This window comes from Hylobates moloch, unplaced genomic scaffold, assembly GCF_009828535.3.
Source record: "Hylobates moloch isolate HMO894 unplaced genomic scaffold, HMol_V3 SCAFFOLD_23, whole genome shotgun sequence".
In the NCBI taxonomy this organism is placed as follows: Eukaryota; Metazoa; Chordata; class Mammalia; order Primates; family Hylobatidae; genus Hylobates; species Hylobates moloch.
In genome coordinates, this window is record NW_026652298.1 from 38,993,904 (window position 1) to 39,060,852 (window position 66,949).

General features: G+C 54.3%; 4 protein-coding genes and 7 non-coding genes across 18 annotated transcripts in view; 1 reads left to right on the forward strand and 10 right to left on the reverse strand.

The window, feature by feature from the left end:
* Positions 1–5,124: 5,124 nt before the first annotated feature.
* TRNAK-CUU (transfer RNA lysine (anticodon CUU)) lies at positions 5,125–5,197 on the reverse strand. The gene has a single exon. It is a non-coding gene; the product is annotated as a tRNA-Lys (tRNA).
* A 4,232-nt stretch (positions 5,198–9,429) lies between these two features.
* TRNAK-CUU (transfer RNA lysine (anticodon CUU)) lies at positions 9,430–9,502 on the reverse strand. The gene has a single exon. It is a non-coding gene; the product is annotated as a tRNA-Lys (tRNA).
* Positions 9,503–11,583: 2,081 nt separating this feature from the next.
* TRNAP-CGG (transfer RNA proline (anticodon CGG)) lies at positions 11,584–11,655 on the reverse strand. Its single transcript has one exon. It is a non-coding gene; the product is annotated as a tRNA-Pro (tRNA).
* Positions 11,656–22,345: 10,690 nt separating this feature from the next.
* TRNAP-UGG (transfer RNA proline (anticodon UGG)) lies at positions 22,346–22,417 on the reverse strand. Its single transcript has one exon. It is a non-coding gene; the product is annotated as a tRNA-Pro (tRNA).
* A 1,380-nt stretch (positions 22,418–23,797) lies between these two features.
* On the forward strand, positions 23,798–23,870 carry TRNAK-CUU (transfer RNA lysine (anticodon CUU)). The gene has a single exon. It is a non-coding gene; the product is annotated as a tRNA-Lys (tRNA).
* A 4,198-nt stretch (positions 23,871–28,068) lies between these two features.
* TRNAR-CCU (transfer RNA arginine (anticodon CCU)) lies at positions 28,069–28,141 on the reverse strand. The gene has a single exon. It is a non-coding gene; the product is annotated as a tRNA-Arg (tRNA).
* Positions 28,142–30,250: 2,109 nt separating this feature from the next.
* TRNAR-CCG (transfer RNA arginine (anticodon CCG)) lies at positions 30,251–30,323 on the reverse strand. Its single transcript has one exon. It is a non-coding gene; the product is annotated as a tRNA-Arg (tRNA).
* A 127-nt stretch (positions 30,324–30,450) lies between these two features.
* On the reverse strand, positions 30,451–33,865 carry LOC116462352 (putative caspase-16). 3 transcript variants are annotated; one of them, XM_032144782.2, is made up of 5 exons: positions 33,482–33,865; positions 33,041–33,157; positions 32,581–32,655; positions 31,956–32,059; positions 30,451–31,300 (listed from the first exon to the last, which is right to left on the reverse strand). In XM_032144782.2, exons 1-5 carry the CDS (start codon positions 33,621–33,623, stop codon positions 31,295–31,297), a joined length of 444 nt encoding a protein of 147 aa, XP_032000673.1. In that variant the 5' UTR covers positions 33,624–33,865; the 3' UTR covers positions 30,451–31,294. The 3 variants fall into 3 exon arrangements, with proteins under 3 accessions (XP_032000673.1, XP_032000671.1, XP_032000670.1); XM_032144780.2 differs by having other exon boundaries at positions 30,451–32,059; XM_032144779.2 differs by lacking the exon at positions 30,451–31,300 and having other exon boundaries at positions 31,989–32,253.
* Positions 33,862–38,149, reverse strand: LOC116462391 (uncharacterized). Its single transcript, XM_032144870.2, has 5 exons — positions 36,644–38,149; positions 36,320–36,515; positions 36,136–36,224; positions 35,191–35,301; positions 33,862–35,052 (listed from the first exon to the last, which is right to left on the reverse strand). The coding sequence occupies exons 1-5, from the start codon at positions 36,941–36,943 to the stop codon at positions 34,849–34,851; spliced, it is 900 nt and encodes a 299-aa protein (XP_032000761.1). The 5' UTR covers positions 36,944–38,149; the 3' UTR covers positions 33,862–34,848.
* Position 38,150: 1 nt separating this feature from the next.
* ZNF213 (zinc finger protein 213) lies at positions 38,151–45,811 on the reverse strand. 2 transcript variants are annotated; one of them, XM_058433995.1, is made up of 6 exons: positions 43,487–45,811; positions 42,627–42,750; positions 42,351–42,424; positions 42,056–42,179; positions 39,797–40,451; positions 38,151–38,651 (listed from the first exon to the last, which is right to left on the reverse strand). In XM_058433995.1, exons 1-6 carry the CDS (start codon positions 44,075–44,077, stop codon positions 38,609–38,611), a joined length of 1,611 nt encoding a protein of 536 aa, XP_058289978.1. In that variant the 5' UTR covers positions 44,078–45,811; the 3' UTR covers positions 38,151–38,608. The 2 variants fall into 2 exon arrangements, with proteins under 2 accessions (XP_058289978.1, XP_032000667.1); XM_032144776.2 differs by lacking the exon at positions 38,151–38,651 and having other exon boundaries at positions 38,873–40,451.
* A 14,679-nt stretch (positions 45,812–60,490) lies between these two features.
* The window catches only part of ZNF205 (zinc finger protein 205), an 8,703-nt gene continuing 2,244 nt past the window's right edge, over positions 60,491–66,949 (reverse strand). For 4 of the 5 annotated variants that reach the window (XM_032145006.2, XM_032145009.2, XM_032145008.2 and 1 more), the window contains 5 exons: positions 66,052–66,265; positions 65,700–65,791; positions 65,073–65,193; positions 62,626–62,736; positions 60,491–62,366 (listed from right to left, as the gene is read on the reverse strand). In XM_032145006.2, coding sequence (XP_032000897.1) covers positions 61,297–62,366; positions 62,626–62,736; positions 65,073–65,193; positions 65,700–65,791; positions 66,052–66,265 — 1,608 coding nt within the window. In that variant the 3' untranslated portion in view covers positions 60,491–61,296. The remainder of the gene's footprint in view (positions 62,367–62,625; positions 62,737–65,072; positions 65,194–65,699; positions 65,792–66,051; positions 66,266–66,949) is intronic. The other variant, XM_032145010.2, reaches the window with a different exon arrangement.

Consider the following 66,949-nt stretch of genomic DNA (forward strand, 5'->3'; position numbering starts at 1 on the left):
CAAGCAGAAGATTTAAACTGACCAATGTCTGGTTATGCCCTCCCCTGCTTATTCCAAAAAGCCATCCTGGATCCTGCCCCATGGATGTGGTTCCTACCTGGAAGACCAGGAGAACAGCAGTTCCTCGCTCCTTGTTAGCGGAGGCCCTGGGGAAGACCCCCACTAGGGTTTTCCTTTTCTGAGATCCCAGCAGGGCTGTCCTCATTAAAACAGAAGAAAGTCTGAGAACCTGGGCTTGTACAGGATTGGACTGTCTTGTACCCTAAGCAACAATCATAGCCTGGACAAGGAGCCACCTATGAAACCTTTCTCTGCTCATCTCCCGTCGTCCTTATGCCTGGCTGCACCCTTGTCCAGCAACGCTGCCCAGATGCTGATCCCCAGGGGGTCATGTCAGGGAGAGTTTGACTCAGGTGCCATCAAGTAGAGGGGGATAGAGATCCCGGTGTTCACTAGTTTGAGAGTCCCAGTGTCTGGCTTTCCTGCCTTCCTCTCTGATTAGAGGCCTCCAGCCCAGGGAGGTGGGTGCCGGATCCTCCCAGAAGTGCCCAGTGCAGCCGGAGGGAGCAGCTGTGGTCTCCTGAGTTATGCACCCACCCTCCACCCGGACCCTCTGGTGCATACAAGATTTCACTGGATCTCTGCTTGTTGGGCCAGCGTGGTGCTGCTGGTACCTGCATGCAGAGTTGTGAGGCTGGTGATGGTGACCCAGGGGGCAGAGATTAGGATGTTCGACGTTAGCAGTAGACGTAGCTAATGCTTATTAGGCTCACCATGCCTAAAACTCTTGTAAGCTCTTAGTTATCTAAACTCGTTTAATCTTCACTACTATACTCTTATTATTGCATTTTCAGACAAAATACAGGAGTTGAGATGGAAACATGGAAACCCAGTCAACCTGCCACAGAATGTGCCCTCCCAACCCCAGCAGGTGAGGGAAGCGGACGGCAGGGAAGAGAAGGGCTGCTTGACTTGGTGTCGGCATTCCTGGCGCAGTGAGTTTTATTGACTGATTGATTTACTGATTGAGATGAGTCTCGCTCTGTCACCCAGGCTGGAGTGTGGTGATGTGATACCCGCTCACTGTAACCTCTGCCTCCCGGGTTCAAGGAATTCTCCTGCTCAGCCTCCCTTGAGTAGCTGGGATTGCAGGAATGTGCCACCACGCCCAGCTAATTTTTGTATGTTTTTTAGTAGAGATGGGATTTCACCATGTTGGCCAGGCTGGTCTCAAACTCCTGGCCTCAGGTGATCTGCCTGCCTCTGCCTCCTAAAGTGCTGGGATTACAGGCGAGAGCCACTGTGCCCGGCCGGTTTATTCAGAATAGTTTTTGTTTGTTTGTTTGTTTGTTTGTTTGTTTGTTTTGGGGGGGATGGAGTTTCGCTCTTGTTGCCCAGGCTGGAGTGCAATAGCACTTTCTCGGCTCACCACAACCTCCGCCTCCCAGGTTTAAGCGATTTTCCTGCCTCCACCTCCCAAGTAGCTGGGATTACAGGCATGTGCCACCACGCACGGCTAATTTTGTATTTTTAGTACACATGCGGTTTCTCTGTGTTGGTTAGGTTGGTCGCAAACTGTCGACCTCCAGGTTATCCGCCTGCCTTGGCCTCCCAAAGTGCTGGGATTACAAGTGTGAGCCACCTCCCTCGGCCTATTTAGAATAGTTTATAATGAAAAATACATTGGCACAACTCCTTGGGTGTGCTCCTTAATGCTGGTGCAAAGGAACACCACTCAAAATCCAGACCTGGCCTTCTGACATAGGTCAAGCTGTAAGGTCACTTGGAGCCCACTGAGGAAAGTGGCACTGGGCTGGGCACAGTGGCTCACGCCTGTAATCCCAGCACTTAGGGAGGCCGAGGCGGGTGGATCGTCTGAGGTCAGGAGTTCGAGACCAGCCTGGCCAACATGGTGAAACCTCATCTCTACTAAAAATACAAAAATTAGCTCGGTGTGATGGCATGTGCCTGTTCCCAGCTACACAGAAGGCTGAGGCAGGAGAATCGCTTTAACCCTGGGAGGCAGAGGTTGCAGTGAGCCCAGATCACGCCACTGCACTCCAGCTTGGACAACAGAGTGAGACTCCATTTAAAAAAATAAAAGTGGAGGCCGGGCGCGGTGGCTCACGCCTGTAATCCCAGCACTTTGGGAGGCCGAGGCGGGCGGATCACGAGGTCAGGAGATCGAGACCACCCTAGCTAACACGGTGAAACCCCATCTCCACTAAAAATACAAAAAATTAGCCACGCGAGGTGGCGGGCGCCTGTAGTCCCAGCTACTCGGGAGGCTGAGGCAGGAGAATGGTGTGAACCCCGGGGGGCGGAGCCTGCAGTGAGCCGAGATCGTGCCACTGCACTCCAGCCTGGGCGACAGCGAGACTCTGTCTCAAAAAAAAAAAAAAAAAAAGTGTACAATTTGGTAAGTTTTGGCAGTCCATCACTCTCTGCTTTCTGTCACTGTATTATTTTGCATTTTCTAGAGTTTTACACCGATGGGATCATCATTATATAACATTATTTTTTATGACATTATCCTCCATTTTGGATTTATGATAATTTCATTTAATCTATCCCCTATTTTGGGGCAAGTAGATTGTTTCCATTTGTTTTTTGAGATGGAGTCTCGCTCTGTTGCCCAGGCTGGCATGCAGTGGCACGTGATCTCAGCTCACTACAACCTCCACCTTTCGTGTTCAAGCCATTTTTCTGCCTCATCCTCTCCAGTAGCTGGGACTACAGGCGCGCGCCATCACGCCTGGGTAATTTTTGTAGTTTTGGTACAGACGAAGTTTCACCATGCCAGGCTTGTCTCGAACTCCTGATCTCGTGATCCGCCCGCCTCGGCCTCCCAAAGTACTGGGATTACAGGCGTGAGCCACCGTGCCCAGCCTGTTTCCTGGTTTTTAAGTATAATCTCACAATAAATATTTTTGGATGCAAAATATTTATGTAAATCTATTACTACTTTTCTAGGATGCAAGCCCTCGGTCAGCCTGGTGGGAATATAAAATAATCCAGCCACTGTGAATAATAGCCTCAAAATGTTAAACACAGAACTACCAAATGACCCCCAAATTCCATTCTTAAGTGCAATTCCACTCCTATGCTCAAGGAAATTTAAGACATATGTTCATACTAAATCATGTACACAATGTTCACTTTAATGAGGTGAGTTGTGACTGTCCACCATCCACATGTTGAAATTCTAACTCTCAGTCCCTCAGAATGTGGCTGTATTTGGAGACTGGGTATTTAAAGAGGTAATTAAGACAAAATGAAGTTATTAGGATGGGCCTTAATCCAATATGACTGGAGTCCTTATTAGAAGAGGAAATTCAGGCCAGGCGCAGTGGCTCCTGCCTTTAATCCCAGCACTTTGGGAGGCCGAGGCAGGTGGATCACCTGAGGTCAGGAGTGGTGAAACTGCGTCCCTACTAAAAATACAAAAATTAGCAGGGCATGGTGGCATGTGCCTGTAGTCCCAGCTACTAGGGGAGCTGAGGCAGGAGGATCACTTGAACCCAGGAGATGGAGGTTGCAGTAAGCCAAGATTGTGCCACTGCACTGCAGCCTGGGCGACACAGTGAGACTCCATCTCCAAAAAAAAAAAAGGAAACTTGGCCTGGGTGTAATCCCAGCACTTTGGGAGGGCAAGGCAGGATCTCTGGAGCCCCGATTTAAAAAAAAAAAAAAAAAAAAGGAAGAAACAAAATACTCTATTTTCAATTTTGTCTGAAAATGCACTTATAAGGGTATAGCAGTGAAGACTGAACAAGTTAAGGCACAGAAAGGGGCTGGGTGTGGTGGCTCAGCCTGTATTCTCAGAACTTTGGGAGGCTGAGGCAGGTGAATCGCTTGAAGCCAGGAATTCAATATGTAAAGAGCTTAGAAGAGTGTTAGGCACGGTGAGCTTAAAGAACGTTAGCTACATCTACTGTTAATGTTGGACATCCCATTCTCTCTCTTTTTTTTTTTTTTTTTTGAGACAGAGTCTCACTCTGTCGCCCAGGCTGGAGTGCAGTGCTGCAATCTTGGCTCACTGCAAGCTCTGCCTGCCGGGTTCACGCCATTCTCCTGCCTCAGCCTCCTAAGTAGCTGGGACTACAGGCGCCTGCCACCACGCCCGGGTAATTTTTCATATTTTTAGTAGAGATGGAGTTTCACCGTGTTAGCCAGGATGGTCTTGATCTCCTGACCTCGTGAGCCGCCCGCCTTGGCCTCGCAAAGTGCTGGGATTACAGGAGCGAGTCACTGTGCCCGGCCAAACATCCCATTCTCTGACCAGTCCACCACCAGCCTCAGAACTCTGCATGCAGGCACCCCCTGCCCTAGATTTCACAGGAGAGATCCTGTGAAATCCTGTGGTTTCAGGGTGGAGGGAGGCCAGGCAACTGGGGAGATTAGAGCCTGGCCTCCCAAAGACCCGCTCCCTCTGACTGCACTGGGCACCTCTGGGAGAATCCGGCACCCACCTCCCTGGGTGGGAGGCCTTTAATCTGAGGTGGAGACAGGGAAGCTAGACACTGGGACTCCCAAACTGGTGAACATTGGGATCCCCATCCCCCCGTACTCGATGGGACCCTAGTCAAACCCCCTGACATGATGACACGACCCCCTGGGGATCAGCGTCTGAGCAGTGTTGCTGGACAAGGATGGAGCCGGGCATAAGGATGGCCAGAGATGGGTGGAGAAAGGTTTCGTGGGTGGCTCCTTGGTCTAGGCTGTGATTGTTCCTTAGGGTGCAAGAGAGTCCAATCCTAGACAAGCCCACGTTCTCAGACTTTCTTCTTTTAATGGGGCACAGTCTTGCTGTGGTCTCACAAGAGGAAAACCTTAGTGGGCAGCTTCCTCACGGCCGCTGCTAACAAGAGCAAGGAACCGCTGTTCTCCGGGTCTTCCAGGTGGGAACCGCGTCCATGGGCCCCCATAAGGGGTCGACAGCGATACTTGGAGTAAATGCCCCCCCAGCTCAGGAACCCCGGATGGTTTCCTGGGATGAGCAGGCAGCTGCTTTCACCAAGTCTTGCATCGCCAGGGGCAGATGGCTGAGAGAAGAAAATCGACCCAGGTGGAACAGAAACTCACAATGCTATCCTTGTAGGTGACGCTCGCAGTAAAAGGCAGCGCCCAACGTGGGGCTCGAACCCACGACCCTGAGACTAAGAGTCTCATGCTCTACCGACTGAGCTAGCCGGGCAACACGCAGTTGTTATCTTAGTGGATTTCTAGATTAAAGCAGAGTCCAGGACCAGGAGCCGTCAGTGTCGGGACTACACAGTAGAACACAGTTGCTGCGCAGTAAGCGTTGCCCTCAGGCCTGCCCCAAAGGCGAGGCGCAGCCGGAGGCCCCCGACGGTGGCTGGATCCGGGTCCTTCTCTGCGTCAGAGGCCCACCCGCGGACGCCCCCAGCCTGGCACCTCCTGAGCGCCAGGGTGCCTGGCCCAGGCACCCGCCCCGACTCAGGGCCGTAGAAGCGGGTCTGACCTGTGGATTCCTCATTCACGCGAAATACCTTTGCTGAGCCCCAACTTCAAGCCTAGCCAGATCCCATGGAGGCAGCAGACCCTGGGCATCCAGCCCCGTTGGAGGGTGTGGCACAGAGCCGGAGCGGCCAAACTGGCGCGAGAAATTGTTGTGACTCCTGCCCAAAGTGTGGGGGTGGGGGTGGGGAAGAGGGAGGGACTGCAGGAGCTGCGAGGCGCCCCGGGAAGAAAACCGTGTCCCCGCCAGGGGTAGGTGGGCTGGGCTGGGCTGGGGTGCAGGGGTCCGGGAGAAGGTGGGAGGCGGCCGGCAGTGACGGCGGGAAGCAGACAGGAAACCTCCGTGACCCAGTGGCCTCCCGCGCTGGGCTCCGTACCTCGCGTCCCACCTGAGCAGGTGACGGTTTCCCGTTCCTTTCTAGGACCCTTAGCCTTTGCCGCTGCTGTTCGGCTGCAGAAGAATCCCCTAGCCGGGTTCGGTGGCTCACGCCTGTGATCCCAGCAGTTTGGAAGGCCGAGGGGGTAGGATCGCTTGAGCCCAGGGGTTGGGGACTAGCCTGGGCAACATAGTGAGACCCCCGTCTCTACAAAAAATAACAATTTAAAAATTAGCCGGGCGTGGTGGCGCGCGCCTGGAGTCCCAGTTACTCGGGAAGCTGAGGTGGGAGGATCCCTTGAGTTTGGGAGGTTGAGGCTGCAGTGGGCTGATTGCACCATCGCACTCCAGCTTCGGCAACAGGGCAAGACCCTGTCTCAGAAAAAATAAAAATTAAAAAAAAAAAAAGAATCCCCCCGGAGCCCTCAGCACATGGATCTCCCCAGGTTCGAGTCTCCTTCTTAGCAAGGCTGTGGGGGCGGCGGCTTCAGGCGCCCCGCGGACTCTGTTTTTCCTGGCTCTTCTGTTCTCACTCCACGCTGAGGCCTTATTTCTTCCAGGACCCCAGAGTTCAGCCAGGAGGGGGCGCTCCTCAAAGCCTACGTCCAAGGTATAAGGGAGATGCCTGAGAGGACTCAAGCCACATTCCTGAGAGTGGGGAGTGGGAGGATGGAGTCTCATCTCGACCCACCTAGCTAGCCAGACTGGGGCAGGCTGTTATGCTGCCGTGCTGGTCGGGCCTTGCCGCCCGGGGGAAGGCGATCCGGACAGGAAACCAGCACTTTAAAGAAGAAAAGAAAAGAAAAAGTGGGAGGGGCTGAGGACAGCTCTAACCTCAGCAGGTTTTTCCAGCAGCCAGAGGGGAGTGTGTATGGGGTGACCCCTCACGTTCAGCCCCAGCACTGGGCCTTCCACCTGGGCTTTCCGGTTTTTTACTTCTTCCTGCGCTGGTGAATCACAATATCACAAAACACCTAGAGGATTTGCGGTGTCAGCCAGGCTCTGGAAAGAAACAAAACCGTTAGAAGAGATGTTTGAGACGGATGACGCCTATGTGTACACGTGCATGGATGTGTTGCTTTTTTTTTTTTTTTTTTTTGAGACGGATTCTCGCTCTGTAGCCCAGGCTGGAGTGCAGTGGTGCGATCTCGGCTCACTGCAACCTCCGCCACCCGGGTTCATGCCATTCTCCTGCCTCAGCCTCCCAAGCAGCTGGGACTACAGGCGCCCACCACCACGCCCAGCTAATTTTTTGTATTTTTAGTAGAGACGGGGTTTCACCATGTTAGCCAGGATGGTCTGGATCTCCTGACCTCGTGATCTACCCGCCTCGGCCTCCCGAAGTCCTGGGATTACAGGCGTGAGCCACCGCGCCCGGCCTGCTATTTTTATTAGATTTATTTACATGAATTGGCGCACGTGATTGGGCAAGTCTGAAATGTATAGGGTGAGCAGCCAAGAGTTAATATGGAAGTCTTCAAGCACTGTTCTGCATGCCTTACCAAAAAATGAAGTAATTTTAATACTCGAATTAATCTTTTAATTGCCATTATCCTCACATTACAGATGTGTAAGCTGCGGCCTTTGAGAGCCTGGATTTTGTGGGTCCATATTTGTGGGGTGCAGATGAGGGATGGGGAGCCTGGTCCTGTCGTCTTTCCCTCTACCCCTAAAAGAACTGTCCGAGGCTGGGAGCAGCGGCTCATGCCTGTAATCCCAGCACTTTGGGAGGCCGAGGCTGGCGGATCACCTGAGGTCAGAAGTTCGAGACCAGCCTAGCCAACATGGTGAACTCCTGTCTCTACTAAAAATACAAAAAATTAGCAGGGAGTGGTGTTGAGTGCCTGTAGTCCCAGCTACTCGGGAGCCTGAGGCACGAGAATCACTTGAACCCGGGAGGCAGAGGTTTCAGTGAGCCAAGATCACATCATTGCACTCCAGCCTGGGTGACAGGGACTCTGTCTCAAATAACAATAATAATAATAAAATAGCTGGGGGCAGTGGCTCACGCCTGTAATCCCAGCACTTTGGGAGGCTGAGGTGGGCAGATCACGAGGTCAGGAGATTGAGACCATCCTGGCTAACACGGTGAAACCCTGTCTCTACTAAAAATGCCAAAAATGCCGGGCGCGGTGGCTCACGCCTGTAATCCCAGTACTTTGGGGGGCCGAGGCAGGCGGATCACGAGGTCAGGAGATCGAGACCATCCTGGCTAACACGGTGAAAACCCCGTCTCTACTAAAAATAGAAAAAATTAGCCAGGCATGGTGGCAGGCGCCTGTAGTCCCAGCTACTTGGGAGGCTGAGGCAGGAGAATGGCGTGAACCGGGGAGGCAGAGCTTGCAGTGAGCTGAGGTCACGCAACTGCACTCCAGCCTGGGTAACAGAGCCAGACTCTGTCTCGAAAAAACAAAACAAAACAAACAAACAAAAAAAAAACAAAAAAAAAAAACAAGAAATTAGCCGGGCGTGTGGCGGGCGCCTGTAGTCCCAGCTGCTTGGGAGGCTGAGACAGGAGAATGGCGTGAACTCGGAGGCGGAACTTGCAGTGAGCCGAGGTCGCGCCACTGCACTCCAGCCTGGGCGACAGAGTGAGACTCCGTCTCAAAATAATAATAATAATAATAATACAAACATGTCTGTTTCTTATTTGCCGTACTGGCCCCACAACGGGCTGGTAAGAGGTCTCAGTCAAACTCACAGGTCCAGGGCCCTAAAAGGCTGCTAAACATGGGGTGAAGTCCTGGAGTGAGAGCTTTAGCTCTGAGTCCCCGCCTCCCTTAGAGGCCCGATGTGCATGGAGAGGAGCGTCTCAAGCCGAAACAGAGCTGGCCCTAGAGGCAGGCAGAACAAGGTCTTCAGCCCCTTTCACCCATTGCCAGGCTGTGGGGGCCTTCAGAGGCCGGGTCGGGGCCTGGATCCCTGACGGGCTGTGGCAGAAAGATGCTCTATGGCAGGACCTCCGCCAGCCTGCTCCTCCTGGCTATCCTAGGGTTAGGGCACTGCCTTGAGCCCCTTCATTTGCAAAGCTGAGGAGGCTTGGGGAGGTTTGAAATCCAAGCCAGTTCCTCTGCCAGGAACTGGGGTGGGGCTGTATTCCCTCGGTCAGTGGGAAGATGGGACGTTAGGACCTGCCTCCTGCGGCCTGGGGCCTTTCTGCCCAGCCCCTTGCCTGCTCCCTTCCTCCTCCAGAGACAAAACATCGCCCTTGGGATTCCCATGGAGCAGTTCCGACATTCCCCTTGTGGTATCGCCCAGCTGGGCAACCCCATGTATGATAATCTTACCACCCACCCATGGAAAAGATGTGACTCTCATTCAGAGTGAGGTGTGGAGGGGACTCTACCCCGCCAAAGCCAAGTCACGGGTAAGGCAGGAAGGGCCCAGGTGGAAAACGTGAGACAGAATGCGTCCTCCCAAACCAAAGTCAGAGATCTAGAACAGAGGACCCTCCGCCTCACGCAATGAGGCAGCTGGGAAGTTTTTTGAGATCTCTCCAAAGAGGATTCTGTGTTGCTTACAAGCCCTACAAGGCTTGAGTTGTGAAAGAACTTCCTTCAAAAGGCAGATTCCGCCCAACGTGGGGCTCGAACCCACGACCCTGAGATTAAGAGTCTCATGCTCTACCGACTGAGCTAGTCGGGCAGGTAGTGACAGGTGGTGTTCTTTTACCCTGGATCCGAGGCATTAGGTGACTCGGCTGCTTCTATCAGGCCTTCTCCGATTTCCAACATCCCCTATGTCAGTAAGGACTCTGGATTCTGGGGCTGAGTTCCCTAGACCAGCCAAAGTTCTAGAGTTACGACCTGAGGAAATGAGGGCAGGAGTGGGGCTCGAATCCCAGGACTGTGGGCAACTCACCTGAGCCGCGGTGGCCAAGGAACCACATCCCCTTCTCTGCCACCTCAAACAGGCCTCGGGGCTTCCTGCTTGCTGGGGCAGTTTGTGGTCTGGGGTCGCTGAGTCACGGCTGCTTGTTTCTTTGTTAGCCAAGCCCTGGGTCCGAGCCCTAAGGACATTGTTGTGGAACAAAAGCAGGGGCTGGGGTTATAGCGCTCGGGGTCCCTGACCTTGCCTGGGGCGCTTTGGAGGCAGGAGCAGAGCTGCGGAAGTCCCACCTGCCTTAGAGCCACCTGGGACGTGGTCTCCACAGATGTTCCTCTCTGTCTGGGCCCAAATGCTGGGAAGAGAAACGTTGAGAAGAGGACACGTAGATCGGGTACAGTGGCTCACACCCATAATCCCAGCCACTTTGGGAGGCCAAGGTGGGCAGATCACTTGAGGCCAGGAGTCCAAGATCAGCCTGGGCAATATAGCAAGACCCTGTTTTTATGAAAAAATTTTAAAAATTAGCCAGGTGTGGTCGCCCAGTGACTCACACCTTTAATCCTAGCAATTTGGGAGGTCAAGGCAGGCGGGTCACTCGAGGCCAGGAGTCTGAGACCAGCCTGGCCAACATGGTGAAACCTCGTCTCTACTAAAAATACAAAAATTAGGGCCAGGCGTGGTGGCTCACACCTGTAATCCCAGCACTTTGGGAGGCTGAGGTGGGCAGATCACAAGGTCAGAAGTTTGAGACCAGCCTGGTCAATGTGGTGAAACCCTGTCTCTACTAAAAGTACAAAACGTTAGCCAGGTGTGGTGTAATCCCAGCTACTCAGGAGGCTGAGGCAGGAGAATCACTTGAACCCAAGAGGCGGAGGTTACAGTGAGCCAACCAAGATCGCACTGCTGCCCTCCAGCCTGGGAGACAGAGTGAGAGTCCGTCTCAAAAAAAAAAAAAAAGTTAGCCAGGAGTGGTGGCACCCACCTATACTCCCAGCTATTCAGAAGCTGAGGAAGGAGAATCTCTTGAACCCTGGAGGCACAGGTTGCAGTGAGCCAAGATGGTGCCAATGCACTCCAGCCTAGGCGACAGAGTGAGACCTTGTCTCAAAGAAAAGTATAATTATATAATACAATTATATTATTATGATATAATCATATTATTAATATAATTATATGATATATATACTACATATAATATATAAACATATATAAAATATATGTTTTTCGTATGTGTGTATATTATTCAATACTGTAGACGCGAAATCTAATTTCCATGTGTAATGAGAGAATGAGATATCTTATTTTTTTTGGTACGACGTCTTCAAAATCCCGATGTGTATTTTGTACTCACAGCAGCACATCTCAAGTGGACCAGTCATATTTCAGGTGTTTAAGAGCCATATGTGGCTCTGGCTACCTTCCTGGCCAGCGCAGTAGGGGGCCATCAGGTCACACAGCTTTGACCTGCTCTCAACGAGCTTCCTCTGTGACTCCGCCTTGGCCTGCAGAGATGTGGGTTTCTAGGGCAAGGAGAGGAGGTCGAGGAACGAATAACTCTCCAGGGCCCGCCCGGATCGTGCACCCCACGCGATCACTCAGAACCCAACCACCGACCTCCCCCATACCCGGAGTCTATGTGGAGCTGAGCGACCCGGGCTGCAGAGGGTACTGCTTCTCTGGTCTGGGGCTGGGAAGGAGAAGGGCGCGGGGCTCCAGCGAGGCTGAGGCAAGTGCCCACCAGGCCAGCCTCAGGAGCATCCTGGTCCCTTGCAGCTGAGGCACAGACCCGGACCTACCTGAAGCAGAGCAACGCGACTGGTGGATGAGTCTTCAGGCTCGGTCCCCGATTTTCAAGCTCTATATTCTCTAAAATGACGAGGGGAAAGTAACCACTTCTAGGGCTCGTCCGGGATTTGAACCCGGGACCTCTCGCACCCGAAGCGAGAATCATACCCCTAGACCAACGAGCCTCCTATGCGTGCACTTCCGCTGACATTTCAGACACCTGCCTCCAATCCGGCGCGAGTCGGTTGATTCCGAAGTAGATAGAGCTCATTGCCCTACCCAAGTGATTGGCAGAATTCTGGGGTCGCTGCGGGGAGACCCTGGTGAACCAGCCCTGTGGAGACAGAGCCCATCCACACTGGGCTCGGTAGGGGCTGCTCAGGGTCAGGCCTGCAGCCTGGGGCTCCCCGCTGTATTTTCCCCGGCGCCGGGGTTACCGGGTCTGCGCTCACACCTGGGGCTGCTGACTCATACCCGAGACCATGCCCTGGGAGGATGGCTGAGCGGCCAGGCCACCTTCCATCCGACTGCGCCGGCGATTGGCTCCATCCCAGAGGCGCCCGCATGGCCTCCCTTGGATGGAGCCCAGCGCCTCTGCCCTGACTCAGACGTTAGCTCTGCCCCCGTCTCTTCCTGTCCTCAAGAGCTGAAAAAGTTCCAGGAGGTCACTGGGGATGAGCAGCGACGGCAAAGGGCATGACAGCGACACACACTCTCTCCGTCTCTGTTTCTCTCTCACTCTCTCTCCACGCGCTGGTGGCTTTGGGGTTATGATTAGGGTGAGAGTGGGCCTCAGGTGCAGGTCCTGATGGGCCAATACCGCAACACCTTCTGGATCCTTCTTTAAGGACGTGAGCAGGTTGGAAAGCCGGTGGACACGGCCTGGATGTGGAGAGGATCCAGCGGGCTCCGCGTGTGGTGGGCGAGAGGGTCCTGCCCATCGCCACAGGCCGCCCGCCCTATTTTGCCCTAGATCAACCCCACCCCAGACCTGAGCGCTGTCCCACTCCGGGGACTCCGTCCTCCCCTCTGGTTGGGCTTCTCGCTGCCGCGATCGTGGGCTCCCCGCCACGCTCCCAGCGCTGGCATTGACGTTTATGGAGAGCGGAGAATACAAAGTCTTGGGTTCCAGAAAGATAAAGGGCGGGGGAGCAAAGACGGAGCTTCCCGCCACCGAGGCCTGTTGGTCTAGAGGTATGATTCTCGCTTTGGGTGCGAGAGGCCCCGGTGCGAGTCCCAGAGGAGCCCAGCCTGCCGTGATCAGCTGTTGTTTATGTTAGCCTGGGAAATCCAGCGCGCAAGAACAAGAATGGAGCGAATGAAAGAATCTTTCACAGGAAAAGCCGGGGCTGCCTCCCTCTCCTACCTTCTTCGGTTTCTCAAACTGCAGGATGCGACCCCACCAGGCGGGGCCTTGGGCCCCTGGCCCGGGTTTAGGAACCCGGAAATCAGCTCCACCGCCAGCCACCTCCTGGATCCAGGACTGAGAACACTGGACAGCGCGCGACCGGACGTTTTTCTTCTTTTAGGGAAGGACTGCGGGTACAGGTGCTTGACTGAGGGTGGGAGTGAATGAAGACGGTGTCTGGAGGCCCGGTGGCCGCAGCCATCTCAGTCTCCGCGTCCCTCGCTTGTTGGTCTAGAGAAGTAAGCGAACGCGATGGACGCCTCCCCGGGCAGGAGCCTCTGTACTGGGCGGGGGCAGGCGGGCACCTGGTCACCCCGCCGCCCAGATTCGCGGGCGCAATGGTCTCAGAGGCCTAACTTCCTTCTCTCTTCAACCTCCTTCCCTCCCGGGGATCTGAACTGAACCTAGGACAGTTCTGAAGTTAACACCCCTCTTCCAAAGTAAAAGACCCAGACCATATTTTAATTTTTTAAAAAAGAACAAGTCGGCCGGGCGCGGTGGCTCACGCCTGTAATCCCAGCACTTTGGGAGGCCGAGGGGGGCGGATCACGAGGTCAGGAGTTCAAGACCAGCCTGCCCAATATGGTGAAACCCCCATCTCTACTAAAAATACAAAAAATTAGCCAGGCGTGGTGGCGCATGCCTGTAGTCTCAGCTACTAGGGAGGCTGAAGCAGGGGAATCGCTTGAATACGGAGGTGGAGGTTGCAGTGAGCTCAGATGGGGCCACTGCACTCCAGCCTGGTGACAGAGCAAGACTCCGTCTCAAAAACAAACAAACAAAAAAGAACAAGTCAAGCTGCGCAGGGTGCTCATGCCTGTAATCCCAGCACTTTGGGAGGCCTAGGCGGGCAGATCACTTGAGGTCAGGAATGAGACAAACCTAGCCAACATGGTAAAACTCCGTCTCCACTAAAAATACGAAAATTAGCTGGGCTTGGCGGCATGCACCTGCAATCCCAGATATTCGGTAAGCTGAGGCAGGAGAATCATTTGAACCTGGGAGGCGGAGGTTGCAGTAAGCCAAGATCACATCACTGCGCTCCAAGCTGGGCGACAAGAGCAAGACTCCATCTCACATAAAATAAAATAAAACAAAAAAGAACAAGTCAGATCTAGATTTATCTACATGGAGTCAAATGTTTTATTCTCAAAGATCATAGGCATCATGTGTTAAAGCATGCACCTAATTTTTTGGTGGGCACAGTGGTGGGCACAAAATAAAGAGCACAGAGTTCAAAGTGAAAACTGACAATAACCAAGAAAAATACGTTTAAAAAAACAGCCAGTGTTAATTTTCTGGCATTGATGCTGAGCCACAGTTATGGAAGTCTTAGGGGAAACTGGGTGAATGCTACACAAGAGTTTTCTGTACTTTTTTTTTCTTTTTGGCCACTTACTGTGAATCTATAATTATTTTAAAATAAAAAGTAAATAGGCTGGCCCAATGATGCACATCTGTAATTCCAGCATTTTGGGAGGCCAAAGAGGGAGGATCACTTGATCCCAGGAGCTCAAGACCATCCTGGGCAACATAGAAAGACCCGGTAGCTAAATTTAAATAAATCAATCAGGCCGGCTACGGTGGCTCATGCCTGTAACCCCAGCACTTTGGGAGGCTGAGGCGAGTGGATCACTAGGGGTCAGGACTTCAAAACAAGCCTGGCCAGCATGGTGAAACCCTGTCTCTACTAAAAATACAAAAAGTAGTCTGGCATGGTGGCATACGCCTGTAATCCCAGCTACGCGGGAGGCTGAGGCAAGAGAATCGCTTGAATCCGGGAGGTGGAGGTTGCAATGAGCTGAGTTTGCGTCACTGCATTCCAGCCTAGGTGACACAATAAGATTTCATCTAAATAAATAAATAAAATTAGCTGGGTGTGGTGGCACATGTCTGTTGTTCCAACTACTTGGAAATCTGAGGTAGGAGAATTCCTGAGTCCAGGAGGCTGAGACTGCAGTTAGCTATGATCCCACCACTGCATTCCAGCCTGGGCAACACAGGAAGACCCTGTCTGGGAAAAATAAAATAAAATGAATAGACTTTCAAAAATTACAGGCTGTCATAAGGGTGTTGTCATATATAGATGAGTTCCTGACATGGGAACAATGAGTCTAGGAGTGACATTTAAGCTGAGACAGGAGAGAAAATAAGGGGCCAGTCAAGAAAGAGGAGGGAGAACAGCATTCCAGTCCAGGAACTGGTAACTGATGGGAGTTGAAGCAAAGAAGGAAAATAATGGGCTGGGCGCAATGTCTCACAAGAGGATCCTTTGAGCTCAGGAGTTTGAGACCAGCCTAAGCAACATAGTGAGGCCCCATTTGTACAGAAAACACACAAAAAATTAGCTGGTGCATGAGGTGGGAGTATTGCTTGAGCTGAGGAGGTTGAGGCTGCAGTGAGCTGTGTTCTCACCACTGTGCTGCAGCCTGGGTAGCAAAGTAAGATTCTGGCTGGTCACAGTGGCTCATGCTTGTAATCCCAGCATTTTGGGAGGCTGAGGCTCACCTGAGGTCAGGAGTTCGAGACCAGCCTGGCCAACATAGTGAAACCCCAACTCCACTAAAAATACAAAAATTAGCCGGATGTGGTGGTGGGCACCTGTAACCCCAGCTACTCCAGCTACTCGAGAGGCTGAGGCAGAGAGAATTGCTTGAAACCGGGAGGTGGAGGTTGCAGTGAGTGGAGATTGCACCACTTCACTCTAGCCTGGGTGACAGAGCAAGATTCTGCCTCTAAAACAAGCAAACGATTAATACAGGTGTGAATTGCATCAAGCGCTCGTCCAAGCATTAAGATCACCACATAACTTCTTTTTTATTCTGTTAATATGATGAATTATTTTGATAATTTTCTTGAATTTAAGGCCAACCTTGTACTCTTGGAATATACCTAGTTCAGCCTTTATTTGATAGCTCCAGTCTTTCTTTTTTTCACTTTCTATTTTTATTTTTTTGAGACGGAGTCTTGCTCTGTCACCCAGGCTGGGGTGCAGTGGCGCGATCTGGGCTCACTGAAAGCTCCGCCCCCTGGGTTCACGCCGTTCTCCTGCCTCAGCCTCCCCAGCAGCTGGGATTACAGGCGCACGCTGCCACGCCCGGCTAATTGTTTGTGTTTTTAGTAGAGACGGGGTTTCACCATGTTAGCCAGGATGGTCTCGATCTCCTGACCTCGTGATCCGCCCCCCTCGGCCTCCCAAAGTGCTAGGATTACAGGCATGAGCCACTGCGCCTGGCCTGATAGCTCCAATCTTTCCAAAAAGAGACAATGACAATCACAGGGTAGCCCTATCCCCTCCCTGAAAAATGCCCAGGATTGATAGTCTCGGACAGAAGAGTGGGCACCAGTCCCCAACCCACCCCTGGCTCTGTAGCCGTGACAGGCCAAGGATACAAGTGACCCCAGCCCCATTCCCCATGTATCGCAGTGACACAGGGTCATGGTTATAAGGCCCCATGAGCCAACATCCTCCAGGTGGGATTCGAACTCAGACCAGAGGCTGAGGCGATAGTGCTGTATTATTGGGACCTGGGTTGGTGAGGTGCCTGTAGACTTTTGTCCCAGCCTCTGATCTGCCTTCCTCATGGCCCCCAGACTGCCTCAGCACCCCCACTGGGAAACGTGTCCAAAGCCACTCTAAAGCCCAGAGATCAAGGTTTGACTCATTCCAAAGACACACCTTGGCTGGTTACGACCATAATGCAAACCTACACCCAAAGTCCAAGGAAGGTGCTAGGCTGAAGAGAAAGACTGACATATCATCTTTCTTAGGAAAGAAACATTTAATAGGGACTTATGAACAGAATCCACGTCTGGGTCTCTGGTGGCAGGGAGACAAGATAGTGGGTCTCCATGCCTTTACCGCCCAGACCCAGGGTCTACATACCACAGGGAAAGGGTGTATGTGCTTCAGAAGGAATGTTTAAGGCACTTGCTTAAGGGCAAGGTTTATGGTAAATGCAATAGCAGCAAGGTTGTTTTGACCTAAGAGCAGAATTTATGGTTAGTCTCACACAGGAAACAATAGATGAACTGGAACTCTTAGAGGCTGTCCCAGAAGTGGGATTAATCAGAAATCTTTATGGCGGATTAGCATCCTACATGGGGTTGCCTTCGCCTCCAAAAAACCTGTTAGGTATGTTTTGGAGGGGCTGGGTGGCTGCCCTCCTGGTCTCCTAATAACAAGGGCCGCCATCCAAACAGTGAGAGAGATAAGTAATGGCTGGGTCATACTGGTTTGTGGGGCCCTGGTGTCTCTCACAAGAGCCTGAGTTAGCCGGGGGACTGTGGAGCAGGTGGGAGGTGGTCTCTCCATGTTGACCAGTGGGCGGCAAGCCACGCAGATGCTGAGGCAAGAGACCGAGGGCACGAGCTGTTCCAGTATAACAAAATATATAAAATAACAAGAGTTACACTAGATATAGATCATAGATATGATTATATATAAGTATCACTAATCATTAGTTTGTAGTAATTACTCTTTATTCCAATATTATAATAATCCTCGCTCTACAATCATAACCTAGGAAAAACGAGGCCATACAGAGAGATAGGAGCTGGAGGAGCATGGTGAGAAGTGACCAGAAGACAAGAATGTGAGGCTTCTGTTATGCCCGGACAGGGCCACCAGAGGGCTCCTTGGTCTAGCGGTAACGCAAGCGTCTGGGAAGATGCAAGTTACCAAGCGGACCGTGGTCTAGCGGTAGCGTCGGTGCCAAGGAAAAGCACCCGCTACTTAGCAGACCGGGAAACGGAGTCTCCCTTTCCCTGGGGGAGTTTAGAGAGAAGACTCTACTCCACCATCTCTTGTGGACGGCCTGACATTAGTCAGGTCTGGAGGCCTAACCATCTCCCTGTGATGCTGTGCTTCAGCAGTCATGCTCCTGGTCTGCTTTCGTGTTCCATCCTGTACACCTGACTGCCTTCTAGATAGCAGTAGCAGAATTAGTGAAACTATTAAAAGCCTCTAAAATGCAGAAATAATGGCATAAGCTGTCTTTCCTCTCTCTCTCCTCCTCGGGTGCCATACAGGGAAGGGCCCCATCCAGTGGACAAGTGACCCACGTGACCTTACCTATCACTGGAGATGGCTCACACTCCTTACCCTGCCCCCTTGTCTTGTATCCAATAAATAACAGCGCAGCCTGGCATTCGGGGACACTACCGGTCTCCGCGTCTTGGTGGTAGTGGCTCCCCCCGGGCCCAACTGTCTTTTCTTTTATCTCTTTATCTTGTCTTTATTTCTACGGTCTCTCATCTCCATACACGGGGAGAAAAACCCACAGACCCTGTAGGGCTGGCCCCTACATTGACCCATAGTCTCAGCTGAACTGGGTGGGAGGGCCCTTCTCCCTTGGCTGAACTTTGAAGCAGCACATCCACCTCCAGCCCTGGGACTGAGTCTCCTGTGGGAGGGGAAGAAACTTGGGGTCTTGTGCTAAAGGAAAGGGATCCAGGTTCTCTATCCCAGTCTAGAGGTGAGCAGACAGACCTTCCTGGGGTGCAAAATCTCCTATTATTTTTCCTAAGAGACCCTGGTGCTGGGACACCAGCTGTGAGAGATAACACAGCAGTCCAGTCGTCAGCTTGATGAATTTGGGAGGAGGTCTTGAAATCTCTGATGGGGACACGGATTGACTTAGGACTCAATGAAAGCTTACCTTCCAGTTAGGGGCCAAGCATGGGAAACTGGGTCACCTGTCATGATACTGAATTCTGTGTACCAAAAACGGTGAAAAGCTCGGCCCAACGCGGGGTTCAAACCCACGACCCTGAGATTAAGAGTCTCCCGCTCTACTACCTAAGCTACCCGGGCTGATGTGATAATGCTTACTTCCCACCCTAATGTTCAGAATCCTCAAAACAGGCGCTGCAAAAACAAAAACAAAAACAAAAACAAAACAAAACAAAACAAAAAACAAAACAAACAAACAAAAAACCAAAGGCTGTGGCAACTCTACTCCCGAGGAGGTGGCGCAGGCATGGCTACCCGCAGAGCCGGCCTCTGGCATTCAGACAGCTGGGTGCACAGTCCCTGCCGGGGTCTCCAGACATCTGGGAGCCCCTGTCCTCCCTATCTCAGCGAGTTGTGGGCGGAATGTGAATCCTTTAACCTCAAACCCGAGCCTCCAGTCAGGTGGAATTTGTAGTCAGGGACCATTAGCCATGGCTCCAGGCCGGGACCTCTCAGGGTGGTCCTGAGTGGGAGGCGGGGAGGAAAGGAACAACCTCTCTCTGGGGCCCAAGTGCAGATCCGAAGGGGCCTGGGTCCACACTTCGCTGCCAATATAAATCCCAATTCCTACTTAATATTGAGCCCGGCCTCTGCATATCTCCAAACTGTTTCAAATGACCCAAAGGGCCCGCCCCTTCCCACTCTCCTGCAGATCTGTGTGCACGGTGGAGGCAAGCGGCTCATGACAGAGGTTTTTCCATGTTGGTCAGGCTGGTCTTGAACTGCCGACCTCAGAACTGTCGACCTCAGGTGATCCGCCCGCCTCCACCTCCCAAAGTGCTGGGATTACAGGCGATCCCGGCTGCTGGTCTGCGCTGCTTCTGCATTAATGATCAGGGCGGGGTCAGGGGGCCAGGGGAGGCCGGGAAGGAGGGACTGAAGGGAAAGAGTAGAGCAGCGGGGTAGGGTCTGTCCTGAGTGTGCGCCTCACAAAATGGACCCGCTCGACTTGGGATCCAGTTCTTCCTCGCCTCCCCTTCCCTTCGTTTGATCGGAACAGGAAGTGCAAGGCGGCTTCTGTCAAGCGCGTCCGTGAGAAGAGACTACCAAACAGGCTTTGTGTGAGCAATAAAACCTTTTTAATCACCTGGGTGCAGGCGGACGGAGTCCGAAAAAGGAGTCAGCAAAGGGAGGTGGGGAAGGGGTTGCTTTATAGGAGTTGGGTAGGTAATGGGAAATTACAGTAAAAGCTGGTTATCTATTGTTAGCAGAGGAGGGGGTCACAAGGTACATGGTAGGGAGGTCATAAGATTTATTGTCCAAAAGAAGAATGTCACAAAGTCGATTGATCAGCTAAGGTAGGGCAGGGACAAGTCACAATGGTAGAATGTTGTAACGTTGGTTAATCAGTTAAGGCAGAAACTGGCTGTTTTACTTCTTTGTGGTTTTTTTGGCTTCTTCAGACTTCTTGGCTCCTGCAGGCCATCTGGACGTATATGTGCAGGTCACAGGGGTTATAATGGCTGAGCTTTGGCTCAGAGGCCTGACACCTCGACCTGTGACCCAGGGCCCAGCAGCAGCCTCTGGCGGCCTGGCGGTCATCGGCCATCGGCCCAATTTCCTCTTTGTCCACATGAGGAGCAGTCCCAGGCGCCCCTCCTGCTCGCAGCCCAAGGAGTGTCAGCGCAGACCTGATCATTCTAAAAGCCTGGAAAATCCCAGCGTGAAAATGTCCATCAGGCCGGGCGTGCAGGCGCGGGGACTCACGCCTGTAATCCCAGCACTTTGGGAGGCCGAGGCGGGTGAATCACCTGAGGTGAGGAGTTGGAGACCAGCCTGGCCAACATGATGAAACTCCGTCTCTACTAAAAATACAAAAAATTAGCCAGGCGTGGTGGCACCCGCCTGTAATCCCAGCTACTCGGGAGGCTGAGGCAGGAGAATCGCTTGAACCCCAGAGGCGGAGGTTGTAGAGAGCCGAGATGGCACCACTGCACTCCAGCCTGGACAACTCCGTCTCAAAAAAAAAAAAAAGTCAATCAACGGACAATGGACACCGACACCGGTGTTGGATCATCTGACAGGATGACAAAGGTGGTGAAGCGGCCATCATAAACATGCTTCAAGGAGCAGCTAAAACCCCCGCTTCATGCAAATGAAAAAATATGAAGTCTCAGCAAAGGAGTAGAAAATGTAAAGAATAGGCCGGGCGCGGTGGCTCACGCTTGTAATCCCAGCACTTTGGGAGGCCGAGGCGGGTGGATCACGAGGTCAGGAGATCGAGACCATCCTGGCTAACACAGTGAAACCCCATCTCTACTAAAAAAAAATACAAAAAATTAGCCGGGCGTGGTGGCGGGCGCCTGTAGTCCCAGCTACTCGGGAGGCTGAGGCAGGAGAATGGCGTGAACCCGGGAGGCGGAGCTTGCAGTGAGCCGAGATGGCGCCACTGCACTCCGGCCTGGGCAAAAGAGCGAGATTCTGTCTCAAAAAAAAAGAAAATGTAAAGAATAACCAAGCAGAAAGTTTAGACCCTAGAAATACAAAACCTAGGGAAGGAGCTTTAATGAATGGGCAACAGCAGAATGGAAGAAAACAGGGCAAAGGGCTAGAAGCCGGGCTTGGACTCCCCAGAGACGTCGCAGGCTCCCGGAACCGCACCTCTTCCCCCCCATGTACCGGAGGGACGCGCCGCTGCGACCCCAGGACCTGGAAGGAAAAGGAGAGAGCTGAGCATGGTGGTTCTGGCCTGTAATTGCAGCACTTTGTGAGGGAGGCCGAGGTAGGAAGATTGCTTGAGTGCAAGTTGGAGACCAGCCTCCAGAACAGAGGGAGACCTCGGTTTTACACACACACACACAATTAGCCGGGCGTGGTGCTGAGCACCGGTAGTCCCAGCTACTAGCGAGGTGGAGGTGGGAAGATCCCTTGAGTGTGGGAGGTTGAGCTTGCAGGGAGCCGACATCGCAGCACTGCACTTCAGCACTCCAGCCTGGGCAACAGAAAAAGGAAAATAAAACAGAAGAGAGAGAGAGAGAAAAAGAGAGAGAAAGAGACAGAGAGAGAGAGGAGGTTCGAAACCCTGGGCTCGTCCGCAATTTAAGCTTAGAACCGTCCCACTCAAAAGAAAACTACACGGCCAGACCAAGTTCCATGGCCACCCGGGATCTAGGGCCACTTCTGCAGAGGAAGACGCGGCGGGGGAGGCGTTTGCCCTCCTTTCGGGTCCCGGATCTGGGGTCCACTGCCCCAGCGCCAGGCCTTAGGCGCACTCAGAACTCCCAGGTCGGCCGGGCGCGGTGGCTCACGCTTGTAATCCCAGCACTTTGGGAGGCCGAGGCGGGCGGATCACGAGATCAGGAGACCGAGACCACGGTGAAACCCCGTCTCTACTAAAAATGCAAAAAAATCAGCCGGGCGTGGTGGCGGGCGCCTGTAGTCCCAGCTACTCGGAGAGGCTGAGGCAGGAGAATGGCGTGAACCCGGGAGGCGGAGCTTGCAGTGAGCCGAGATCGCGCCGCTGCACTCCAGCCTGGGTGACGGAGCGAGACTCCGTCTCAAAAAAAAAAAGAACTCCGAGGTGGAAGGCTCTGGTCAGGAGGCGCAGGCGAGTACTCCCTGTAGCCGGGCAAGGCGAGGGGCCGCAAGCCGGACGGAAGCGGGAAGTCGGATCGGCCCTGGCGCCTGCGGCTGCCACGGAGAGACCAAGTTCCCTGCGGCCAGGACTCCGTGAAGCTCCTCAATCTTCACCGTGAGAAAATGATGGTGTTCGGGAAAAAAAAAAAAACAAAACGGGCTCGTCCGGGATTTGAACCCGGGACCTCTCGCACCCAAAGCGAGAATCATACCCCTAGACCAACGAGCCAGGACGAGAAGAGCTTTCTGACGTCTATCCTTGGAGGTCCACACCCGCGGTTCCACTCTCCTCCTCCACACGCACCCCCCAGCCTCCGCCTTCGCTCCACCCCCACCCCTCCCCGCCCGGGTCACGGCCACGCCCCAACCTCTAGCCCATCTGGGAGGGTTGCGCAGGTGGAGATTTCGATCACAGGAAGCTCGTAGGAGGTGCAGCGCCGCGGGGACCAGCCCCGGGAAGAGCTCCTGTACGACCCCCGCCCTCAGGCGCACAGAGGTGGACCCCGCACTCTGGGCACCGCGGCGCCGCCTCCCCCGAGGGCCACCCGGCTCCCAGCGGCTCCAGGCGGCCCCAGCACCGAGAGGAGAGCCTGTGACCAGGGGCTGCGGCCCGCGGGGAGGTGGTCTGTGTGGCCCGCGTGAGGCAGGGGTCTCGCGTGCTGAGCCCCAGCCCAGAAATTTCACCCAATGTGAAACCTGAGTTCAGGACCCTGACTAGGAGACCCCGCCGCCTCCCAGCAGGCCAGCCCCGGCGTCCTAGGAAGGGATCCCGTCTCCCGCACAGACCCCGGGCTCCTGACCTCAGCCAAGCCCCTTCTTGGCCTGAGCTCTGCCCAAGCGACCCTCGCAGCCCTGGGACTTCCGATACAGGGGCCGGAGCTGGAGTCAGAGTTCATTTCTTCCCAAACGGGCAGCTCTACAAACGCTCCAAACTTTTCTTCCGTTTTCCACTGGCAAGGGACCCAGCATTTTACTGGGAGCCTAAGGAGGAGAAAGGTCTACCGGGCTTGTCCCTGTGGTGAGGCCTCGCTGCCGGCCCTAAACAGGGATGAGGGTTTGAAAATGAGGGGACCTCCGTGGTTTGACCCCGGAACCTCTCACAACCCTAAGAGAGAGTCACGCCGAGTTTCCCCCTGGCCATCTCCAGTGTCCTTCGTCCCTTCAGCTCTTGTCCCCGACGTTCTCGCTCCCGGGAGCTGCAGGGGCCGGACACACCCACGAGGGAGGGCAGACAGAGGACACACACCGCGAGGGACGGCAGACAGGAAACACACACCCGCGAGGGACAGCAGAAAGGACACACACCCGCGAGGGACGACAGACGGGACACACACCAGCGAGGGACGGCAGACGGGACCCACACCCGCGAGGGTCGGCAAACGGGACACACCGCCACGAGGGTCGGCAGACATGACACACACCCGCGAAGGACGGCAGACCACACGGGCCTGGTGGCGTCTTCGGTCCGCGCCGAGCTTGGGGCTCTAGTGCTCAGGATGTAGCCTGTCTCATGTCTCGGATCCAGGACTCATCCCCACCAATTTTATATAGAATAGGGAAGTTCTGGAAAGCTCCAATAGACGTGTGGGAAGGCACTTTTCTCATAACCGCCCGGCTAGCTCAGTCGGTAGAGCATGAGACTCTTAATCTCAGGGTCGTGGGTTCGAGCCCCACGTTGGGCGTGAGGTTTTGTCGGACAAATTAGTCTTGCATCTTGGAAGAAAGTCAAGTAAAGTAAGTAAGAAAACGTGGAAGTGACACCGTATACCTTGCAAATTCGGAATTGTTGGTCAGGCAAACACAAAACGCTCCACCAACCAACTGGCTTCAGGATATACCAGGATCCCCTTGGTCTTGTTTCATAAACAAGAGGGGCCGAGGGTCGTGGTTTATGCCTGTAATCCCCTCACTTTGACCCCAGGAGTTTGAGACGAGCCTAGACAACATGGTGAGACCCCAGCCCTTGAAAAAAATAGAAATTTTTGCCAGGCTTCGTGGCGCGTGCCTGTAGTCCCAGCTACTCCAGAGACAGACAGGAGAATCGCTTGAACCCGGGAGGTAGAGGTTACAGTAAGCCGAGATTGCGCCAGTGCACTCCAGCCTGGACAACACAGTAAGACTCCGTCTCAAAATAATAATAATAAAAAGAAATTGGCCAGGCGCGGTGGCTCACGCCTGTAATCCCAGCACTTTGGGAGGCCGAGGCTGGCGGATCACGAGGTCAGGGATCGAGACCAACCTGGCTAACACGGTGAAACCCCGTCTCCACTAAAAAAAGAGAAAAAATTAGCCGGGCATGATGGTGGGTGCCTGTAGTCCCAGCTACTAGGGAGGCTGAGACAGGAGAATGGCGTGAACCTGGAAGGCGGAGCTTGTAGTGAGCCGAGATCATGCCACTGCACTCCAGCCTGGGCAACAGAGCGAGACTACGTCTCAAAAAAAAAAGAAATAAAAAAAAGAAATAAAAATTACGTTTGTATAAAATTTGCATACACGTTCCATATTCAGTACACAGAGCATTTGGGACCCTCTCTGCATAATATTTGCCTTAAGAGGTATTCTCCTTCTATTTCATCCCAGTTTAACACTGGTAAAAATTCTCATAATTGCATGCTACAGCACAGCAGGGACTCTCACCTACCATCAGGGATATGGTCCTCATTGCCAGCCAGCCAGCCAGCCAGCCAGCAGGGGAGTCACATTTAGAATCTCACCCTTATAATCTGGTTCTAGGCTAGGTACCATGGCTCAGGCCTGTAATCCCAGCTCTTAGGAAGGCCAAGGCAGGAACATCACTTGAGCCCAGGAATTTGCAGGTGCAGTGACCCATGATTGTGCCACTGCAGCCTGGGCAACACAGTGAGACCCTATCTCCAAAAACCAAAACAAGTATTTATACCTGTCTAATAACTGTCATATTAAATATTCTGCAAAAATAGCTAATGGGAGATGTGGTGGCTCATGCCTATAAGAACAGCACTTTGGGAGGCCAAGGTGGGAGTATTGCTTGAGTCCAGGAGTTTGAGACCAGCCTGGGCAACATAGCAAGACTCTGTCTCTATAAAAAATGAGTAGCATGTGCCTGCAGTCCAAGCTACTTAGGGGGCTGACTGGGGAGGATCACTTGAACCTGGGAGGTCGAGGCTGCAGTGAGCCGTGATCACACCACTGCACTCCAGCCTAGGTGACTGAGTGAGACCGTGTCTCAAAAAAACAAAAACAAAAACCAACAAAACATAGCTGATGGTTTCCTGACTGCTACCTGGACATTGGTTTGGTAACAAATTTTGGCTTCAATGCCATGCTGAGGTCCTTACCAATGGAATGTGAGGTGCTATAATTCACAGTATACAACAGCATCGTGATCAGGCAATGCATGACCTGGTTGATTATGAGGAGTTGCAGACTGAAGCAAGTGCCCTGGGTGACCAGTGGCTGCTGTGCCTGACTGTTGCAGCCCAGGTGACCACACGGACTTTCATTAGTTCATGGCATGGAAAGAAGTTTTCTGAAGGCCCTGGTTTGCTTACAGAAAGAAAATGACAAGATCAGGTCTCTAAACTTTTTGACTAAGTCACGTTCAGAGACCCAGGGACAATTTATGGCAACCATACAATAACCTTAAAGCCACGAGGCTGATATTGCTAAAAATCAAACATGTCATTTAACTAGGCATGTTGCAGAAAGGCAATGTGAATTGAATTCACAGCCTTAGGACATCTTTGGTGTGAAAGATAAACAGCATTGATTAGGAAGAAGCTGTGACATCAGATTGGACTCAGAATCTAGAATCTTGAACTACAAAGATTGACCTTGGAGAAAACAGCATACATGACAAAACAAAACAGAAACAAAACAAGTTTGGCTACTTTAAGCCATCATAAGGAGGATGGGATATGATTTTGTATCTGGTGAATTTATCCGTCTGGGTGCACATCCCAAAGAGCCTATAGTTAATGTGTTATCTCATGCAGCTGACCATGGCCCTACCGGGTTTCTTGGTTGGTTGGCTGAAAATTGAACTCAGCGGTGGCCTGTGTTTAATGAGACCGGGCTGCCAGAACGTCTCGGGCAAACTGTAGAGAAAGAAACCCGAAGACACCAAGCAATGTTGGAGTGCGTCTATCATGCATGATGTGCATACCACTGAGAAGACCAGAGGACACTCCCTTTCTTTCTTTCTTTTTTCTTTTTTCCTTTTTTTCTGTTTTTTTTTGAGACGGAGTCTCACTCTGTTGCCCAGGCTAGAGTGCAGTGGCACGATCTCTGCTCACTGCAACCTCTGCCTCCCGGGTTCAAGCGATTCTTCTGCCTCAGCCTCCCAAGTAGCTGGGACTACAGGTGAGCGCCACCACACCCGGCTAATTTTTGTATTTTTAGTAGAGATGGGGTTTCACCATATTGGCCTGGCTGCTCTCGAACTCCTGACCTCATGATCCACCCGCCTCGGCCTCCCAAAGTGCTGGGATTACAGGCGTGAGCTACCGCACCAGGCCAGGACACTCCCTTTCACAAGGCCTCCTAAAAAATCCATCACGGAAGCATCAGCTTCCTTAAGTAGCTCTGTGGTGGCCATTCTCTACAGGTGGCCTATGATGGTGGAAGGTAATGTCATTGAGGCGTGGAAGGTAACGCCATTGAGGTGAGGAAGGTAATGCCGTTGAGGTGAGGTCCCTGATTTCATTGGGGATGATGGGGTCCAGGATGTTTGGAGAAGTGGGAGAAGCCAGGCCAGAGCTGGAAAAACAGAAGAGTCCTAGTTATGGGTTTTATTTATTTATTTATTTATTTATTTGAGACGGAGTCTCACTCTGTCACCCAGGCTGGAGTGCAGTGGTGCGCTCTCCGCTCACTGCAACCTCCCCCTCACAGGTTCAAGTGATTGTCCTGCGTCAGTCTCCTGAGGAGCTGGGATTACAGGCGCGTGCCACCACGCTCGGCTAATTTTTCTATTTTTAGCAGAGACAGGGTTTCACCATGTTCGTCAGGCTGGTTTGTGATCATGATCTGCTTGCCTCGGCCTCCCAAAGTGCTGGGATTACAGGCGGGAGCCACTGCGCGAGGGCCAATTATGGGTTTTAAAGGCAAAAGCCAACCATGTTTTTATACATACTTATGACAAAACTCTAGCAGTGGTCCCCATTAGAGCGGCTTCTGATTTTACTTTACACCGTGTCCTGTAGTTCAGGAAATTGTTACCTTGAAGAAGGCATCACATATTGCATGAATTTAAAAAAAGAATACTATGGACTATTTCAAATATGTATTAAAAGAGAGAAAATAGTGCAATGTCCCCCATTATATACTCATGGATAAGTAGTTTCATCTATACCTCCATCCAGCTTATGATTTTTTTTTTTTTTGAAACGGAGATTATAGGCTGGGATTACAAGCGGAAGCCACCACGCCTGGCCTCAGTTTTATGATTTTTAAAACAAACCAGTTGTCCTGTAATTTAATCTGTAAATAATTGTGTTTATTAAAAAAGGATTCAAAAAATATATGTAACCGTAATAGAATTAACAAACCTGGAAAAATAAACAACCATTCCTTTCTATCAAGTTAAATGGGTGGTACTTTAAAATCCTGTAAAAGATTCAGCTCCTTTCTTCTATAACCTGAAATTGTGCTCATCTTATTTGAAAACAGGTATGGGTTTCTAATTTATAGCCTGTCTGGGAACCCTCCTACAACTCCGCACCTCCACGGGAGTACACCAAATACCAAATTCCAGGCCTTCTCCCCGGGCAACTGCCAACCTCCATGGGAGTATACCAAATTCCAGGTTTTCCCCCCCCCGGGTAACTGCGAACCTCCATGGGAGTATACCAAATTCCAGGTCTCCTCTCCGGTAAGGAACACTAAAATTCCGCTCTTTTTTACCCCGGGTGGGACTCGAACCCACAATCCCTGGCTTAGGAGGCCAATGCCTTATCCATTAGGCCACCGGGGCGGACGACAACACAGTGGCGCTTGTCTTAGACCAGTCTCTCCATCACTCCGCGGTGGTTCCTGCACAGCCTGCCCGTCCTGCCCTGGCCTTTCTCCCGCCCCTCCACGGGAATCCAAGCTTCGGTTCAGATCTCGTCCGCTCCTGAGCATCCTCGGGACCCCAAAGAGACCGCGCACGTGCAGAGGGACCTGAAAGACACCGAACGTCAGTTTTTGGCTCGGCTCTTTGGTCTGGGGGTATGATCTTCGCCTAGGGTGCGAGAGGTGCCCGGATCAACTCCCTCACAAGCCCTAGTCTCCATTCAGGAGAGAACCCAAGTCTAGGGGTAATTAGTAGCGAAAGATGCACTTGCGATGTATAGAGTGTATGGGAAGGGGCACGCGATGCCTGCTCAGCAACTGGCTCCTCATCCCGAGCCCGCCGCTTGCAAAAGTGTGGGTCTCCGTCCTCCTCCCCCGCATTGTCCTTTAGACCAAGGGTGCCGCCCAGTGGCCGGAAGCCTCTTAATAACGACCCTCCAAAATCTGCCCTCTACATCCCCAGCTGGCTCGGTGTTAATCTCAGGATCACCACATTGGGTGTTTACTTTCCTGCCCCAACATGTGTGTTATTTTCCTTTTTTAAAAAAATCTGTATTTTAATGAAGTTATTTTCCTGTAATACCTAGTAAACGCTTCAGTCCAGGAGTTCGAGACCATCATGGGCAAAATAGTGAGCGCCCCGTCTCTACCAAAAACAAATACCTTCGTAAACCACTGAAACGTCAAAAAAATTAAAGGAGAAATTGACATCATGCACGACGCCAGGTCACCAGCGTCCGCTGACCGGAGGACATGCCTGCAGCTGCGACTCTCCGCAGCCTTCACCCCCTGGAAGGATACCCCACGAGGCGCTGCTCGGCACCCGGACTAAACTCGGGTTCCGCTGGTAGACATTTTTGTTTTTCCTGGGTGAAATACTAACTCAATCCTGGAGATACTCTTTGAAATTGGAATTTTTATTTTATCTTATTTTATTTATTTTCTATTTTGAGACGGAGTCTCGCTCTGTCGCCCAGGCTGGAGTGCAGTGGCGCGATCGTGGCTCACTGCAACCTCCGGCCTCCCGGGTTCAAGCGATTCTCCTGCTTCAGCCTCCTGAGTAGCTGGGACTACAGGCGCGCGCCACCACGTCCCGCTAATTTTTGTATTTTTAGTAGAAACGGGGTTTTACCATGTGAGTCAGGCTGGTCTCGAACTCCTGACCTCATGATTCGCCCGCCTCGGCCTCCCAAAGTGCTGGGATTAGAGACCTGAGCCACCGCGCCCGGCTCATCACCGCTATTTATAATCGTTTTCTTTTTTTACTTTGTTACCCGATGATCAGGTGATACAGAGTTTTTCATCACAATAATCAATTAAACTACACATGTCGCCGGGCGCGGTGGCTCACGCCTGTAATCCCAGCACTTTGGGAGACCGAGGCTGGATGATCATCTGAGGTCGGGAGTTCGAGACCAGCCTGGAAAAATGGAGAAACCACCCCTCCCACCCCACGCCTACTAAAAATACAAAAATTAGCCGGGCGTGGTGGCGCATGCCTGTAATCCCAGCTACTCGGAAGGCTGAGGCAGGAGAATCGTTTGAACCCGGGAGGCGGAGGTTGCAGTGAGCGGAGATCAAGCCATTGCATTCCAGCCTAGGCAACAAGAGCAAAAAATCCGTCTCCAAAAAAAAAAAAAAAAAAAAAAAAAACTACACATGTCCTTTGACCCCTTGGGGCAACTCCTCACCGCAAGCAATCCCAGCCTCGCGTGTGTCACGGTTTCCATCACCTGAACTTTAATTTGTGAAGTCAATCCCCTACCAGCTCCCAGGACCCGCGTTCTCTGGCTTCAAGCGCCGCAGTCCGCCAGGGCCCTGCCGGCGTTCTCTGGGTCGCCCTCACTGCTATTCTGGCCCTGGGTCCTTAGTTACGCGACTGCAGGGGAAGGACGGGGTCCGAGTGTTACTAGGGAAGTAAGGGGCGAGCGACCGGCGCACTCAGTCCCAGTGTCCTAGTCGCCCAGGGTGCAGTCCCAGGTGAAGAAATTTTTTTCAGTGGAGCTGGAAGAAAACGTTAACGTAGCAACGACCACGAAGGGACTCGAACCCTCAATCTTCTGATCCGGAATCAGACGCCTTATCCATTAGGCCACGCGGCCCTGCGCTCGAGGAGTTCCCAGCGTTTCTCATAAAGCTTTCTATAGCCTATGCTGTGGCTTTAACGCGCATGCTTAGAGTGAGGGGAGGCCCGTCCTTCCGAGGCTCCTGGTGGGCGGGACTCCGAGCTGGGCCACCGCGCCCGGCCGCTGAGGCTGCTGGGTGGAAACTGCCGCCGCGGGCCCGGGACTGTGAGTTCGAGCCCTGGCGAGCCCGCCCTACCCAACCTTCCCCGCAGCAGGCCCCTCCGAGACGCCGTTTGGGAGCGCTTTCCCCATGTGCTTCCCGCCGCTTTGGGTCAGGGGCTGCAAGCTGCTTGCCCAGCCCCTGTGCTTGCTCCATCACCGGTGAACCTGCCAAGGTGTGTTTCAGAGGCTTTTGGCCCCAGACTTTATTCTGGCCGCCTGGAAAGCGGGGGCCGTGTCTCCTGAGTTTCTATGGCCCAGCGCGGGGTGGAGGTGGGGCGCGCGTGCACAGGGACATGGCTGGGAGAGGGTTATGCGTCCTCTTCCTGGGACCCCTCCCCCCCGGACGCTCCCACAACCGAACTGCCAACCCAGCCCAGCCCAGTCCAGCCCATGTTGGGTTCCTAAGTCCCGGAACCTAGGCACAGGCCCCAGCTCGGTTCCCATGGACACTACTGCGTCCATATGCAGTGCCAGGCGCTTTACACGCATTATCTCACTTATTTCACACGTCCTTGAGAACAGGCTCTGTTCACGGCACATATTTATTGCACGGCCACCCCCACGCTGCCACGCCTTGCTCTCGGATGAGGAAACCGGGGGGTGGGGGGTGGATGTAGGCAAGAATGGCGCTGGGATCTGGCCACCGTCTCAGCAGCGCCCCCGTGGCCGCCGCACCCTCAGGTCTGGAGGCAGAGCCGGCGCCGGAGCGAGCTGCGGATCTCCAGGCAGGCCTTGCGGAGTTCATCGCAGTCGGGCCCCAGCACGTCCTGCTCACACACCCGCCTCTAGACCTGAGGACCACACCCAGCCTGTGCCCGGGGCTACAGCCCTCCGGGGCTCAGGCTGCCTCAGGGGAGAGCCCCTGGCTTGGTACATTGCAAGGCCTAAAATTTTAAGGGCTGCCTGGACATCTTTGAGGCTTGTAGAACTCCAGAGGCCTAACGGTGAATTCCTCTGCTCTGGCCAGACATGTCCCCACCCATCAGGACAGGCTCCCACTCCCTAGGTCCCCTCTCAGCAGACCAGCTGCACCCAACCTGGTCCTCACCCTAATGGACTTCAGCCCCCTGACAGGCCTTGGAAATATTCAAACCAACCAACCACATCTGCCTGTGGGAACCAGGGGGCATCTCACTCTCTTGTCACTACAAAGCCAGCTTCCCTCTGGCCCTGCAGGTTCACCCTGCTCTGAGCACAAGCCCAGGTGGCCCTGCATGGCATGCAGCATCCTCCTCCCCACCCGACTGCAGTACGTGTGACTAACAACTGCGGTGCATGGCATGTGTGCAGTGTCGGCCATCCTGCATTTGGTTATCTTGTAGTGTTGAGGGCAGAGGATCCCTCCTTCGCCAATGGAGTTCATAGGAGGTGATCAGAATACCAGGGCTGGGGAGAAAGGCAAACCCAGCTCCTTGCCCCTTGTCACCCCAGAACCCCCCAACACACCTCAGTCAGCAGCTCCAGAAGGTCTCTCCCGGGGTTGGCTCTGAGGACCTCCACCAGTGTCTGGATAAAGTCTGAGCCCTTGTCATCGCGATAGGCCACATAGCCTAGGTCAGGGGACCAGGGCCACAGCATCAGACCAAGGCCCCAACCCTCTGCCTTCCAATCCCAGGGGTCCTATTGTTGGTGGAAGGTGGGGTACAAGCAGGCAGGACCCAGGAAGCAGGCAAGAGAACAGGGCAGGGAGCAGGGACTTCTTGCGTCTGGAACAAGTTGTTGCTAGATATTTGCAGAGGTGAGCCTATGGAGAGATTCACTACTGAACAAACATTTACTGCGCACCTACTATGTGCCAGACACTGAGCAGGGCCTTGGGGCAGGCAGATCTGCCCAGGCCTCGTGGAACTCACAGCCTACAGGAAACCTGCACACACAGTGGTTGGCACAGCTGCGCCTCACAGCACTCACCGTCACTGCTGTTACTACACATCATAAACCATGTAGGGAACATGGCTGGACCACAGCTGGGCTGGCATCTCTGTGCCCCAACCCTAAGCCCTACTCCAGATCTCAGGCCAGGAAGCTGGGCCCTGTGTAACCACAGGCTCCCGATGACCCATCTTCTTACCTTCTGCGGCTGAGTAGACCGTCAGGATGCCTGCTTGGTCAGAGCTCCCTGGAGGGGCGCCCCTGCAGGAGCTGCCTGCAAGAGGAATCAATTCTAGTGATCAACATCGTGGAACTCCATGAGCCCCAGGAGCTCCCCATCTGTGGCTTAAGGGCAGCCCAGGGAGGTGGAAAGAGTGCAGGGCAGGAAAGACAGACGGAAGTTCAAAGCTCGGCCCAGCCACTTACCAGCTGTGACCTCAGAAAAGCTATTTGACCTTGCCGACTCCAGGGTTCTTGCCAGGCTCCAAGCTCCCAAAGGCCCTTGCGATTTAGGAAGATTTTTTTCTTCCCATTGTCTTGGCAAACAGAGGATGCAGGTGGCAGCCATACCCCAGCTTAGGGCCCTGGAGATGCTCTCTGGACGGTCCCCACCACCAGCCCTGCCCAAGCCCAGGCCCTGGAAGGAAGGCAGAACCCACCCTGGGCCTCAGCGTAGATCTGCAGGACATCTGCATGGGAGGGGACAGATGGAGATGTCCGCAGCCAGCTCCAGTACCAGGGGAGAGCTGTGGGCCCCACACCAGCATCCCTGTTTCCTGAAGAGGGTGGGGAGAGGCAGATAGTCTCACTCCGGGGATACCTGGGGGTGCTCAGGGGTCTAGTGTGAGCGTGGGGTCAAGGTGAGAACCCAGCTCCAGAGCTCCAGGGCAAGCTTGCCAGACGAGACATTCAGAGCGCTGAATGACAGGTGTTGAGAGTTAAGGGTTCAATGTCGTGGACTTGACCTCTAGGAGAGGACAGGAGAGGGGGCAGGGAAGGGCGGATACCCAGGCTCCCTGGAGAAGGTAGACAGTGAGTCCCAGGGGCTGAAGCTGGCTGAGGAAAGTGAGGGCAGGGCAGGAGGAGGCCAGGCCGCTCACCCCCACGGCAGGCCTGCAGCAGGAAGATCTTGGGGCGGCCCCGCAGCACCTGGCAGCGGCTCAGCTCCTGCATCAGTGCCTCGGGCTGCACCTCTTGCCCATCAGCCCCCAGCAGCTGACCCCGTGATCCCCCATGGGCCATCAGGGCCACAAGGGCACAGCTCACAGGGCCCCTGCCGGTGTCCAGTTGCTCCCGGAACTGGGCCAGCTCCTCCTGGAAAGCCTAGGGTGGGAACAATGTTGAGGCCTGGGCCAAAGCCACCACCTCCCCAGCCCCTGGCTGCCCTCTGTGAGGCTGAGAATGTTTCCCAGACCCTGCCCACCTGGCCTCCCACTGCCTGCCACTCACAGGTCCAGGGAGGAAGCCCTCTTTTTTTTTTTTTTTTTTTTGAGAAGGAGTCTTGCTCTGTCACCCAGGCCGGAGTGCAGTGGCGCGATCTCGGCTCACTGCTATCTCCGCCTCCTGGGTTCAAGCGATTCTCCTGCCTTAGCCTCCTGAGTAGCTGGGACTACAGGCATATGCCACCACACTTGGCTAATTTTTTGTATTTTTAGTAGAGATGAGGTTTCGCCGTGTTAGCCAGAATGGTCTCGATCTCCTGACGTCGTGATCCGCTTGCCTCGGCCTCCCAAAGTGCCGGGATTACAGGCGTGAGCCACTGCGCCTGGCCTGTTTTTGTTTTTTGAGACGGAGTCTTGCTCTGTCGCCCAGGCTGGAGGGCAGTGGCACAATCTCAGCTCACTGCAACCTCTGCCTCCTGGGTTCAAGCCATTCTCCTGCCTCAGCCTCCCAAGTAGCTGGGATTACAGGCATGCACCACCACGCCCTACTAATTTTGTCTTTATAGTAGAGACGAGGTTTCACCATGGTAGTCAGGCTGGTCTCAAACTCCTAATCTCAAGTGATCCACCCGCCTCGGCCTCCCAAAGTGTTGGGATTACAGGCGTGAGCCGCTGCGCCCGGCCAGAAGCCCTTTTCTAACTCCCTCCTGCAAGGCCTTGGCATGGCCTCTTTAGAGGTAACATACAGACCCAGCTTCCTGGAGCCAGTTCTCCTCCTGCCCTCGTGGGGAAGCTGCACCAAGAAGTTGAGAGGTGTGAGGAGAGCGGAGTGGGCTGCTGGGAGCCAAGAGAGAAACCAAGACTTGGAGCTAAAGCTTTGAGCTGGAGGGGGCGGGGGGGCCAGAGAACCAGCCAATGAGGGAGGCCTCGGGGACCCTGGAGACCAGGCTTCCAGAGGCTGGGAAGTGATGGGCCAGATGCAGGCAAAGGGAGCACAGAGGCTAGACTTGTGGCGCACTTCCTGCCAGTGATGGAGAGAGGCCCAGGAGAGAGGCCCCAGGTTCCTAGGGAGGGGTGGTCTTCCTTCAGAGCACCAGCGGAAGTTCTCGGCATCCCCTCACCTGGGCTGTAGGGTCCGTTCTCACGGTGGTCTCAAAGCCCAGGGCCCGGCACAGGCCCCCCAGCGCCTCCACGTCATGCTGGGCCCCAGGCCGGCCTTGGATCACAGCCAGGAGGAGGGCAGCCCTGGCCTTGGACAGGTCATACTGTGTGCTGGGACCGGGGGCCGGCTGCAGAGAGGGTTAGGATGCATCTAAAGTGGCCTGAGAGGACTCCAGCTCCTGGCCTCCCCGGCCTGGGTCCCCCTAAGCTTCTGTCCCACTGGAAACTGTGGCCATGTGATTGGACCCCTGCCCTGTCCCCCTCACCTCAGGCCTCCAGGGCTCCACGTCTCCCAGGCACAGTGCCCCCCGCAAGGAGCTCCGAAGGACGGGGCAGCAGGTGCCCCCTGTGGACTCTTCAGCCACCCTGCGGAAGAGCTGGGGATGGGGCCGAGAAAAGACTCAGCCAGGCTTGTGGCTTCTATAGTCTCTTCAGGGTCACCTGCCAGAATGCAGAGAGGAGGAGGCCAGCAAAGGACAGACAGGCAGGATGGCCTCAAGCAAGGCCCAGGCTCCAGTTCTGGCTCAAGGCTATGGACTTCCCTGGGCATGGATGGCCTCGAGTGGACAGTGTTCACACCATTAACCCCTGCCCCGGGATCAGTGCACACAGAGGTGGGGATGTTCCCTAGAGCAGGGCAGGGCCTGTCGGGAAGGCTCACGGGGTGGGCACTACCCTGCTGGGCGATCTGTGGAGGAGAGCTGGGGCCCCCTCATCTCCAGGGCTGCCCAGCGGCCACCCAACTGCACAGTGAGACCTTCAGCCCTGGAGACCATACTTGAATCATTCCCAGTCCCAGCCTCCAGGGTCCTGCGATCTAACAGGGTAGATGGCCACTGCTTGGTGTAGAAAGGGGCAGCCTGAAGTGCAAGCATGGATGCAAGGAAGGGCATCACTGGCAGCCTGCAGAGGACTGTGCAGGGCTCCCGGGACAATAGGAGGGCATAGCAGGCAGAGGGAACCGCTTGGGCCAAGGCATGCAGTTGGGAGGAGTCTGGAGGTTGGGGGATCCTGAGTGGGTTGTCAGGGGTCCCGAGCTGGGGGTGAGGGGCTGATGCCACTTCTGTAGACAATAAAGGTTTGTAGAATGAATCGGAGGGAAGATACAAGTGAATGAATCTAACTGTAACTGGCTCAGGGGGGCACAGCAGAACCAGCGGAGACAGCAGGACCAGCCCCACTTCCCTGGGCCTCCCCTCCAGCGTCCCCACCTCCGTCAGCAGCTGCACCAGGGACCAGCGAGGAGAGTGGCCACAGAGCTCTCTCAGGCCAGCAAGGAATGCTCCAGGCTCCAGGGAGGCTGGGTGGAGAAGCAGCATGTTGGCCTGGAGTGAGGCCCGAGGCTCTGCCCCTGGGTCCCTGCCCAGCCCCTGGATCCCGACCCAGCTCACTCACACCCAGGGCCACTTGAGAGCAGCAGGAAGACTTTGGGGCAGCCCCGCAGGGCCCGGCAGCCGCTCAGCTCCCGGACCAGCTGCTGTGGCTGCCTCAGCTGCTCTCTGGGGGCCACCAAGGCCACTAAGGCACACCCCACAGGGCGCCCGTGGGCATCCAGCTGCTTCTGGAACCAAGCCAGCTCCTTGAGGAAGCCCTAGGGGCAAGAGTGAGACCAACCTGAGTCCGGGGAGGTTTTGGGTGGGGAGGAGATTCTGGGTCAGGGGAGAGTGGGGAAGGGGTCGGTGCTGGGCCTGAGGGTGGACGTAAGAGGCAGAGGCTCACCTGGACCGGGACCTCCCTCCTCTCGCAGCTCTCAAAGCCCAGGGCCTGGAACACGTCCTCCAGGGCAGTGACTGCAGCGGCCACCACCCCAGGGCTGCTGAGCATCAGGGCTGCCCTTGGACCCTGGACGTCATACTTCCCCTGGGGAGGCAAGGCCAGAGCTGGGCTGGGCTGGGGCTCAGCTGGGAGGCAGGAGCAGCTGGGCCAGGCGGTGCCTCCTGCTACCTTTCTCCCCAGGCTGTCTCGAGTGTCTGCCATCTGCATGGCCAGCCGCAGGGTCCCAGCCACCAGGAAGGCCATAGGGCCAGACGGGGCTTCCTCCAAGCACCAAGCACGGAGCTCGCCTCCTGGCCCTGGGCTCTCAGTGCCCTGGGTCCTAACCCTTTCCCTCTCCCCTAACGACTGCTATCAGCTCTGCTTATGAGCTGAGCTGGACTCTGCCCCCTCCCTGGAACCCTGGGTCCTGGCCCCGCTCTCCCAGCCCGGGCTCCATTCTCTGGCTGCTGCCGGTGACTTCTTTGCTGGCACTGACGTGCCCCTACCTGAGCCAGCAACCTGTGCTCAATCCTATTCTTAGCTCCTGGCCTACGTGCTTATCTGATCTCGTTACACCCCAGTGTCTCCATTTGGAGCCAGCCACCACCACCAAGAAGTCCTTGTACTGTCCCGGCCACCCGCCACACGCATGCACACAGCACCAGGCCCCCCGAGGTAAAAATCGCCAACTGGAATCAGCCTTGTCCACAGCGAGACCTCGCTTGCTTCTTACAGGAAGTGGAGACCATGGCAGCGACTGCAGGATGATGTGTGCATGGGAGGTTGGCTAAGAAAGGCCTAGGGGCAGAGAGGGCTGGCACATGCACACCTGTTACCAAGGGACCAGAGCGTCTTGTCCACTGGCCCCCGCCTCCCCTCAGCCAGGGGCCCTGAGGCCACCAGCAGGTGAAAGAGAAGGAACCAGCATGGGTGGAAGGAGGGGTCGTGCCTGGGTGATCACTAGTTCTGACCATGCACCCACTAGCTCTTGGTGGGTCCTGGCCTGGGGCTCCTGGTAGGGAGAAGTTGGATGTCAGGGGCTGGTGGGAAGGGCAGGCCCGCTGTCAGCCCCTCCTCTAAGGGACTCAGCCTGGGGCAGCCTTGAGTTCCAGATCCCCAACACGCAGCAAGAGGGTCCCACCACTGACCAAGCAGCGTCTATGCGCCCTTCTTCCTTTCACAGTTGTGGGAGAGGAATGGCCTGGTGAAGACCCTGAGTCCTCAGCTCCCCGTTCTGCTGGAGCACACATGGTGCTCCCAGAGCAGGGCAGGCACTAGCTGACACAGCGGGACAACAGTCCCAGGGAACACGGCTGCCCATTGGGGCCCAGCCGACCTGGACACCAAGGACGCGGCTCCCCCTGGTGACAGCGCAGCAGCATCTGCCACCGGGACACACGGCCAGGGCAAGGGGTTTATATTCCAGGTATCCCCATCCTCCAGCCACCGAAAGAACAGAACAGCCTGGAGGTAAGTTTTCACGTTTATTAATACTCTTCTGTTGCCCTTTGGAGGTCCGTGGGGGAGTCCTTGCAGGGCCTCTGGTCTGCCCCCGTTCATGGAAGGCAGTGCTCAGGAGGCAGCAGCAAAGTGCCAATGAAGCGGGGCGTTAGTGCCGATGGAGCGGGGTACGTTAGTGCTGATGGAGTGGGGCGCCGAGTGGGGCGTTAACGCCAATGGAGCAGGGCGTTAGCGCCGATGGAGCGGGGCGTTAGTGCCGATGGAGCGGGGCGCCGGTGCCGGTAAAGTGGGGTGTTAGTGCCGATGGAGGGGGCGTTAGTGCCGATGGAATGGGGCGCCAGTGCCGATGGAGCTTGATGTAGTGATGATGGAGCGGGGTGGTAGTGCCGATGGAGCTGGACGGTAGTGACAATGGAGTGGGGCACCAGTGCCGATGGAGCGGGGCGTTAGGGCCGATGGAGTGAGGCGTTAGTGCTGATGGAGCGGGGCGCCAGTGCGGATGGAGCAGGACCTTAGTGCCGAAGGAGCGAGGCGTTAGTGCTGATAGAGTGGGGCGCCAATGCCAAAGGAGCGGGTCCTTAGTGCCGCTGGAGTGGGGGTGTTAGTGCCAATGGAGTGGGGGCGTTAGTGCAGATGGAGCGGGGCCGATGGAGTGGGGGCGTTAGTGCCGATGGAGCAGGGCGCCAGTGCCGATGGAGCAGGGTGCCGGGGCCGATGGAGTGGGGCGCCGAGTGGGGCGTTAGTGCCGATGGAGCAGGGTGCCGGGGCCGATGGAGTGGGGCGTTAGTGCCGATGGAGCAGGGTGCCGGGGCCGATGGAGTGGGGCGTTAGTGCCGATGGAGTGAGGTGCTAGTGCTGATGGAGTGCTAGTGCTGAGTCTGGTGCAGCCGCACCTCTGGAGGAGCAGATGGCAGCCAGGCGCCCTGTTCTTGGTCTCCAGGGTTGGCCTCCTGTCGCTGGAGCCACCATTATCCTCACCAGACTGGTGAGCAGGTGGCTCTCAGAGCCTCATGCTAGGGCAAGTAGGCCGAGGGCAAAGGCAGGCCGAGTCCGTGTGGCCAGGACAAGGCAGAGTGGTCATGGCCTGGAAATGGGAGTGGGTGGGGGCCAGGAAGCCCCTGCCGCTGTGACTAAGACCCGTGGTCCCACAGGTGTGGGCTGACCGTCTCTGCCAAAGTCCAGCAGCCCCCTGGGGGGCCAAGGCCAGTCCTCCACGCCTACTGAAAGGCACAGGTTGGCAGGGCAGAGGCCTGACCCATGGACCCACCCCACAGGGTGGGGGCCAAAGAGCCACACAGTCAAATGAGGCTCGGAGACTTCTGGGAAGGGACCTAGACCTGAGTCCTCGCCACCCTGCTGCCCCTGCCAGGAATGTGTTGGGGCTCCAGGAAACTAGAGGAGAAGAGAAACGCTAGGTGCGGAAGGGGGAAAGAGGACAAGATCAGGGGGCGGGAAGGGGAGGCTTCCGTTCCCTTTGAGTGCTGGGCAGGTCCTCAGAGCCGAGCAGGGCAGGCGAGCTCCGAGTGTGAGGTACCCTGGGGTCCCTCGGACAGCCCAGGAGGTGGCCACAGATGGAAGGAGAGTCCCAGTGGTGAACGAAGCAGGATGTGCCGTGGCTGGGCTTCCCCTGGGTTTCTGGCCAAGCCGGCTGCTCACCCCACGGGCTGGGCCATCTTGGCGTGCAGGCTCTGATGCGCGATGAGGTGCGCGCGCTGCTTGAAGCTCTTGTCGCACTCTCCGCAGCCGAAGGGCCGCTCACCGGTGTGCACACGCCGATGGTCCAGCAGGTAGGAGCGCAGCGAGAAGCTCTTGCCGCAGTCGCTGCAGCCGAAAGGCTTCTCACCCGTGTGGATGCGCTGGTGGTCGGCCAGGTAGGCGCTGCGGCTGAAGCTCTTGCCACACTCGGAACAGGAGAAGGGCTTCTCGCCCGTGTGCACGCCTTGGTGGCGCACCAGGTCCGAGGAGCTGCGGAAGCTCTTGTCGCACTCAGGGCACTTGTGTGGCTTCTCGCCTGTGTGCGTGCGCTGGTGCCGCGCCAGGTCCGAGCCCCAGCGGAAGCGCTTTCCACACTGCCCGCAGCTGTGCGGCTTCTCGGCTGCCAGGTCCCGGAACTGGCGCCGGCGAGTGGGTGGCCGCCCCCGTCGCGCGCCCACCACTGGGCCCAGGGCCGCCCTCGGCCGGTTCTCGCTCTCCCAGCCCTCAGCCTCCTCGGGGCTCCAGGACACAGTCACGTCGCTGCCTGTCTGGCCCGGCACCACCGGCACCACCTCCTGCAGCCTGGACTTCTCACTTTGGCCTTTGAGCCCCAAACCTGCAAGGGGAAGGAGGCAACCTCTTCAGTCCCACTCAGTTCTGGGGCCAGAGCTGAGGTGAGGAAGAAACAGGGCTGGGGAAAGCTCCCTGGCCTTCAGGTTCAGAAAGCCCTGGGTTCACACAGCCCAATCTTTAGGTTCCTCATCTATAAAACAGGGATGATTGGCCGGGTGCAGTGGCTCAAGTCTACAATCCCAACATTTTGGGAGGCTGAAGCGGGCAGATCACCTGAGGTTAAGAGTTCGAGAGCAGCCTAGCCAAAATGGCGAAACCCCGCCTCTACTAAAAAATGCAAAAATTAGCAGGGAATGGTGGCGCACATCTGTAATCCCAGCTACTCAGGAGGCTGAGGCAGAAGAATCACTTGAACCCAGGAAGCGGAGGTTGCAGTGAGCCGGGATCATGCCATTGCACTCCAAGAGCGAGACTTTGTCTCAAAAACAAACAAAAACCCAAATAAATCAGGGATGATGAAAAAATTCGGCAGAGCAGCAGTCTGAATAAGCCTCTGATCCCGCCTGCATGGGCCAGCCCCCTAAGCCATTTGTGCCCTGCAGGCCTCACTGGGATCCAATGTCCCACTCTGAACCCCAGATATCAAGCTCCACAGCAGAATAGATTTACAGTAATTTCGAAAATTTTCAAGGGCCGGGCGCGGTGGCTCATGCCTGTAATCCCAGCACTTTGGGAGGCCAAGGCAGGCGGATCACGAAATCAGGAGTTCGAGACCAGTCTCACCAACATGGTGAAAACTCGTCTCTATTAAAAATACCAAAAAAATTAGCCGGGCATGGTGGTTCATGCCTGTAATCCCAGCTACTCAGGCTGAGGCAGGAGAATTGCTTGAACCCGGGAGGTGGAAGTTTCAGTGATCTGAGATCACACCACTGCATTCCGGCCTGGCGACAGAGCAAGACTCCATCTCAAAAAAAAAAAAAGAAAGAAAAATTTTCCCAACTGTCACAGTCGGAAACTGAGGAGCCAAACTGGTCTAGCTAGTGTGGCTCCCTTCAGCACGCAGGCTCTAGTTCTCCAAACTCAACACATGACAGATCTGGACAGAGGTCGCAGCCCATCCCGCTGGGAGTGTGGACTGAACAAGATAAGATGATCCCTGATGGTGCTGAGAAGGAGCCTGGCATGGAGAGGGACCTGGTAAGTGCAGTTCTGATGAGCAGGGGCCCAGGCTGGTGAGCAGCTGGGGTTCCCCGTCAGCACCGCTGCTCCTAGCAGCCCAAGGTGGCCTCACAACTATGCCTGATCCAAGTCCCAGCTGTGTCCCTTCAGCATCCACTGACCTGAGTCTCAGGTCCCTTATGTGTAAAATGGGGACAATACTTCCATGCACTAGGTTGTGAGACTCAAAGGAGAAGTTGCCCTTATGAGCGCTCATGCAGGGCTGGGCAGCGCCGGCGCCGTCCCATGCTGCGTGTGGAAATGCACAAAAACTGATCGTCAGCCAAGAAAGGAGTTACTCAGGCTCCTGGCAAGACCTAGGGAGAGCCTGCTTTGGAACCAGCTAAGGATGGGGTGGGAAACAAGACTGAAGTTCCAGCAGAATGGGGGGCGGCCAGCCTGGACCCAAAGGCCCTGGGTGCTTACCCAGGGTGGTGTTCCGGGAGTTCTCCCGCTTTATGTCCCAGAAGAGATCCCGCTGAGCAGGGTCCAGAGTGCCCCATTCTTCCCGGGAGAAATAGAATGGAATGTCTCCCAATGCCACAGGTCCCTGGAATGGGGTGAGAAGACCCAGCTCAGGGCTCCCTTGCTTAGGCCTCCCAGCAGCACTGGCGGGGACAGGATGGGACAGATGAAAGAGGCCTGATGGGACAACAAGTGCCATTTTACAAATTCAACAGAGCCAAGTGCTTTAAAGAAGACAAAGGGACTGGTGACTCACATGGAACCCAGAGACAAAGCAGGTGTCCGTCGTCTCTCTGGTACACCCCTCTTTAAGAAGAGCAGGAGGCTGGGCTGAAGGAGAAGAATGGAGCCTTAGAAAGGCCAGCCCAGGCTTGACACCGACGCCTATGGCCTCCGCAGCCTGTGCACATGCACGCACGCCCTGGACTTCACAGAGGGAGCTGTCCTACCTGTGACCCTTACGCAACGCCGGTGACAGAGCTAGGTCCCTGCCCAGCCACTCTACTGCCCACAAGGACGGAGGCTTACTCACCGCTATGGCTGTGCTGCTCCTGGGGAACAGATGGCCGCCTCCATGCCCCCACCATCGGGGGAGGCCCCTTGGCCTGAGATCCCTGGCCTGCAGCCTCGGGTTCCGCCTCCTCCGAGGGCACATCCTGTGCAGGAACCACAATATGCTCATCAGCCCGAGACCAGACCGGGGGAGACAGAGTTTATTCCCTGGGAAGGAGACATAGGACATGACCCTCAGGATGCTGGGGTGTGGGAAGGAGACCAATATGGTGCCCCAGGAAAGTCCAGAGGAGAATGTGATACCAGGTAATGCTGTGTGCCCGAGGACGCTCCCCGATCATTCACGAGGCAAGAACCAGCCCTGAAAGGCCAGAATCACAGCCACTTAGCAAGGGGGTAGCTGGGGACCCTCCTGCCAAAGGCAGAACCCCATCCCCCAGCCGCTCATTAGAACCTCCCCAGATGCATCCAATGTGAAGGACCCAATATCCCACAAGGTAGCAGGGGCTCTGCACAGCTCCACCTTCTCGCCCCACTCTGGAGCTGGCTCTATGCACACCCTTGTGTCCCCAGGGCCAGGCCTAGAGCAAAATGCAAATAAACATCAGCAGACCCTGCATGGAGCTAAAACCTCCCGTCCGGAACATTCGCACTTCAGCCCTATTGCTGCCTTCCAAAGCCACAAAAAATAAATCACATTTACTTTGGATTGCATCTTTCAGAAAGGCACCCATGGCACACTGTGCTTGTGTGCCTGCTCCTGGGGACTCTGTGTCTCCCCTACCCTGTGAGCCTCTGGGAGACTTATCTCTGCAGGGTACCCACTTCTCTGGAGCTCAGGTACCATCCAGGTGCCCCGGATGTGGAAGGGCCCCTCACCTGTGCCCAGGCTTTCACTGGTTGCTTCTGTAGGTCCTCCACCAAGGCGACAGCCTCCTCGCCGCTTCCCGGGTGCTGCTCACGCACCCAGCCCTGGATCTCCCCTGGCAGCACTGTCAGGAACTGCTCCAGCACCAGCAGCTCCAGGATCTGCTCCTTGGTACGCAGCTCGGGCCGCAGCCAGCGGCAGCAGAGCTCCCAGAGCTGGCTGAAGGCTTCATGAGGCCCATGCACATCCCCATAGCAGAACTGCCGGAAGCGCTGGCGGCAGGCTTCGGAATCCCTGCTGTCCTCATGCTGGGCAGATTCCTGTTCCCAGGAGGAATCTTCCACTTTCACAATCAGAAGCCCTTCTCCCTCCCCAGGGGCCTGGTCCTGGGGCTCCAAGGGGGCTGCCATTCCCCTGGCCTGAGGCTCAGGGTTGGTCGGCCTCAACCTGGGCCCCAGAACCTGTACTTTCAGTCTCCCAGAGGGATCCCCTGTGGTAGCTGGGCCAGCATCTGGATGTGTATTCCTGGGGAAAGAGCAAAATGGCAGGACTGAGGAGGAAGGATGTGGAATACATGAGGAAACCCCAGGCTGAAGAGCCATCCAGTCCCCATCCTTTCATGGCCCTGAAGCCTTTTCTAGGCTTTTAGTGTAATTTACTGTAATGCCTTGCTCACGTGACTCTCTCTCCTATTAACACAGGCCCACAAGCTCTCATCCCAAAGCCAGAAATCCAAAACCCAGGTATTTCATAACTCTTTGATGGCAAAACCCAATGTCATTCATTTGGCAGCACCACCTGACCTGATATAAGCACATTATAATCTCAATTTATTCCACTAAATGTAAATGTTCAAAATTATGGTGGAAATATTAATAACATATCTTCAGTTTATAAAAATTCATTGAGCTATACCCACTGATGTGTTTTTCTGTATGTACATTATACATCAATTAAATATCTTTTTTTTTTTTTTTTTTGAGATAAGAGTCTCACTCTGTCGCCCAGGCTGGAGTGCAGTGGCGCAATCTTGGTTCACTGCAACCTCCGCCTGCCAGGTTCAAGCGATTCTCCTGCTTCAGCCTCCCAAGTAGCTGGGACTACAGGCACCAGCTACCACGTCCAGCTAATTTTTTGTATTTTTAGTAGAGACGAGGTTTCACTATGTTGGCCAGGATGGTCTCAAACTCCTGACCTTGTGATCCACCCGCCTTGGCCTCCTAAAGTGCTGGGATTACAGCCGTGAGCCACTGCTCCTGGCCTAATTAAAAAATTTTAACTGATATGTTTCATTATTTAATGTTGCCCCAGATCCCTTTGGAGATGTGCTTGATATATCGTATGTGCACTACATTATCTTTCTCAAATTTGAAAACCTCTGAATTCCAAAACACATCTGGCCCTGAGGTGTCACAGAAGGGCTCACAGACACCATCCAAAGCCATTTATCCACAGGTACATATAAATGTGTGACACATTTATACCTTACATGGTTACTCTTTACTGAAAAGTGTATTATACAGTTTTCAGTAATCGATTTTTTGTTTCAACAATAAAAATACAAACTGGCCGGGCTTGGTGGCTTATGCCTGTAATCCCAGCATTTTGGGAGACAGACACAGGACGATTGCTTGAGGCCAGGGGTTCAAGACCCCTTTGGGAAGACAATGTGAGACGCGATCTGTACCGAAAAACAAAAAAAGCCAGGTGGGACTCCTGTAGTCCCAGCTACTGGGGAGGCTGACGAGGGAAGATTGCTTGAGTCCAGGAGTTTGAGGTTGCAATAAGCTATGATTGCACCACTGTACTCCAGCCTGGGCAACAGAGTGAGACCATCTCAAAAAAAAAAAAAAAAGTAAAAAGAAAAAGAAAAAAATACAAACCATCGTAATAAAAAAGGGAAGATTCAAACAATATAGAAATCCGTAAAACTCTCCCTTCCTCAATGCCATTGTACCCCCCGACTTAACAGTCTGACAAATGACGTCCCAGACCTTTTCCTGTGCTTTTACTAAGGGGGGAGAAAAGAAAAGGTGCTTGATGTGTTTTTACATAAATGAGAACTTACTGCACAGATATTAGCGACACTATGAGCTTCCGCGGTATGGATATGCTCTAGTTTCTTAATCAATACTCGAGTGATGCATTCGGGTTGTTTCCAATTCTTTAGTCCACCCTAAGCACTTTATTTATTCTGCTCCTTACAAGACCCCTGAAGGGTGCGTGCACCATTCTCATCCTCTGGTGACTTCGAAGAAGACTTTCCTCGAAGAGGGCCAGGACTCACCAGGGTCGCTCAGCAGGACACGGCAGGCGGGAAGGCGAGCCAGCCGGAGCCCCGCGCTGTCCCCCGCAGCCTCGCCTGCGGGGCGAGCGGCGATCGTGCAGGGGCGTCTGCCCGGGGACCAAACAGGCAGAGTGGCGCGGGGGACCAGCACTTCCTAGCAGTGCGCGCGCCCTCCGGCCTCTGCCTCGGGGCGCTGATCCTGGCCACCCGGAGCCCGGTGCTTGATGTCGGAGCTAGGCGGCCAGAGCCCCCGCCCCCGCCCCCACCCCCGAAACACACAACGCCCACGACGGCCCAGGAGATCCCACTTCCGCCGCGAGCTCCCGGCGCCGGAAGTCCTCGCGGGGCTCGCTAGGAAACTACGCAGCGCAAGCATTCCCCAGCTCCCAGAAAGCCCTTCGTCCACTGAGCCCGCCTTCTCCATGACTGATGGCCAATGAACAGGAAGAATTCTCAGGCTGCCTATTAGAAGACGGAAACGCCATACGCGTCATACACCTGCATCCGGGAGGAAAGGCCAGGCTCTGCGTCTAGATTTACTTCGTTCTCTTTCGTCTCCGCTTTTTTTTCACATTTCCTTGCGCCCCTGGCCGTTGAGCGACAAAAAGGGGAAGCCAAGGCTGGCCTGAGGAACGGAGATGGCACATGGCCTAGCCACGAGTGGAGCTTCTGCTCCGCCCGAAGGGATGCGCTGGAGCGGCCTCTTCCTTCCGCCACGGTCTTTCTTTGCCAACTAGTAGGTGAGGGCGGAAAGGCTGCGGGCCGTGGAGCTCGGTTCGGGGAGACTCGTTTCCAGCCTCTGGGGTCCCGCTCCTCCCAGTTCCTTGGAGAGGCGTGGAGCTTGCTGGGAAATGCCCTCGGGTAAGGGGCGCGGAGCCTCCTGCGGCGATCCCTCTGTCTTCGGGTCGCCTTAGCAGGACGCGGCAAGCGGGACACTGACCTGGCCGGAGTCCCGCGCTCTCCCACCAGCTGCTTCGTCCACGAGTTGCTGCTGGGCGGCAGGGGTCCCACGGCCCGGAGGGATGTAGAGCAGGGGGGCTCGGGGTCCTTTCCATACCCTCGGATCCTCTCCCACTCTCTCCACGCCTCGACCCGGAGATGATCTCAGGCTCCAGATCTCTTTCATAAATGGAAAGAGGTTTCTTGGTTTGTTTTGTCTTAATTATGTAGGTGTTGCATGCTTGGAAGAGAAAATTAAGAAAATTAATTGGAAAACCATAAAGATAGCTTTCTCGTGATAGCCACAAGGCTTGCTCCCTCACTCTGCTCATATGTCACCCCTCAAGGAGGCCTTCCCCAGCTCTGTAAACAACCTCTGCTCGGCCTTACTTTTCTCCCTAATGTTTATCAGTACCTGACCTATACTTGTTTCCCACGACTCAACGATAAGTGTTCATGAGGGCAGACACTTTTTAATCCCCCACCACAAGCACCTAGAATTGTGCCTGGCACATGGTAGATGCTTAGTAAATATTTGTTTAATGAATGAAGGTAAAAAACATTTCTAATACGACCATCCAGGAATAAGCACTATTCATATTTTAGTCTGTTGTTACAGTTTTACTGTTCAGACAGTTATATGTCTGTGAATATATATATATTATATATGTGTATATGTATAATATATATATATTTTTTTTTTTTTTTTTTTGAGACGGAGTCTCGCTCTGTCACCCAGGCTGGACTGCAGTGGCGCATTCTTGGCTCACTGCAACCTCCGCCTCCTGGATTCAAGCGATTCTCCTGCCTCAGCCTCCCGAGTAGCTGGGATTACAGGCATGTGTCACCACGCCCGGCTAATTTTGTATTTTTAGTAGAGACGGGGGTTTCTCCATGTTGGTCAGGCTGGTCTCGAACTCCTGACCTCAGGTGATCTGCCCGCCTCGGCCTCCCAAAGTGCTGGGATGACAGACGTGAGCCACCGTGCCCGGCGGAATTTTCATATTTTAAGTCCCCCACCGTTGGACATTTAGACTGTTTCCAGCTTTCTGTGTTTGCACATATGCTTCTACATACACCTTTATGCATTTGCTTGAACATTTCCCTGAGAAAAACTAGAAGTGGAATTGCGAGATTACTTTGTGTACATATTTCCAAACTGCCCTCCAGAAAGAGTGTAATGCTTTGAACTTCCACTTGAGAATCAAATGTTTACCTTCCTCTGTTCCTCCAGATTTGGACATTTACAGTGTTCAGCCGTTGTTGTGGCATTCCAGTTCAATTGGGAAACAGCTTGATGTAGCGTCCCCATGAGGTCCACAGTAATTAAATTTTTTTTTTTTTTTTGGCGCAGTGGTGCAATTTCTTGGCTCACTGCAACCTCCATCTCCCAGGTTCAAGCGATCCTCCCACCTCAGCCTCCCTAGTAGCTGGGATTACAGGCGCACACCACCACACCAGGCTAATTTTTGTATTTTTAGTAGAGATGGGGTTTCACCAGGTTAGCCAGGCTGGTCTTGAACTCCTGACCTCAAGGGATCCGCCTGCCTCAGCTTTCCAAAGTGCTGGGATTATAGGTGAGAACCACTGCACCCATCCTTAAAACTTTTAAATCATGATAGTTACCATGTATAGAGTGTTTATATGTCAGGCATTGAGCTAAGTTCTTTACATCTCGCGCTCATTCTGTGCAACAGCCTAATGGGAAAAATTCCATGAATATAGTTACCATTTCCTTGATTTTTAGAGAAGCTGGATATGTTTTCTTTTTTTCAAGTATTATTTCTATTTATCCTTTTGTGAATTGTCTGTTGTTATTTTCATTGGAATATTCTTTTTTTGACAGAGTCTCACTCTGTTGCCCAGGCTGGAGTGCAATGGCGCGATCTCGGCTCATTGCAAACCTCTGCCTCCCAGGTTCAAGCAATTCTCCTGCCTCAGCCTTCCAAGTAGCTGGGATTACAGGCATCCACCACAACGCCCAGCTAATTTTTTGTATTTTTAGTAGAGATGGGGTTTTGCCATGTTGGCCAGGCTGGTCTCGAGCTCCTGACCTCAGGTGATCCACCCATTTCGGCCTCCCAAAGTGCTGGGATTACAGGCGTGAGCCCCCGTGCCCGGCCACACCATTATTTTGAAGAGAAAATTTGATAAAAATAGTTGGTCAGTTGTAAAGATGGTTAACTACCCAACTGGGTAAGAGAGATTTCTAAGAGTTACAGAATAGCAACTGCAGGAAGGAACTTGTGCCCTTAGGACTGAGGAAGTAGAAAGGAACGAAAATTGGAAACATGAAAGAGCCCTTCCCCTTTCAATTCAAGTTGGAGACTGGACCTCAGAAGAGGGAGTGGTTGCCCCGCGAACTCACAGCTGGCGGACAGCGGAAAGTGCAGGAGCCGGACCAAGGTGAGGACAGCAGAACTGAAGGCCGCTGGTTACCTCTCCTGCCCTCCGCTGGCCGCACTGGAGAAGACAGCCCCTCCCTCCTGCTCTGACCTGACAGTGTTCATCCATCGCCCTCTATTAGCGAAGAACAACATCAAGCTGGCTAGCAAGGAACTGTATACAGGGTCCAGCTGGGTATCACAATGGATCTCACCCAAAGCTGAGATGTGATCCAGCTCAGTATCACAAAGCAGAACGAAAAGGATGTGTTTGGGCCGAGAGGCCATACATTGGTAAGTGGCACTTGAACTGTATTTTCTATTGAGCATTGCTGGTATATGGTAAATTTGCATAAAATTATATTGAAATTGACTACCTGATTGCACTTTCTTATTCCTTCTGATAATTTTTTATGTGTTCTTTTTCTTTCTTTAGATGGAGTCTCGCTCTGTCGCCCAGGCTGGAGTCCATTGGTGCGATCTTGGTTCACTGCAAGCTCCGCCTCCCGGGTTCATGCCATTCTCCTGCCTCAGCCTCCCGAGTAGCTGGGACTACAGGCGCCCGCCACCACGGCTGGCTAATTTGTTTTTTGTTGTTTTTTTTTTGTTTGTTTGTTTTTTGTTGTTGGTGGTTTTTTTTTTTTTTTTTTTTTTGAGATGGAGTCTCGCTCTGTTGCCCAGGCTGGAGTGCGGTGGTGCAATCTCAGCTCACTGCAAACTCTGCCTCCCGGGTTCATGCCATTGTCTTGCCTCAGCCTCCCGAGTAGCTGGGACTACAGGCGCCCACCACCACACCCGGCTAATTTTTTGTATTTTTAGTAGAGACGGGGTTTCACCATGTTAGCCAGGATGGTCTCGATCTCCTGACCTGGTGATCCACCTGCCTCGGCCCCTTTTTTCTGTTCTTAGTAGAGATTTCACTGTGTTAGCCAGGATGGTCTCGATCTCCTGACCTCATGATCTGCCCGCCTCAGCCTCCCAAATGGATGGGATTACAGGCGTGAGCCACCGCGCCCGGTCATTTATTTATTTATTTATTTATTTATTTATGTTTGAGATGGAGTCTTGCTCTGTAGCCCAGGCGGGAGTGCAGTGGCGTCATCTCGGCTCACTGCAACCTCCACCTCCCATGTTCAAGCAATTCTCCTGTCTCAGCCTCTCAAGTAACTGGGACTACAGGAGCACACCACCACATCTGGCTAATTTTTTGTATTTTTAGTAGAGACGGGGTTTCACCATGTTGGCTAGGCTGGTCTCGAACTCCTGACCTCATGATCCACCTGCCTTGGCCTCCCAAAGTGCTGGGATTATAGGCAGTTCTGCTGCCTCAGCCTCCCAAGTAGCTGGGATTACTGGTGTGCGCCACCATGCCCAGCTGATTTTTGTATTTTTAGTAGAGACGAGGTTTCGCCATGTTGCCCAAGCTGTTCTCAAACTCTTGACCTCAAGTGATCTACCTGCCTTGGTCTCCTAACGTGTTGAGATTACAGGCATGAGCCATCGCGACCGGCCCACTGTTTTTTCTAGCTAGAAAATACAGTCTAAAGCGGCCAGGTGCAGTGGCTCACGCCTGTAATCCCAACATTTGGGGAGGCTGAGGCGGGTGGATCACGAGGTCAGGAAATCGAGACCATCCTGGGTAACCTGGTAAAACCGTGTCCCTACTGAAAATTCAAAAAATTAGCCAGACGTGGTGGCGGGCACTTTGTCCCAGCTACTCGGCAGGCTGAGGCAGGAGAATGGCGTGAACCCGGGATGCGGAGGTTGCAGTGAGCTGAGATCCCGCCACTGCACTCCAGCCTGGATGACAGAGCGATACTCCATCTCAAAAAAAAAAAAAAAGAAAATATAGTCTATAAATAATGAAGAAAGTAAAGTGAACCTGGGAGATGGAGGTTATAGTGAGCTGAGATCATGCCTCTGCACTTCAGCCTGGGCAGCAGCAAGACTCCGTCTCAAAAAAAAAAAGAAAAAAATATGCGAGCTGCTAAGCTAGGCGGTTCTGGCTCAAGATCTCTCATGATACTGCAGACACCACACCAACGAGGACCCCAGTCCTCTGGCACTAGAGGACCCACTTAGAAGGCGGATCACTCACATGGCTCTTGGCAGGAGACCTCAGTTCCTCCCCACATAGGCCTCCCTATAGGACTGCTTGAGTGTCCCATTTGCCAAATGATCTAAATATGTTGCGGTTTTGATTGGCTGCTCTGCAATGTGGGCCGTTATCCAGCAGATTCAGTGGGGCTTGAAGTGTCAGTTCCTGTTGCAGGGATGTTATATGGAACCTTGGGTAGGCCGCTGCAGACGAATCATAATATAAACCTGTGCTAGTTATTGATTACGTCCCAGCTCCTGCATTGCCTGCTCTGTGCAGTGGTTTTTCCTTTACCAGCTGGCGTGATCTTAAGCTTTGTCAGTAGAGGGCGCGGGAGAGACATTGCAGGAGACGAGTTTCCCTTCCTGCTTCTGGTGTGTTCTCTCTAGGCTCCGGCATGACGGGTGACTTCTTCCGAGTCTGGCTTCTGCAGCACACAGGGCTTCGCCAGCACCCAGCTCCTGCAGCATGGGCAGCTCCTGCAGCATGGGCAGCTCCTGTGACAGCAGGCGCCCGCAGCCTGCAAAGCTTCTCCAGTGCCGCCTCCTCAGTGAACCGCAACCAGCGGCACCTAGCAGCGTTCTCCACCAACCTCTTCAAGTAGTTCTGTAGCAGCGCGTTTCTCATGAGACACCTCCCTGTGAGCAGCTTTTTCTACCCTTGAGGATGGATTTCCAGCAAGTTCTGCCCATGTGGTACCACAGCCACTTCTCTGCCATTCAGTGAAACTGCAGATGTGCCCTCTTCAAAGTCTGGATCTAAGCCCAGGGACCAGGAAACCTCTTGCTTGAGTGCTGGAACTCAGGCCAGAAGGTATGGCTGCTGCTATCTGCTGTGACCAAAGAGAATCAGAGTTCTCTTTACTTCTTACCAGCCAACCTCTTGAAAATGCCTTTTTTTTTTTTTTTTGAGACGGAGTCTCGCTCTGTTGCCCAGGCTGCAGTGCAGTGGTTCACTGCAACCTCCACCTCCTGGATTCAAGTGATTCTCCTGCCTCAGCCTCCTGAGTAGGTGGGATTATAGGCATGTACCACCACGCCCAGCTAATTTTGTGTTTTTCGTAGTGACGGGGTTTCTCCATGTTGGTCAGGTTGGTCTCAAACTCTGGACCTCAGGTGATCCACCTGCCTCAGCCTCCCAAAGTGCTGGGATTACAGACGGCCACAGCGCCCGGTCTAAGCGCTTTATAGCTGAATTCTATATATTAAATTTTCCCAGTTCAAATTACTGTGTGCTTCCCTTCTCCTGATTGGACCTTGCTTGATACAAAATTAGTACAAGGAGTGGTCTCAAGAGATAGATGCACAAAGAAGGGATATGGGGATGGATTTGGGTATTTGGGCTTGAGTGCAGACTGAGCTCTTTGACAATGAGAAATAGGATATGTATTAGTAAGGGTTCTCCAGAAACAGAATAAGAGAATCTATATATATGTGTGTATGTGTGTGTATATGTATATATATAGAGAGAGCTTTTATGTGTGAGTGAGCTTTTATGTGTGTGTGTATATATACACACACACACACACACACACACTAAGGTATTGCCTCACATGATTATGGCAGTCGAGAAGCCCCACAATCTGCTATCTGCAAGCTGGAGACACAAGAAGGTCAGTGGTACAGCATTTTTTTTTCAGATGGGGTCTCCCTCTGTTGCCCAGGCTGGACTGCAGTGGCACAATCACAGCTCACTGCAGCCTTGACTTCCCCAGCTCAAGCAATCTTCCCATCTCAGCCTCCTGAACAGCTGGGACTACAGGTGAACACCACCATACCCAGCTAATTTGTTCTATATATATGTTTTTATATAGAGATGGCCTCTCCCTATATTGCCTAGGCTGGTCTCGAACTCCCCTGGGCTCGAGCTGTCCACCTGCCTCCGCCTCCTAACAGTTTTGTAATTTTAAGGCCTGAGAGCCAAAGGCCAGTGGTGTAGATTCCAATTCAAGACTCAAGGCCTGAGAATCAGGAGCACAAGACCAGGAGATCAATGTCCCAGTACCCAGGTCTCAAGTACTCAGGCACAGAGAGAATTCAACCTTCCTCTGCCTTGATGTTCTGTTTAACTCCATACCGGATGGGTGATGCCCACCCATGCTGAGGGCCATCTGCTTTACTCACTCAGCCAATTCAAATGTTAATCTCTTCTTGAGAAACCCTCACAGACACACCCAGAAATAATGTTTAACCAGCTGTCTGAGCATGCCTTGGCCCAGTAAAGTTTATACATAAAATTAACCATCACAGGATGCTGGTTATCCACGGCTTGCAGTGATACCACAATTAATCAAGCAGCCACCTGCAGGTGATTATGAAGTGCCAATGAAAGCATGTACCTGATGGGAACAAGTAGCTGCCACACTCGGCCGTTATGGTGTCCACAGATGTATAATGATGATTATACAACCATGGTATGGGATACATTATTTTTAGTGCACTTGAGCATTTACAGTGAGAAAATGACAAGCCCAAGTCCCTTAGCTCAGTTCAAGTCATGGTCTCAGAACCTGAGAACTTCTGTGATAGCTTAGAAGCAGCTCTTATTTCTTATAGCCACAATACCGTCAACTGAAAATCAAACACAAAACTTAACTGTAGAGTCGCTGAATAATAATGACAGCTAAATTCCCAGGCCCAACAAATCTCTCACGTGAAAGTTACTGCGCTGATTGGTAAAGAAGGTGATCCTGGGGCCGGGCACGGTGGCTCACGCCTGTAATCCCAGCACTTTGGGAGGCTGAGGCGGGCGGATCACGAGGTCAGGAGATCGAGACCATCTTGGCTAATATGGTGAAACCCCATCTCTACTAAAAATACAAAAAAAATTAGCCGGGCGTGGTGGCGGGCGCCTGCAGTCCCAGCTACTCAGGAGGCTGAGGCAGGAGAATGGCGTGAACCCAGGAGGCGGAGCTTGAAGTGAGCCAAAATCACGTCACTGCGCTCCAGCCTGGGTGACAGAGCGAGGCTCCGTCTCAAAAAAACAAAAAAAGAAGGTGATCTTGGCCAGGCGCAGTGGTGCAGTCCTGTAATCCCAGTTACTCGGGAGGCTGAGGCAGGAGAATCGCTTGAACCTGGGAGGTGAGGTTGCAGGGGGCGGAGATGGTGCCACTGCACTTCCAGACTGGGCGACAGAGCGAGACTCTATCTCAAAAAACAAAACAAAACGAAAAAACAGAAGGTGATCCTGAAACTCAAAGTGGGGATATATGTTTAGACCCAGATGAAATTGACAGTCTTGATTCCTTAAGTCACTCTGAACCTCCTTTACCAGCAGAAGTAGTTTGCCCTCAGTATCTGAATAGAATAGCCTTTCTCTGCTTGAAAACCTTAGGATAACCTCCCCAGGGGCAGAAGACCTAAAAGGGCATGTCCATTCTCCTGAAAACCCACCACAATTGTGCTGCATTGCCAGTAAACTCGTAACAACTAGGGTCAAATCTCAACAATGTGTGTGTGTGTGTGTGTGTGTAGAGAGGCTGCACAAGCGTGTGCAAGAGACAGAGAGGGGAAAGATACACATTATGACCCAGGAGGAAATAGCTTATACACTAAAATAATTCACTTTGCTAATATAAACTAGCAGAAACCTGGGGGACAGGTGCAAGAGTAGAGTCTAAGGATAGCATACCAAAGTGGACAGAATATAAAAAGAGATGAGATTAGACTGGGTGCAGTAGCTCATGCCTGTAGTCCCAGCAATTTAGGAGGCAGAGGCGGGAGGATCATCACTTGAGCCCAGGAGTTTGTTATCAGTTTGGGCAACATAGTTGAAACATAAAATACGAAAATTAGCGGGGCATCGTGGTGAGCACCTATAGTCCCAGCTACTCAGAAAGCTGAGGTGGGAGGGTCGCTTGAGCCTGAGAGGTCAAGGCTGCAGTGAACTGTGATCATGCCACTGCACTTCAGCCTGGGTGACAGAACAAGACTGTCACACACACACACACACACACACACACAGACACACGAGAGATCAAATTCAATGATATAGGTGCATTTAGTAGACTTCAAATTTAATCTTAGCATGTGTGGCTGTTGGTGGCTTTTTAGCAGTTTACTCCATTGGTTGGCTGAAATTTGGACTCAATGGCGGCCTTCAGTTAACAAGGTTGAGATGGCTGAAGTGGCATGACAGGAAATAAGGAACCCAAAGGCTCCTTTTCCTTAGGGAGATGGAAATGTTGAGTGGCCTTATCATGCGTGACCTGTGTACCCACCCCATCCTCAGCTATCTTTTACCAGTAGACACTGGCTTCACTAAGTCTCTGAGAAAGGCATTAATGACAGAATCACCTGAATCCTTGAAAAGCTCTGTGGTTGCTCTATGAGATCTGTGTTCATCTTCATGACTAGCCTAGGGCTTTGTTAGTTGAGAACACAGACATTGCTGTCTTAAGTTACTGAGGTTCAGGCCATTCATTGGGTGCCACCTTTACACCAGGCAGGAAGCCCGCCTGACCCCACGTCTCAGGCTGCCAGAGGAGCGTGCGATGAGGAAGGCTAGACTATCTTCACAGGACACCGGGGAGAAGCCTCAAGCCCCAGCCCCCTGACACGTCTCAGCTCTCCAGCCTGTCTCCTGGCTCCCCTCCCCTCCACATGGGGGGGTTGGGGGGGACGGGGAGGGCTGGCGGGGGGGTCATTTCAGCTCCTGGGCACCAGTCTCCTCCTCATGTTTATCCTGTTCCCTTTGCTTGAAAGGTTCTTACTCCAGATCCTTGTAAAACGGCTTCTCACCTTTTGAGTCTCAGCTTAAATGTCCCTTCCTTGGAGGGGTCTTCCCTGACAAGGAAGCTCCGACCGTCCTCTCCTGTTTTACCTAGTTCATTTCTTTCTGGCATTTGTGACTACTTGAAGTTAAAGTGTGTGCCATGTATGTGTCTGTCAGTTTACCCCACCACACTAGAACCCCATGAGGGCAAGGGTCTTGTCTGGAATCTTCATCACTTAAAACTCAACATTTAGCAAAAGACCTTTGCTAAATTAACAGGCATTCATTTCGTATTTGAAAAATGAACGAGTGAGGCCAGGCGTAGTGGCTCACACCTGTAATCCCGGCACTTTGGGAGACCGAGGCGGGCTTGAGGTCAGGAGTTCGAGACCGGCCTGGCCAGCATGGTGAAACCCCATTAAATATACAAAAATTGGCCGGGCGCGGTGGCTCACGCCTGTAATCCCAGCACTTTGGGAGGCTGAGGCGGGCGGATCACGAGGTTAGGAGTTGGAGACCAGCCTGGCCAACATAGTGAAACCCCGTCTCTACTAAAAATACAAAAATTAGCCGGGCGTGGTGGCAGGCGCCTGTAATCCCAGCTACTCGGGAGGCTGAGGCGGAAGAATCGCTTGAACCGGGAGGTGGAGGCTGCAGTGCACCGAGATCACGCCACTGCACTCCAGCCTGGGCGACAGAGCACGAATCTATCTCCGAAAAACAAACAAAAAAGCTAACGTGTGAGGAACGCAGCAAAGCCCCTACAGTTAACGTTTGCCGCCCTCTGCCCCTCAGGCACTCCAGAGCCGCGAGCCGCCTCGCACAGAGCCGCCTCGCACAGCCCGCGCGTTTCTCCTGCTCCCCCGAAAGAGGGCACGGTCTCCTTCCTGGCCGCTCTCTGCCGGCCCTACCGCACGACAGCTGGCAGCACCGTCAGCCACTGCTCGGGAGCTCGGAAGATGCTCCAGCTCCGCGGCAAGTGCAGCGAACCCACCCAACCCTGGTGCAGGAGCCATTGCCGCGAATTGGCAGGGAGTCCTCGGGGCCGGAAGTGGCCCTGGCCCTGCGCGGTATGCTCTCTAGGACTGCAGGAGGCTCGGCATCTCGGTGATAGACCCAGGAAGTCAGTGGCTGGGAGGGGCAGGCTGTGAGGACTGAGGTCTGCAGCGAAGCCGAGTCCAGCCCCGTGGTCTTCGCTTCGTTCGGCAACGAACGCCCAGCGAAGGGTAAGACGAAATGCTTCGAAGACAGGATCCTGGAGCAGTTGCCGGGGCAACCGTGCGGCTTGGGGCGTGGCGGGGAGGGGGAGGGCCGGGCACAAACGTCAGTCGTGATTGGCTGGTTCTGCTGCAGGCTCCTTTCGTCCCGCCCCGGTGCCTGATTGGCTAAGGGCAGAGAGCGGGGGGCGTGGCCTCCTGGATTCAGTCCTGCGGGCGACCGGGCCGCAGAGCGAGAGGCTGGGCACAGGGTACATTGCAGGCTCTGGGCCTCACTATGCGGCCGGGCCTGGGAGCTGGGAGACGGTGTCCTAGGCTAGGACGGCGCTGAGGCCGACGCCCCCGGCCCAGAGGGGCAGCGCCGCCAGCCGATCCCTGAGCGCTTGCAACAGGGACCTAGGGCCGCAGGGAAGCAGGTGGGAAGCCAGGATGCAAACATCCTGCCTCTCCGCCTCCGCCCTCACCGTGCTCCTGACACCGCGTGAGTGACGATCTGGTGGGGTTCTCCAGTGGCCGAGAAGCCCCGAGGAAGCCAGGGAAACCTCTGAACCTCCTCACCCTCTACCCAGGGAGACACCAAGACCCTTACCTGGCTTCTTCCCTCCAGCCTCCCACCTCTCAGTGACGCCCATCACCCACCAAACTATGAGCACCCTTCAGCCTGGCGTTCCAGGCCCTTCCCTGGCACAGCCCCTACTCCTCCCTGTCTTATTTGCGCTTGTCGAATATTTCCCAAACTGCCAAGTTCCACTCTTAAGATACTCTTGCCAGATCTATCCCACAATGGGGCCTCTAGAGGGATCCCTAGAGGGAGAAGTGGGCCAGCCCTAGGGAATGGCCATCTGCAGGCACCCTCCACGGGGCCCTTGGAACCCGTGCCCCTGCACTCTGCCACGAAAGGGGAAACGTTTCTCCAGGATACTGTGTGCTGTCTGGGCTCCCTGGAGGCCAGAGGGAAGTTTTTAAATGACTCCCTAGATCACTCAACGGTCTTTTTTTTTTTTTTTTTTTTTTTTTTTGAGACAGGGTCTTGCTCTGTTGCCCAGGCTGGAGGGCAGTGGTGCGATCACGGTTCACTGCAGCCTCAACCTCCCAGGCTCAGGCAATCCTCCCACCTCAGCCTCCCAAGCAGCTGGTACTACAGGCACGCACCACCATGCTTGGCTAATTTTTTAAATTATTTAGAGATGAGGGTCTTGCTATGTTGCCCAAGCTAGTGTCAAACTCCTGACTTCAAGCCATCCTCCTGCCTCAGCCTCCCCAAGTGCTCAGATCACAGGTGTAAGCCACCACACCGAGCCTCGACAGACCTCTGAATCACTCAAGTCCTGACATCTGGTCCCTGGCATGCTGGCCACGGAGCCTAAGGAACTGAAATTAAAGCAAGCAACACTCACTGTGCAAGTGAGTACTCTGCTCAGCTCTCTTGCCAAGTGATGACTGCTTTCAGGGTCATTTTAGCAACTCTCCCACCTCTGTCTCTCCCCTTACTTAGAAAATGAGCTCTTTGAGAGCAACCCTGCTTTACAAATGAGTCTCCCTCACCCGCTCCCACTGAACCAAGCAGAGCAATCCTATTTCTGGCTGAGTGATTGGAACCATGAAGAGAAACTGAAGGGAGGAAACAGCTTTTTTTCTGGTCTGAGAAATAATCATTTAATTCAACCAATCCTGCCAGCATCCCTAGTGTAGATTCCAGAGACCTCCTGGACACCATCAAGTCCTGCCTGGGCTTCCACTAGTGAGCAGCCCCCTGGTGTCCAGTTGATTACATCCCACCCCACCCACATCTCTAGCTGAGTCTAACATTCCTGAAGGTCAAGTCTATTGTCCTGCTCTCTCTGTTTTTTGTTTTTGTTTTTTTTGTTTTTTTTTTTTGAGACAGAGTCTCGCTCTGTCATTCAGGCTGGAGTGCAGTGGCAAGATCTCAGCTCACTGTGACCTCCACCTCCTGGCTTCAAGCAATTTTCCTGCCTCAGCGTCCCAGGTCGCTGGAACTACAGGCACCTGCCACCATGCCCAGCTAATTTTTGTATTTTTAGTAGAGACGGGGTTTCACCATGTTGGCCAGGCTGGTCTTAAACTCCTGGCCTCAAGTGATCCACCCATCTAGGCTTCCCAAAGTGCTGAGATGACAGGTGTGAGCTGCCACGCCTGGCCTTGTCGTCCTCTTTTTAGAGAGCCCTGCATGGGGCCTAGTAGTGTACACCAGTAGTCCCAGCTACTTGGGAAGCTGAGGTGAGTGGATCACTTGAGCCCAGGAGTTCCAGACCAGCCTGGGCAACATAGCAAGACCCCGTCTCTATTTTTAAAAAGACAAAAAAAAAACCTGGGCTAACAATGCACACTTACATTGTCGTAGAGAGCTGTTATCTACAGTGCTTGGCCCTGTGCCTGAAAGAGCAGCTGCTTGACAACTGGCAGCTATGATTACTCTTCTCAGTCTACCGTCCTCAGCAAGCCACTCTTTCCCTTAGGATCTGGGAGCCAACCAGGGCTGTGGCCACCCTGGTGGCCCCATAATCCACAAAGACAGGTGGGGTCTCAAGGGCCTCCTTGGTGCAGACATCCTCGTGGTCAGTTGGTGTCAGAGCTGAAAGTTATCTCGGGAGCTGGGCCACAAATATGGGATGACAGGCATGCTGAGCCCATCCCCACCCAGGGAAAAAAGCAGAGAATGGGAGTTGGGAGCTACGGAGGTTAAAACCAGGGAAAGAGGCCAGGCACGGTGGCTCACGCCTGTAATCTCAGCACTTTGGGAAGCCGAGGTGGGCGGATCACCTGAGGTCAGGAGTTCAATACCGGCCTGGCCAACATGGTGAAACCCTGTCTCCACTAAAAATACAAAAAAATTAGCCAGGCATGTGGCGCACACCTGTAGTCCCAGCTATCTGGGACACTGAGGCAGGAAAATCGCTGGGACCCAGGAGCCGGAGGTTGCAGTGAGCCCAGATCACGCCAGTGCACTCCAGCCTGGGCAACAGAGCAAGACTCTGCCTCAAAAAACAAAACAAAAAACAAACAAACAAAAACAGCGGGCCGGGCATGGTGGCTCAGGCCTGTAATCCCAGCACTTTGAGAGGCCAAGGTGGGTGGATCATAAGGTCAGGAGATCAAGACCATCCTGGCTAACTTGGTGAAACCCTGTCTCTACTAAAAATACAAAAATTAGCCGGGCACGGTGGCATGCGCCTGTAGTCCCAGCTACTCAGGAGGCTGAGGCAGCAGAATCACTTGAACCCAGGAGGTGGAGGTTGCAGTGAGTGGAGATCAGGCCACTGCACTCCAGCCTGGGCGACAGAGCAAGCCTCTGTCACACACAAAAAAAAAAAAAAAAAAAAAAAAAAAAACCCCAGCAGGAAGACCAGGAGTAAATCAAAGCTCAGAGCCAGGCAGGGGCGAGCAGGGCCAATTATATAGGACATATTCTAAGAGGCCAAGGAGGTAAGACACAGCAGAGGCAGGTGACAGCAGCTGCAGCATGGGCCAAGAAGGAAAGTGGCCCCTGGTGAGTGAGGAGCCCTCGCAGGACCACAGGCAGGCCATGGTGGGAGCAAACGGCAAAGGCCAGTCACAAAACTCAGCCACCGATGCCTGGGTGGGAGATGGGGGCAGGCCGGAGTTTCCGGACCAGTTCTGCCTGCTCCTGGCTTCCAAAGAGAAGAGCCAAGGGAGAGTGTGGGCTCAGTAAGCAGTGCCCTTGGGACAAGTGGCATCAGCAGCAGACGGCCGGCAAGGGGTCCCCAGGTCCAGGAGTGGCTGACTGGCTTCAGCCCTGGAAACCTCTCTGTACTTAAAGCCTTTGCTTGCCAATGTGTGCAACGCTTTGGAATGGGGCTTTGGCAAAAGGGACCCGAACCCTGGTGGAGACCCAAGCCAAGAGTGGTGACGCGGGGATGCCTCAATGAGGACAAGGGATTAGCCCAGGAGCTCCCCCACGATCGGGGGATCAGCGCCAGGGCACCAGGAGACAAAGCTGTGTAGGCGGGCGCTTCAAGTCCAAGGCCTTTAATTCGCAGAGTGCCTGCCCTTTCTCGCCCTCGCCCTCCCCAGTCGCCATGCCTCACCCCATGCCCTCACCGCCCCAGCTCCCTTCCCGCGCCCCTCTCTCCTCTCTCGGAGCCTTGATTCCAGTGGGGCTGTCCCAGTGGCCCTGGGCGCCCCACTCCCCTCTCCTGGCCTCCTAGGTGGGAGCGGGTGGGGGTGTGGCCAGAGCCCCCGCCGCCGCCGCCCCCAGCATCAGCATGGCCAGGGCCTTGGGCCCGGTGGTGTGGATCTTCTCGTGCCGGTGCAGGTTGGAGCGCCGGCTGAAGCTCTTGCCACACAATGGGCAGGCGTAGGGCCGCACGCCACGGTGGGTGCGCTGGTGCGCGGTGAGGTGCGAGCTGTGGCTGAAGCTCTTGCCGCAGTCGAGGCAGTGGTAGGGCTTCTCGCCCGTGTGCGTGCGGTTGTGCGCGATGAGGTTGGAACGCTGGCTGAAGCACTTGCCGCACTCGGGGCACGGGTAGGGCTTGACCCCAGTGTGGGTGCGCTGGTGGGTGACCAGCGCCGAGCTCTGCGTGAAGCACTTGCCGCAGATGGGGCACTTGTGCGGCTTGGCGCCCGTGTGTGTGCCCTGGTGGGTGACCAAGTCCGAGCGGCGGGTGAAGCGCTTGGCGCAGCGGTCGCACACGTAGGGCTTCTCTCCGGTGTGGATGCGCTGGTGCTGGATCAGCGTGGAGTGGTGGCTGAAGCTCTTCCGGCAGGCGGGGCAGGTGTAGGGCTTCTCGCCCGTGTGGATGATCTGGTGCTGGATGAGGTGCGAGCTGCGGCCGAAGCGCTTCCCGCAGTCAGTGCAGGCGTAGGGCTTCTCGCCCGTGTGCGTGCGCCGGTGCGTCACCAGGTGCGAGTGCCAGCTGAAGCCCTTGCCGCACTGCTCGCACCGGTAGCTCTTCCTGCCCACCTCGCTGTCAGGGGCCAGGCCCTCCTCGCCACTCTCCGGGGCGCCCTTCTCCTCCTCGCTGGGCTTCTCCGGGACGCGGCACTCCTGGGGCTCCGTGGGACTGGGGTCTGGCGGAGCTGCATCCGGGGTACGATCTGGATCAGCCGGCTGCCCAGAGTCTTTGGCCGGCCCTGAGCTCCGGCCGCGGGCTGCTTCCTGCGCGCACTGCGGGACGCCCCCCTGGACTCTCCCCACCCTAGTTCTGAAGGGCTTCACATCCCCAAGGGCTGCCACAGATGAGGTCGGCACCCTCTGCCCCATCTCGACGGCTCCTGGAAAAAGAAAGTCGTTTCCAGCTAGGGACGAGCTTCCCTAAGGACCCCAGGAGGGTGGAGAAGGAAGAGCTAAGGGTGGGGGCTGGATTCTCAGAGACCAGAAAGCGCAAGGGCCGCCCTGGGCGCAAACCGCCCAGGAGGGGGTCTGGTGGCCCTGCCCCACTCCCACAGACAACAGCCAGAAGGCCGGCGTCTGCGCCCCACTCCCGCAAAGGCGCGCGCCTGTCCCTCACCTATGCACGCGCCTCTCCCTCACCTGTGCACGAGCCTCTCCACTCCTTCTCATCTCCTGTCTGCCGGCTGGAGCCCGAGGCCTCACCCTTGCCGTGCGCTTGAGGCGCCCAGAAAGGCCTGCTGAAGGGAAAGCCTGCCCAGAAAGAGATGCTGTGCTGTCACAGGCCTTCTGGCGCTGCCCAGCTGCAGACAGCATCCCCCCAAAACTGACGGGCCCAAGTAAGGGGTGAGGCTCTGGAAACAGGGGGTAAAATAAAGCAGTTTCAAGAAGTCCCCCTGGGTCGGGGGTCCGCCCCCTGCCTGGGGGCTGCCAGAGCTGAGTAGGCCTGTCTCCTCTTTCCCTGAAAGAGCAACAGAGATGAAGGGAGAGGAGTGGGCAACACCCTACATCAACACCCTCGGGACGGGTATCCCGCTCCTACACCCACACCTGGAGGGGCGAGGGTAGTGGCCCTCCAAGTGGGAGGACCTGGGACAGGAGGGCCAGGATCCCCAACGACTAAGTTCATCCCATTTGTCAAGTCTTGGGGGTGCGTGGCCCCAGGAATTTTGGTCAAGTCAGTAAGAGAGCAGAGGGGGCCCTGGCTTCTACCACCCGTGGGAGGAAAGGAATGTGTTGGACCAACTGGGTGGCTTGGGGCGTCTGCGAGGCCTGCCGTGGTGCTGAAAATGGGTGCTGAGTTCCTTCTGATCCCTCAGGACTTGCCTGGGCTTGCTGGCCCAGGCACTGGGAAACCATAAGAGCGGTGAGCAGCCTGAGCTAATTAAGGGGTGAGCATCCCTGGTGCCAGCCAGTGGGGCCTCGGGACCACCATGATGCCACCAGATGGAATGCTGAGTCCTGGATTCTGCCTGGACTAGCAAGTGTGCTAGCTGGGTGTCGGCCAGGTACAGTGGCTCATGCCTCCAGCACTTTGGGAGGCCGAAGTGGGCGGATCACGAGGTCAGGAGATTGAGACCATCCTGGCCAACATGGTGAAACCCCATCTCTACTTAAAAAAAAAAAAAAAAAAAAGCAGGGCATGGTGGTGGGCGCCTGTAGCCCCAGCTATTTGGGAGGCTGAAGCAGCAGAATCACTTGAACCCGGGAGGCAGAGGTTGCAGTGAGCTGAGATCACGCCACTACACTCCAGCCTGGGTGACAGAGCAAGACTCCATCTCAAAAAAAAAAAAGCTAAGTGTCAACTGAATGAATGAATAAATGAATACTGATTTTTCCATATGAAAACTAAAGTCTGGAATTGAGGAGTCAGAAGCTCTGGGATGGCTGGGCACAGTGGCTCACGCCTATAATCCCAACACTTTGGGAGGCCAAAACAGGAGGATGGCTTGAGCCCAGGAGCTCAAGACCAACCTGGGCAACATAGCGAGATCCCATGTCTACCAAAAAAAACAGAAAAGAAAAAGAAAAAAATAGCTGGGCATAGTGGTACCTGTAGCCTCAGCTACTCAGGAGGCTGAGGCAGGAGGATCACTTGAACCCAGGAAGTCGAGGCTGCATGAGTCGTGATGGTGTCACTGCACTCCAGCCTGGGTGACAGAGCAAGGCTCTGTTTCAAAAAAAAAAAAAAGCTCTGGGACTTAAATACTTACCATCCAAGAAACAAAGGAAGGGAACCAAGGCCCCTCAGAGACAAGCACCTGCTCCTCAAAGCAGATGGGACACCCCAGAGTCTGCGGGGCCTGGGGAGTTCAGCTCATGTCATCTCTCTCCAGAGCAAGCAGCCCTCGGGCCCCGAAGCCAAGCTTGCTGCTCAGACATCTCTGAAGTTGGGGCTTGGAAAGGAAGATGGAGCTGCAGGAGTGAGCCCTGCGGATGAACCCAGGAAAAGTGGACTTCCCGGGGCAGCGTCCAGTACAGTAGCTGCTGGCCATATGCGGCTATTTAAACTCTCATTTGAGCTGATTAAAACCAAGTAAAATTGGCCAGGCGTGGTGACTCATGCCTGTAATCCCAGCACTTTGGGAGGCCAAGGAGGGTGGATCACGAGGTCAGGAGATCGAGATCATCCTGGCTAACACGATGAAACCCCATCTCTACTAAAAATACAAAAAATTATCCAGGCGTGGTGGCGGGCGCCTGTAGTCCCAGCTACTTGGGAGGCTGAGGCAGGAGAATCGCGTGAACCCAGGAGGCGGAGCTTGCAGTGAGCCGAGATCGCGCCACTGCACTCCAGCCTGGGCGACAGAGCAAGACTCCGTCTCAAAACAAAACAAAACAAAACCAAGTCAAATTAAAAACTCAAGGGCTCTACCCACATTTCAGGTGCTCAGCAGCCACACATGGCTTGTGGCTCCCGTCCTAGCCCACACAGAAGAGTTCCATCATTACAGAAGTTTCCATAGAACAGCGCTGTCTCAAGGGACAAGGAGAAGGGTGGGAGGGAGAGGGAGGGAAGGGAAGAAAGAGGAGACGGCAGAGCAGGACCCCTCCCTAGCACCCCAGTCCCCCCCCAGGCGAGCGCTTACCCAGTGTCAGCCCGTTTTCCTTCTGCAGGACATCCCTGTAGAAGTTCTGCTGCGTGTGGTCTAGCCGTCCCCACTCCTCCCGGGAGAGGTACAAGGCCACATCCTCGAAAGTCACTGGCATCTGAAACAATGTGAAACATCCACTCTCCAGGACGTGACGTGGACACGGTGGAGGGACACCATGGCATGAGATGTGTGGTGAGACCCCGGACTCCCAACCCACTGTCTCGAGTGAGGCCTACCACTTCCATCTGATGCAGAAGCGGGTGAGCCACCCAAGGCCTTCTGGGGAGTTGAGAAAGAACAAAGACCAAGAGGTATTCTCAGGGACCACAGTTAAGACTTAGGATGTCCATGCAGCCCCCATCCTCAGCTGAGACCTCGGAGGACAGTTCCCAGCAGCTCCCAACGAGAGGCCCTGTGTCTCTAATTCCTGCTGCTTCTCCTCTAGCTTTGGCCCAGGCCTGACCATGGGCCTTGAGCCTGAACAATTCCAGCAACACCAGCAAGAGCCCCACGCTTCAGGCTTGGCTGCAAGTGGGGCCAGTGGGGTCCTGGCTTTCACACAGAACCAGCAGATGCAGGAAGGGCTGAGCACCATGCAGGGGCCGGGGAAGGGCCACTCACCTGGGACCAGGCAGTGAGGAGCGCTGCGGCCATCTGCCGGTCTCTGGTCCTCCCCTCTCGGGAAAGCACCGGGATCCGGGGGGAGGGGAGGGCTGTGGGAGGAGAGAGGTCCTCAGGGTGACCAGCTCATCCTGCTGGACCTGCTGCTACTCCAGCTGCCTCAAACTCCACCCCTGGCCCGACCCAAGGACAGGGTCAGATGGCTCTGAGGCTGCCAGGGGACTGTGGGCCATGGGGGGATCGCGTCCCCTGCTGGCATAGAGACCCTCAGCCCCACCTGGACCTGGGCCAAGCCTCCGCCTCCCCACAGCTGCCTCCCTGGGAAAGCGCCTCTTCCCCGTCCCTCTCCTACCTCCGCCAGGCAGGAAGAGAGCTTTCTCCTTAGAGCCGTGACTTAGGGGTGCCCAGCCCCATGCACCTTGAGCCCCGTCCTCCTGCATTGCCCCCTCGGGGTGTGGCTCTTCTGGCTCCATCTTAATGTGCAATGAGTCTTGAGCGTCCCCTGAAGGTGCCGCCTCCCCCAGCTTAGAAGCCATGTCCTGATGAGGATGTCCACGATCTGGAACCTAGAAAGGACAGCCCCATCAGCACCCGGGTGAGTGGGAGAGACACCCAGAGCTGCATGCCAGGGTGCTCCGGCAGGGTCGGACAGCAACGTGCAAGACATAGCTTGAAGGACTGTCCTTGCTGCCTTCATCCAGCTCACCCCAGCAAGGACGGGCGGCAAGGGGAGGAATATTCAACAAGCCGCCTCCACGGTGCCGGTGGGCATGGCGCCCGAGGGCAGCTGCCCCTTCTCAGCTCCAGCCTCACACGGACCTCGGCAGTGTAGACTGCTGTCTATTAGTGTATGAGGAAACCAAGTGTAGTGGCTTGAATGGTGGCCTCTAAGAATCCATGTCCTCCCTGAACCTCAGAGTGAGACCTTATTGGGGAAAAGGGTCTTCATACAGGTAAGTTAAAGATCTTGAGATTAAATCATCGTGGATTTAGAGTGAGACTAAAATCTAATAATGACTTATGTCCTTATAAGAATAGGAGAGGACACAGAGACACACAGAGAAGGAAGCAGAGACTGGAGGGATGCCCACACCAAGAACACTAGGAGCCCCCAGGAGCTGGAAGAGGCAAGGGAGGGTCCTCTTAGTCTAGAGCTTTCAAAAGGAGTGTGACCCTGCTGCCACCTAGATTTTGGACTGCAGGCCTCCAGGACTGTGGGAGAGTCAATTCTGGTTGTTTTCAGCCCCCCA

Excerpts from the sequence above, each read along its gene's own strand:
- LOC116462352 (XM_032144779.2), bottom strand. The coding sequence starts at position 33,623 with ATGGCCCATGGGGGATCACGGGGTCAGCTGCTGGGGGCTGATGGGCAA. Across the intron at positions 33,158-33,481 it reads GCTGCAGGCCTGCCGTGGGG|GAAACAGGGATGCTGGTGTG; the intron begins GTGAGCGGCCTG and ends CACCCTCTTCAG. Across the intron at positions 32,656-33,040 it reads GATCTACGCTGAGGCCCAGG|GCAGCTCCTGCAGGGGCGCC; the intron begins GTGGGTTCTGCC and ends TTCCTCTTGCAG.
- LOC116462391 (XM_032144870.2), bottom strand. The coding sequence starts at position 36,943 with ATGGCCTTCCTGGTGGCTGGGACCCTGCGGCTGGCCATGCAGATGGCA. Across the intron at positions 35,302-36,135 it reads TGGTGCAGCTGCTGACGGAG|CTCTTCCGCAGGGTGGCTGA; the intron begins GTGGGGACGCTG and ends CCCCATCCCCAG. Across the intron at positions 35,053-35,190 it reads TGGAGCCCTGGAGGCCTGAG|CCGGCCCCCGGTCCCAGCAC; the intron begins GTGAGGGGGACA and ends CCCTCTCTGCAG.
- ZNF213 (XM_058433995.1), bottom strand. The coding sequence starts at position 44,077 with ATGGCTCTTCAGCCTGGGGTTTCCTCATGTATTCCACATCCTTCCTCC. Across the intron at positions 42,751-43,486 it reads CAGTGAAAGCCTGGGCACAG|GATGTGCCCTCGGAGGAGGC; the intron begins GTGAGGGGCCCT and ends GTTCCTGCACAG. Across the intron at positions 38,652-39,796 it reads AAGATGGCCCAGCCCGTGGG|GTCCTGCTCCATCCGCACTG; the intron begins GTGAGCAGCCGG and ends TTCGGCACTAAG.